Source organism: Saccopteryx bilineata, chromosome 2 (assembly GCF_036850765.1).
Source record: "Saccopteryx bilineata isolate mSacBil1 chromosome 2, mSacBil1_pri_phased_curated, whole genome shotgun sequence".
Lineage (NCBI taxonomy): Eukaryota > Metazoa > Chordata > Mammalia > Chiroptera > Emballonuridae > Saccopteryx > Saccopteryx bilineata.
The window spans coordinates 276,121,127-276,182,074 of record NC_089491.1 but is presented as its reverse complement, the minus strand read 5'-3'; the positions used below and the strand labels follow the sequence as shown (position 1 = coordinate 276,182,074).

General features: G+C 51.6%; 1 protein-coding gene across 3 annotated transcripts; it reads right to left on the bottom strand.

The window, feature by feature from the left end:
- Positions 1-205: 205 nt before the first annotated feature.
- On the bottom strand, positions 206-55,560 carry SFSWAP (splicing factor SWAP). Of its 3 annotated transcripts, none has more exons than XM_066260856.1 (18): positions 55,166-55,560; positions 52,671-52,840; positions 51,956-52,087; positions 48,440-48,525; positions 37,220-37,445; positions 35,960-36,072; positions 34,919-35,054; positions 22,653-22,893; positions 21,679-21,810; positions 21,037-21,130; positions 19,538-19,709; positions 15,824-16,054; positions 14,270-14,460; positions 10,549-10,814; positions 8,694-8,819; positions 1,447-1,608; positions 875-947; positions 206-506 (listed from the first exon to the last, which is right to left on the bottom strand). In XM_066260856.1, exons 1-18 carry the CDS (start codon positions 55,423-55,425, stop codon positions 441-443), a joined length of 2,877 nt encoding a protein of 958 aa, XP_066116953.1. In that variant the 5' UTR covers positions 55,426-55,560; the 3' UTR covers positions 206-440. The 3 variants fall into 3 exon arrangements, with proteins under 3 accessions (XP_066116953.1, XP_066116954.1, XP_066116955.1); XM_066260857.1 differs by having other exon boundaries at positions 1,447-1,605; XM_066260858.1 differs by lacking the exon at positions 55,166-55,560 and having other exon boundaries at positions 52,718-52,844.
- Between the last annotated feature and the right edge of the window lie 5,388 nt (positions 55,561-60,948).

The following is a 60,948-nucleotide window of genomic DNA, read 5'->3' as shown; positions in this document are numbered from 1 at the left end:
GCCACCCGCTTCTCCTGTGCAGTCCAGGCTAAGATGGCGTGAGCTTACACCCCAACCAGGGGTGCCGAGCCTGGATGCCTGGCTGCCAAATGGTGAAACTCCTTGCTGCCCATACACCACCATGCATCCACGTAACACACGTGAGCCCACAACAGACAACACGTGTCAGAGAGACAAGTCAAACGAGAAGAAACCACCCACAGGCGCTAGCTAGAAAAAGTGTTTTCCTCCCATTTTATTTGATAATACATTTTCACAGAAACATGATATTATTTACAAATATACAGGTAAGAGATTGCTGGTCAAAAATCCTAAACTGAAAATGTCATCAAAAATGAATTTACAAAAACCACCACTGGCCACGGACATCGGGGAGCTGGGACAGTGCTCCATGAGGTCTGTACAGAGGTGAGCCCACACACGCCACCAGCTGCTGCATCTCAGGAGGCGCTGGTCTGCATGTTTTTGGAGGCAGCGAGCATTGCTCTGACTTTGGCCATGAGGTCCTGTGGGAGGAGACGGGATGTCTGTGAGCTCCACCAGGACTTGAGAGGTGGGCAATCTAATCTATGTGGTGAAGCAGCTTATGACACCTATAGGCAGGACCCAGGACGCCCCGGTAATGACACGCCAGGTGGCTATGAGCACATCCCAGGGGAGACTGGGTTCTCGACCTTCCTCTGCCGGGCCCTGCAGGCAGCATGCTCCCAGGTCACACGGCGACCGAGATGAGGTGGTCGCAGCACAGGGGGCGTGGGCGAGGCCGACAACCCAGCCTCTGGGTGACCAGCCAGGACCCTGTCAACACTGACGAGATGAGGCAGGATGTGACAATGAGCCCTTTACAGAAAGATGGGGAGAAGGCACCCCTTACCTGAGTTATTTTGCTCTGCACAGAAGAAACAATCGCCGAAGAGATCTGACCATCTTTTTCCTGAGAAACTCCCCTAATACAGACAAAGACAAATTTAGAAGCTTAACACACACAAAACATAACCAAGAATGAGTGACCCCAAACAGTCCTCCTGATAAGCACAGACGGCTAGTCAACAACCAACCTCACAGGTGAAGGGAGGCGCATGCACAGGCTGCTGACCATGTAGTCAGCTCAGCACGCACATGGACGTCACTGCAACCTTAGTCAGAAAGGGATGGTTCAGCCCTTGCATTTGTGGCTCAGCATGAGTGCTGTATGGTGGGCATTCTGGGCCCCGTCATGGTGGACCAATGCCTGCCCCTCATATACCAAGCACAAAGGAATGTGGTCAGGGCTGCAAGGACATGGAGTGGCTGTGGGTACACGGTACCCAGTGGAAGTCCCCACCTGGTGTCTAAGGCTACGGTTCATGGTCTCATGGACTCCGCAGCCCAAAGCCTGGCCTTTGCCTTGAGCCCACGTGCCCCCTGCGCACTGGGTGTGGGGAGCGGGGCGGGAGGGCAGCTTACCTGGAGCGCTCCTGGCTGGAGCCGCGGCTCTCCACGGGAGAGATGCTGGCTGAGTGTGCAGAGTGCCGTGGGGCCTGCCTGCTTGGGGAGGCTGCCCGGGACTCGGCCTTGGACTTGGTCCGCGATCGCGACCGCCTCTTCTTCTTCTTCTCGTGGGGGCTTCTGGAAGGAGAGTGGGCTGACGAGCACGGTGCAGCGCTGGGAGACCAGGTCTCCGTTTCAGCGCACACGCCGCGCTGACCCTGCAGCAACCTGGAGCAGGAAGCACTCCTGGGGTGTTGGGCTGTCTGCCGTGAAGGGTGGGGACGGGTCTCCCTGCGGTTAGAAGCTGCACTTCTACAACAGCTCAGAACCAAGTCCAGTTGCCAGGGCACAGCTCCCTCAGGCTCAACGTGGCTTGCAGCCCCTCCTTGTGCGCAGTGTGGCATCGCTGGCGTGGGCCCAGCCCTGCACTTACCATCACGCTGGTGGCCCCTGTGGTCTGCACAGTGTGGGCTCCACGCAGGGCGCAAGCTCACTGCCCTCCACCCCATCAGCCTTGTCATGTCACGTACACGGTCGCCCTCTGGCAGGGACAGCCTTGAGGAGTAGCTGGGGCCGTGGTACCACTCCTGGGCATACGTGGGCACTAGCACAGACAGCCAGGCAGGGCCGCCCAGATCTACAGTAAACCAGAGGAGTGGCCCAGCTGGCGGCAGCTTGGCAATGATATTCAGCTGTGGGCAGCGGCGTCCCTGGAGAGCTGGGCTGCGGGCCTGGCGACGAGGCGACTCTCGCACGGACAGGCTCAGCCCTGCTCTGCACATGTCTGTGAGCACGCACGTCCATAAATGCACGCTGGGGTTCCAGATGGCAGCAGACAACAAACGAAAAAGTGCAACAGCACGTGACTCGAGCCTATACCAACGTGAGCCCTGAATCTGACAGTTTCTGTGGCTGCCACCGTAGGTGAAAGGCAGGTTAGGTCCCCGTCAATCAGGTTCAGTTTCACTACAATCTGTTCTCAGATGACAAACTCGAAGCATCTGCTTGAGAAATGAAGTGTCCATGGGGATCTGTCCCTGACAGTGTGGGCGGTCCAACCTCACACACACACACTTCCCCTACACAGACCTGTGGCAAAGTTCACTCACAAAGCAGGCGCAGGAAGAGGTCAGCGACAACAACTGCTACAGGAGGGGCATGCTGGCACACAGGACCCAGGGAGGGTTCTCCTGGGGGGGGGGCAGGCCTCAAGGGCAAGAGATTCCATCTCGCTACTCAGCACGCCCCTGAAATCAAGACTTGGGTCACGAACATGTCACTGTTACAGAAGTCCCCTCCACACTGCTTTGTTCCCGCGCCCTCCCCACCTCGCAGGTGACTGCTGCCCTAACTTCTACCACAGCCTCCCACACATGGACAAACGGCGTTCCTCTTCTGTGTCTGGCTGCTTCCGCTCAATCTGTTCATTCGCTGAGCAGAAGAGACATGACGTTCACCATACGGACACACTGCTCGTGAAGCTTGCTCTTGCCAGCTGACCGCCAGGCTGTTTCTGGTTCGCAGTAATTTCAGATCAAACTGCTTCTGTGGTCAGATGTCTGTCTATGCCCCTGGGACCAGCATGTATTTTAACTTCCTAAGAAACCGCCGGGCCACTTACACCCCATCAGGTGGGGCCTCAGAGTCCCAGCCTCCATGTCCTCGCCAGCACTGGGCCGTGTCCGACAGCGACAGCAGTGTCTTTTGAGGGAACCCTGTGCCTGTGTGTCCCCGGTAGGTGACTACGACGCTGAGCGACTTCTCACTGCCATGTCTGCTGGGTAGATTCTTTGAGATGTCGCTCTTGGATTGGGTTGCTGCAAATGTGTCTGCCCATCTGGGGCCTGCCTGTCCACTTTCTTAACTGTGCTTGCTTTTTTTTTTTTGTATTTTTCTGAAGCTGGAAACGGGGAGAGACAGTCAGACAGACTCCCGCATGCGCCCGACCGGGATCCACCCGGCACGCCCACCAGGGGGCGATGCTCTGCCCATCCGGGGCGTCGCTCTGTTGCGACCAGAGCCACTCTAGTGCCTGAGGCAGAGGCTACAGAGCCATCCTCAGCACCTGGGCCAATCTTGCTCCAATGGAGCCTCAGCTGTGGGAGGGGAAGAGAGAGACAGAGAGGAAGGAGAGGGGTAGGGGTGGAGAAGCAGATAGGCGCTTCTCCTGTGTGCCCTGGCTGGGAATCGAACCTGGGACTCCTGCACGCCAGGCCGATGCTCTACCACTGAGCCAACCGGCCAGGGCTTTTTTTTTTTAATACAATTGATTTTAGAGAATGAGGAAGGGAGAACAGACTCAGAAACGTTGAGCTGTTCCTGTACGTGCCCTGGCCCGGGATCGAACCCACAACCCGTGTGGGACGATGCTCTCCAACTGAGCTCTCCGGTCATCACCTTTTCTCTGGGCGGGGGTTCCACATGCTCAGGAATCTTTGCTACCCTCCAAGGTCATGAATATACTGTTTTCTTCAAAAAGCCGAATGGTTCCAGTTGTCACACTTACGTCTATGGCCCACCATAACTTAACCTGTGTGTGAGCTGGTCACCAATTTTTCCTTGGATGCCTGTTGCCCCCGCACATGGTGTGGAGCCCTTCTTGCCTGAACGGCTCTGGCACACAGTCTTTCCAGGGCATGCGGGGCACAGCATCCAGCAAATCTTCACTTGCTAGTACAAGTCCTCCAACTTTGCTCCTTTTCAAGACTCGTGACGACTCGAGGTCCTCTGCCTTCCCCCACGTGCACTAGGGCTCCCACAGGAAGCCTGTGGGCCTCCTGACCAGGACTGCACCAGACCTGCAGGCCAGCGGCACGGGACTTCTCAACAACACTGAGCCTCTGATCATGAGTGTGGACTGTCTCCATTTATTTAAGGTTCCTAAATTCTCCTCTGAAGTGTTCTGCGGTTTTCCTATACTCATCTGCACCTCGTTGGTTTTTGATACTGTCACGAACGGTACAGCTGTCACTTTTCAATGGTGCTAGGCTAGCACAGAGCACACGTTTATGTAGAGACGGTCCGCATACCCCTAGTCTGTAGGCCTCATATCGCTTGTCCTGCCTTGCTGTCTTGGCTGTGAACTCCGTCCTGGAGCAGACGCCTGTCTGCCTTGTTTTTGACCTCAGGAAAACAGCCTTGCCCGTGGGCACGACATTGGCTGCAGGCTTTATCAAATGGAGGGCATTTCCTTCCATTCCTGGATTGCCAAGAGCCACCCCCCTCTTTTAAACAAATGGGGGACGGACTGTGTCAAACACTTCTCCCTCTCTGCAAATGTGATAGGATTTTCTCCGTTTGTTCCGTGAATACAGTGAGTTACAATGGCTAGTTTTCGACCACCAAGAAGCCTGCATCCCTGAGATGGACCCCCTTGGTCAGGATGCACCACTGTCCTAACAAACTGCCGGACTCAAAGCAGCTCACGTTTTGTTGTGGTTTTCTGCATGTGTCTTCTTGAGAGTGTCGGCCTGCACCCCCAACCTCATGAACACACACCCATTCACACTGCCCACCCACTGCAGAGGGAGGCAATGGCCTCGCAAGACAAGCTGGCAGGTCTCTGGCCTCTATTCTTTTTCAAGAGGGACACTGTCAGACCGTTGTCCCTCTCCTGGCTGTCTGAGAGCAGCAGTGACGAGGGCCATCTGGGCCTGGGTGCTCAGGAAGGCCTGAGGGAGAAGTCCTACAGGAGCTGCTTGGCCCCGTCTGCGCTGTCAGTGTGCTGGTGTCGGCAGGAGGCCTGTCCATCCCTCCCACCCCCACTCATCATCAAATTAAGTGGCATGGCACTCACTTCCTTGTTAATGTCTGTACGCCCTGCATTCTTGATCAAGCTAAATACACAGTTATTAGCAATCCAATCACGTGGAAAGAACCCTCTTTGGTTCTGCTGTTTTCTGGGTTCTGGTTTGGTCCTGTTAGTTCCTGCCTCTACTCCTCTACGCGGACTGGCTCCTCCTCTGGCGTCTGGCACGGGCAGAGCAGGTGCTGGTTCTCAGACTGTCCTTCTCTCCTAATGTGAGCACTTCAGCACAGCCCCCCAAACTCCAGATATGAATGCTATGTTTTTATTAACTCCAAAATATTCCCAACTTTCCTTTGTGATTTCTTTCTTAACCTGCAAATAATTTAAAAATGTATTTACTTTAAAATATCTGGGGATTTTCCATATATCTTTTCACAGACTTTCACACTTGCTGCTGCCACGTGGGGAGGGAGTGCTCGAACTCAGACAGCTGAGGGCACAGTGCTGGGTACAGCTCCCTGTGCCCAACGGGAAGGTGCTCTCCGCCACAAGCTGTGGTATCTGGCCGGTGAGCGCACTGGGCGCCCCTCTGCACCCAGCACTGCTGTGGGCGGTCCCAGTCCTGTCTGTGCTGCCTGGGCTGGTACACGTCCTTACAAAGACCGACCCTCTGCTGTCAGGGACGGCCCTCCACACATGGAGCCCACGAGTCCACACTGTCCTATTGCTAGCACATGGCCTGAGTGTCCACCCCGAGAGTGTCACTGCAGCAACTGTCCCGTCAGGCTGTGCTGAGTGCAGTCTGAATCCTCTGCCCTTCAGCGAGAGTTCCTAGTCCCCCTCACGTAGCTGCGTGCATGGGAGGTGCAGTGCGTCCATTTTCTTGCTCTCCACTTGCTCTCTCCCCTCCTCCTCCTGTTGAACAAAGGATTTCCAGGGTTCCCGTCTGTCCTCTGTTGGCTTTTTAGCTCCTTTCCTCTTGTGGTTGCTCTGGGGAATCACGACACATCCTTCAGTGCTCAAAGTCTGCTAGACATGGACAAAGCTCGGGTGTGGTGCGGGTGCCGCCGAGCCCAGTGCAGTGCGAGTAGTGGCGGCTGACCACTCCCAGTCCCACTGGATGAAGCCACCAGGCCCCATGAGTGTGCATCGCACAATGTGCCCAGTCTCACAAACTTTTTTAAAAAAAAAACTGATCTTAGCGAGAGAGGAAGGGGATGACAAAGAGAGATAGAAATGTAGATCTGTTCCCGCATGTGCCCTGACTGAGGATCAAACCAGCAACCTCTGCACTTCGGGACGATGCTCCAATCAAGCTATTCAGCCAGGGCTCACAAATTTTATTTCAGATGCAGTCAGTATCCCCAGATCATGCTTTCCAAGAATGAAGACCCAGTGACCTTGAACTGGGACAGGGGAGCACCCGCAGAGCCTGGAACCTCCTGCTGTGTCCAAAACAACTGAGTGCTCCAAGAAACAAGGTGGCAGACCTAAGACGACATCACCACCAAACACAGGCGCAGGGGCGGTAGGTCACTGCACAAGTGGAAGAACGAGCCCTGGGCCACAGTGATGCTGGAAAAAGCAGGGTCTGCTTTAGAAAAGGGCTGATGCAATGAGAGCCACGGTCTTGCCATCCCTAGGGAAGGAACAGATGCTGTATCCCCATGCTCGAGTCCACAGGACAGCCCCGTGACTCCCTGTTCCGAGGAAAAGGTACTGTGACCTGCGGGTGCAGCTTAGCCAAGCCTGCCCAGCACAGTGGAGACGGGCAAACGAACATGATGTCTCCTGTGACACAGTGGGAACTGACACGGCACCAACACTGTTTTTGCCATGAGGAAGCAAATCTGTACCGTCTGACCTCCTGGAATGCACTGGCCCAGCCCCGTCAGGGTCATGAGCACACAGAGGATGCAGGTGAACAGGGAGAAAGCAAATGTGGTGAAACACCAACACCGCTGAACTGAGCTGGAGGCTACGCATCTGGGTGGCCCTGGCCCTGGTGGGTCTGCATGATCCCGATGTGAGCAGTGAGTGAGTCAGTCCCCTGCCTCCACCCTGAGCAGAGACCCACACCTACTGAAGGACGGGATGGGACAGTGTGAGACGTGGGATTAACAGAACTGACAGCTAGCAGACGTGCCTGGCTCCAGACAACTCCAGCGTGTAATGAAGAGCACTGGTTGACTGGCCATGCACACAATCCCTGCACCCGCAGCCTGCAGCCCCCCAGCCCCGACTTCCTGTGATCAGTCTTCTCCCACAACACCTCTTGAGAGAAAATAACTCTCCTGTTAGGAGAGACCTTGTGCTGCAAGGATTAATTTTAGACCATGCCCTTTACACAGATCAAAGGGGCTGGTCAACGGCAAATGTTAAAAAAATGACTCACTTTAGGAGTAAATTTAAAATAGCTTAAAAGAGGTCTTATTTTATCAATTAACAGAACCATTATGTAACCAGCCAGGTCTCAGGAACGTTCTCCATGAGGAAGGCTCTCAGAACTCTGGTAAGGGTCAGGAAGGGGCCTCTTTCAGGCTGCTCAACCCACATCTTCTGCGGACAAGCAGGACTGGGCAGTGACTAGGTTCCTTTGTTCAAGAGCAGTGACCTTTATACATGAACTGGGATCTGTCCTCTAGAAGATCGGAACCCTAAATGTCCTGACCCACACTGGTAGCACAGTGTTACAGATTAAGGACCCGAGACACAGCATACCTTGCCTTTTCTGGGAATGACCATCACTGGGACTGGGGGCTCCCTGTCCACCGGCCAAAGCCAGGGAAGTATTAATTCCTGTGTGTGAACACATAGGCAAGAACCCCCGTTTCTGGGACAGTGAAAACACACAAGCTAAGTGACATAAAGCATGCAGGGCCAGCACCCATGCTGGACACAATTCCACGGAAAATGCTGGTTGGTGGTGCGAATAGGAGCCGCATTCCCTGGTGCAGGCCTTGTAGGCCCCGGAGAGGAAAGGCCTGATGTGTCTTGTATGTCAGCAGCAGTGCTGCGCCTCCCTCGCTCTCAGCTGAGACAGGTCTCTCCTGCTGGGCAAGGATGGCCCCTTTCCCTGCACTTAGGCCCCGCGAAGACCAGCCCTATGCTGGGAGCTGGACCGTGGCCTGGTCACAGGTACCTGCTGGGAGTCACTCCCCTTTTCCTCGTCACTATCCCTGTACTTCCCTTCCCTGTCAACAGGTGAAAGCAAGTGTCCTGAGGTGCAGTGGATGTGGGGCCTGGAGCTAGGGACACGGGATCCAGCAAGGCTGCACACCAGCCCCATGGGACCAGCCCGCTGCAGGGACCCAGGTGCTGAAGAGCTCCTGTGCTCCATGTCCCACAGTGACAAAGAGACATTAGGGGCCTGGCTTTTGCCAAACCAACGACTTCCCTGGAGAGTTCCAGCTGCTGTAGAAACACAGGCGCCTCCCGCCCCCTGCAGACTTTCTGCGGAGACGCAGGTGCCTACCTGGATCGGGTTCGCTTCCTGCTGACGCCGGGACTGTTGCTCACCCGGTAGGCAGTGGGGACGCTCCTCTCTTCCCTCCGTCTCTCGGGAGAGTGAGCTCTTCTCCGAGGGGACCGGGACCGGGACCTGGGTGGGGACACAGTGTTAGAGTCTTCTGCTGTGGCGGCGACAGGCCTCAGCCCGTGTGCGAGGTCACGGCCCTCCTGGAGGTCCACCCACCACACTGAGTGCAGCTCAGGGCACAGACACGGGACTCTGACCCACGCACAGCTCACTCTGCGGCCGGAGCGTGTCCCAGCGGTCACTACCAACTCAGGCCGGCGCCCCCCACCCCCGCCTCTGCCCCTTGTCTCCCTGGAGGCCCCTCTGTTCACGGCTGCTGCCAGTCACGCAGGGCAGGAGGGAGGCCCAGAAAGGCGCAGCAGCGGAAAGACGCTGGGAGGTAACAACAGCGAAGAGCACCTGGGCATCTGTCCTGTGCACACGAGCTCACAGCCTCTGAGCTCCAGTAGCCAGCACCAGGCTGCACGCCACAGCACAGAGCCCAGCCGCCCATCCGGCTCAGATATGCCATCCCTGTGATGACTTAGGCTAAATAATTTAAGCGGATGACAGTTCTTGGATGCAAAGCCCTCCGTTAATGTTTTATTTTTCCTTTCACGTGGCTGAAAAGACTCTCCTGCCCCTGCAGTGGCACAACCCACCCAAGGATCGCTGGCACCCAGAGCTGCCCCCTGACCCTCTCCATGGGGTCAGGGTCCTTTAACGGCGGGTTCGGAATTGTTTTTGTTCATTCCAGATTGCTGTTTTGGAAAGACCTGCAATGAGCAGAAATCTGGAGAAAAACCCAGCTTCTTTTTGTTCTGTTTCTATGACAACCCACTCAAAAACAATAAGGGCAGTTTGATGTTGCCATTAAAAAAAAAATCGAGACTGAATCACTTTAATTACAGCAAAGCCCCGAGAACAACACATTGTTGTTGTCAAAGACCAGCCTGTCCGCACATTCCTGCAGACCTTTCCTAAGATTCACGTAGCAGATGACAAAGGGGAAGTCACTCAGACACCTTCACGTTTCACCAGGTATTTCCTCAAAAGAACCCCTGGAGTCAAACTGGCTCTGAGGCTGTGGGAGTGGGTGACAGGGCGCTGTGCTCCATGCCTGGGGCCTGTGATCTGTGACACCGGGCACCCACTGCACACCCACAGTAATGTGGGCCGGGCCAGGAGTGACTGGACCCCGAGAGAAGCCCTGCTTGGCCAGAGCCCCAGCGCCCGTGGATGCCTCCACAGAGAAGCCTACAACTAAACCCAGTCATCAGGAAGTAGCTTCACTTCTAATACCTGCAAACTCCTAACTGGTGGGTGACACAATGCCATCAGCAGTGGCGAGGATGAAATTAGATTTCTTTAAAGAGAAGTGGCTATTACCAGATTTTAAGTGGCCTGGGAAAGAGCCCATGTCGGAACCAGGGCAGGAAGCTATGTTGGGCCACACTCTGCTTTTACTTTAATTAAAGGGACTCTAACCCTCCTGTCCTGTTGCCAGGCTCCTGACACTGCACCCATACCAGTGTACACACAGGAACCCCATTTAATGAGCAGATCACCTGCAGTGTGACCCAGCTAAATAAACGTTTTCAAGCAGAATGTAATTCAGACGTCGTTCCTAAATTAGCAAACTGGTCTGCTTTCAAACGAAGGCACAATGAGACACTCTCTCTGAAGGACAGTCATATTTATAAACAGCCTAACCCGCTCCCTCCATTCTCATTACGTGACACTGGCAGGTTTCCTCATGACAGCGAGTGACCAGCCCAGGGGCCCGGCACTGACCAGCTCCAACAACACCCACCTGGAGCGCCGCGCGGTCCGGTAGGCACTGGGGAGACAATGCTTTGCCTTCGAGTGGGACCGGGACCGGGACTTGGAGGACGAGTGATACTTGGGGGAGCGCGACCTTGTTCGGGACCGTTTTTTGTGCTTCTTCTTCTTCTTCTCTTTCTCCTCTTCTCTGGGAGGGTCCCTGCTTTTGCTTGAGGGCCCTTCTGGAGGTCTGACATCGGCAGTCGGCAGAAGCCGGCCCCCACTCAGCAGAGGGCAGGCCGCAGGGCTGGCTTCCTGGGAACAAAGCAGATGCCCAGTGTCACAGGGGAAACGTGGCATTCAAGTGCACGTTTATGAAACCACCTGAGGCCCAGGCCTCAACACCAGTGGGGGCGCAGCCTCTTGCGGAGACGACCGCCTCTCACATGGCTCTGAAGACAGCTTGCGGCCTCCCAGGAAGACGGCTCCCTATGTCCCTAGGGAGTGCCAGGCTTGATGAACGGACACTGTTAGGAAAACAGTCACACTCACTCTTTCACAGATTATTGTGACTTTCCACTGAAACATTCCTCATGCCTCCAGCGTTCAGTTTTTATGAATGGTTGTACCACTCTGAAAATAATTTTTAAAAAAGCCTAAATTAAACAGGCTCCTCTTTGACTTTTAACAAACCCTGCCACAGGAAAGAACCCTTTTTTCATGAGATGGCGGATCCAACAAAACCTCTCGTGCTGATTTCAGTGTGCTGTGGGCACCGTGCTGCGTGCCAGATCAGTAAGGCTGAGGGGCACACACTCAGCCTCTGTTCCCATCTCGGGTTAATGTGCCGGCCAGGAGGTGGTGCCCCTTTGTGAGGCTGTCTCCCAGCAGAACCATCAGATCCTTGATGGGACACAGGCCCAGGCTGGTCTCCAGGCCAGCCTGCGCACTTCCTAACGCAGCCCCTCAAGGTCAAAGCTTGGGCAGTGTGGGTGCTCACTGTTTCCCTGTCAATGCCCACAGCAGGGCCAGTACAGCCCGGCAAGCTGCGACCTCAGCAGTGGGTGCCCCCAAAGCAACCCCAGGTCCAGGCACTTATCACGTCAGGGTGTAAGACGCACTCTGAGGGGCCACACACATCGCCCTAGAATGAACGGTCACCGAAAGGGTCCTGGTTCAGTGCGTCCACACAGTGACACAGTGTTCACTCACAACGAGCATCTGTGCACGTCAGACTATAAGATAAAAAATGAGTTTACAATCCAAACAAAACCAAACCCCACAAAAACAACCGTCACCACTCTGTACTGGCTGCAGGGACACCCCCTCAGCCAGAGTCCTGCCCAGAGCAGGAGCCGGCACAGCCCTCAGGGCACACTGTGGTGCCCGATAGCGCTGGACCGTGGGCTGTGGGAGCGCCAGGCTCCGGTGGGACCTGCGATCACACACAAGGGAATGGGACAGGCCATGAGGGCCTACACTGAGATGCTCGACGACAGGAGCACACCACCGGCCGCTCCATGCACACTGACGTGCTCCTGCGACCACAGCTAGAGACAGGACGGGGCTGTTAAGAGCCCCAAGGAGTGGCTGAGTGCAGGACAGGGCCTAGGACGGGGCCTGACCCGGGGCACACAGCAGGTTGTGTGACACATGCAGTGCATGCCTGCTCCTTCTGCACCCGGCAGCCCCCGACCTGTGCCAACACTGAAGGCCCCTTCTGCTTCTCAATCCACCAATGCCCAATGCAGCTCTGGATGGACCTGAACTCCACCTCCTGGCCCTGAGGGCGGGGGGAGGTTCTCACGTGCCAACTGGCACACAGGCCATGGCCTTATCCTAGCTCATCACCTTCCCACTCTCTCATCCAGGTCAGGCTCTCCCAAACCCTGTCTCCCCTCTGAGAACCCTGCGCCCCTCCCCACTCCTGGGGCTTTGTCTCCCAACCAGGTGGCCCCTCTATAGATGACTCTACACAAGGGGGAGTGCAGGCCATGCTCCGCCTCTGTCCACAGAGGCCTCCTTCCCCACCACAGGACTCAGCTGCCCTGCGCCCATGGCCATCCCAGAGGAAACGCTCGAGTGCAACATCAACAGTCTTCCAATCATCATACCCCAGAGTGCCTCGGAGCCTAGTATAACAGGCTCCAAGAACAGAGGCTGGTTTTGTTTCCATCTCCTTTTCAAACTCTGGTTGGACCTGTAAACTTGGCAGGATCATTAACTTAACAAAATTATTGTCATCTAAAAAAGGTCCTGAAGCCTATTGTTGCGACGATGATTGCACAGTAACTCAAAAGGGTGTGATGCATGACTCCTGACTTCTCTTCATTTTTTGTAAGAGCACATGCACATGCACCAAAAATGGGTCAGCTCCTAGGGAGCCCCCCGCCCCCCCGGTTTCCGTCGCGCCAGGGGCGGAAATTGCACACCTGCGTGCTGCGGACGAGTGCGGCTCCAGGAACACGGCAGAGTCAGGGCACCATCTCCAGAAGCCGCTTCAGGCTGAAAATATTTTCAAGTGCGAACCTTGTTTATGACAATTGCCAATTTAATTCCAGTATTTTTGTTTCAAAGCAATTAAAAGCATTTGTCACTGTCTGTTAGCACCACCACGTTTCTGTGGAAATTGTACAGAAGCGACAATCTCTACCACTAGACACCCAGCAGGATCGACCTGTGATTTAACACGATGCAGCAACACTCATGTCTGTGTCTCACAGGTTTGGAACACATGCTTCAAAACAAGGAAGGTGGCGATGCCACATGGAGGTAACAGAACATCTGTGCTCACAAGGTGATTCCAGGGGCCGTGGCAGGTGACATGGCAGACGGAAACGTAGGATTAACAATGAATGATTCTGGTGAAACACAGAATCATGAAAACACAATTACACCAGAAAACATGGACGCAGCCGTGCGAGATAGGCAGTGTCTCTGCGCATATGTCTCCTATAAAAGCTCTTCATTCACTGCACGAGTGACAATGAACAACAGGAAGTAAAACAGCCCATGTGCGTGGACCCCATGTGCGCAGGCCCGGTTGCGGCTATGACGTGGCTCCTATTCTGCCCTCCCCTCTGACCCCGAGAGCCACCCCCACCCCTGCCACTGCGGTGGTGCCCGTGACCCCCTGGCTGCCGCACATCTGACTGCCCTGTCGGTGAGTCCCTCCAGAGCCAAGGACCCTGCAGGGCCTCTCTGTGCATCCCTCTGCACTGGGCAGGCTGTCGCACCCGGCCCTCAGACGGGGTCCTCACACAGCGACACTCGCGAATTCCCACTGCAGCCACAACCTCCGAGACTCTCAGGCTGAGAGCTGAGGCGAGAAAGCCAACAGACCTCCAGCAGATGCCGCTCTGCCCAGAGACACAAACAGCCCAGGACCCGGCTCTCAGAAACATCAACGCACTTCAAGTGGAGGAGTGCAGGCCCGCCCCACGGGGGAAGGAGGCCATGCAGAGGTGGGGGCTCTGCACAGTGGCGGTTCTGACCCCACAGGGAGCCAAGGGACAAACCTCTCCTGAGAGCGCTGGGGTCAGGCAGCAGCTGCAAGGGAGCCTTGGAGCAGGAACCCCCGCTGGGCCTGGAGCCTGTGTCTCAGAGCACCTGGCTGTGTGCAGTGACCCTTCCTGACCCCTGCACAGAGACGTGACAGCAGCTACTCCATATGCAGCCCCCCCCATCCTGTCCCCGGAGGCTGCAGGAGCCACAGCTGGGCTCCCATGCCCATGTATCCCCACAGTACAGCGCAGACCTGCCCGGCTCACCTCTATGCTGAAAGGACTCTCCTCGACCTTTCCGAGCTCCACTTCTGACACAGGGTTTTTCAGGGTCTGCAAAAACAGAGCGGCCTTCCTCTTCCGCTCTGCCTGAAGCTGCTTCTCCTTAGACTCCTTGGATGCCTGGGCCAGCTTCTCCCTGGCGGCCGCCGCTAGTCGGTCCTCCAGCTTTTGCTTTGCTTTAAGGAATAAACAAAGAAAAAGCAACGTTGGCCCTGGCTGGTTGGCTCAGCGGTAGAGCGTCGGCCTGGCATGCGGGGGACCCGGGTTTGATTCCCAGCCAGGGCACATACGAGAAGCGCCCATTTGCTTCTCCACCCCCACCCCCCTCCTTCCTCTCTGTCTCTCTCTTCCCCTCCCGCAGCCAAGGCTCCATTGGAGCAAAGATGGCCCGGGCGCTGCGGATGGCTCCTTGGCCTCTGCCCCAGGCACTAGAGTGGCTCTGGTCTCGGCAGAGCGACGCCCCCTGGTGGGCAGAGAGTCACCCCTGGTGGGTGTGCCGGGTGGATCCCGGTCGGGTGCATGCGGGAGTCTGTCTGACTGTCTCTCCCCGTTTCCAGCTTCAGAAAAGAAAAAAAAGAAAAAAAAAAGAAAAAGCAACATTTAGAGCGAGCAGTACTTTATAAAGACCTTACTGTCTTCACTTTCACAGGGAGAACAAGGGTTATGAACTGTGTTAAAAGATGAACGAGATACACATTCAGGATAGGTCAACAGACCGGATGAAGAGAATATCGAGACAATTAGTATATAATGTTTATTATGCATTTTTATACTTCATTTTCAAAATCAAGGTCAGACGGTGGGTGGGATTCCACGCCGTGACCACAGGGACAGTGGGACCCTGGGGACAGCTCTCAGCACAGGTGTGCGGGCACACTAGCAGGTGATGGGCACTCTAGACACTGTTCAGCTCACACACAGTGGTGACTGGCGGGGTGACAGGCGTCACGAGCAATTCAGCATGAGGTCTGGACAGGAAGGCACCTGTGTTACACAACAGTCTCTCATTGTCCCATGTGGTTGTCTGTGCACACAGGGCACTGACACCACTCGGCTACAGCAGACGAACAATGGAGGGCGGTTGTCAGTGATTTTGGAGCAGAATATAATGATTGTTCGGGAGGGGGAGGGGCTGCTGGCCACATGGTGACCCATAAGGACACGGCCTGGAGACCAGCCTGGGCCTGCGTCCCGTCAAGGGTCTGATGGTTCTGCTGGGAGACAGCCTCACAAAGGGGCACCACCTCCTGGCCGGCACATTAACCCGAGACGGGAACAGAGGCCGAGTGTGTGCCCCAAGGCTGCCATCCAAGTGCAAAGGGCCCTCCATTAAAGCACTCTGGCCAGCTGGGCGGCTCCGGCTCGCTCTGGGAACACAGCTGCCCCCAGGACTCTGGTGCGGGCGGAGAGCGGTCCTCACTCACAGCAGCCGCATGCCCACCTCCCACAGCTCTGGTTTCCAGAGGCTGCAGGCGCAGCCCCGTCTCCTCTTGGTGTTGCCACCTCCGCAGGCCAACACCAACGAAACACAGGACAAACCTTGCTTGGCTTCTAGCTCCTCCTGGGTGAGTTGCGGCCGCTTCTCCTCCATGACCACGCAGGGCGGGGCCACCGCCGGGTCCATGGGCACCGCAGCGCTGGTGCTCTCCTGAGCTTCTTTGCTCTCCTCGTCGTCATCACTGTCGTCATCCAGCTTAACTCGGTTCTTCTCCAGGGGAAGCAGGTCGTTTTCTTTGGCCTTGATGGCAAAACTTATTGGAGCAAATGAAGCTATTGGGAAAAGATGAAATGATGACAGTTTTAGGAAATGAAGCCTAGACAGAAAATCATCCCGCCCACCGTCCACATGAATCCGAGTGCAGGTCGAGCCAGCAGTCACCCTGGGCATGGTAGAGCGTTGTCTACGTGGGCACACGATGGCATGTCACTGCAGAGAGGTGTTTCTAAACAGCCCAGGGAAGCTGCATGCCCCATGAAGCCCAGTCACAGGATGTGCCCTGTCGTCCCTCCCCTCCCCTCCAGGAACACCTGCCACCCTCAGCGCTGGGTCCTGCCACATAACCCCTGCACCTGCAGGAAAAGGCCAGCCCAGGACAGCAGACACTTAGGGGTCAGTTTCCCTCCCCTAGAATACCTGGAAATTGTAATTCAAGAGAAACACAAAGGCCCAGAAGGAAACAACCTCCTTCCCCATCTCCCTTGCTCACACTCAGAGTCCTGGTCTCCTTCAGGCCCTGGGGCAACAAGAGGCTCTTAACACCACCTATTGATAAAATGCTTTGTTGTTAAAAAACCTGGAATGATTACTGATGGAAGACATTCAAGTAAATCACAATGAAGGGAGATTAAGTTCAAACCAGCAGACTCAAGGAGGCAGGTCCCAGAGGGGCTGTGACCCTCAGTGACCCCATTTGACCCCAGGCTCTCCCAAGCCCATCAGTAATACCCTGGAACCACAGCACACCCCCAAGGATGTCCTATGGGGAGAGCACCACCTGTCAGTCACCTGTGGGGACCGCCCACTGCAGGTCCCCGCTCCTCACCACTCCTCAAAACAAAGGTACCACGGCTTCCAGAATATGCCTCGTTAAGAGTCCCTATTAAGTGTCTCACTGTGGCCAAGCAGACAACTGTATCCTTTGGAGACAGGCAAGTACATTTACATTTACGGGTAACGAGCTGCAGTGTGGGGGACTCGTACCAGATGCTGGGGGGGGGGGGCTGGACAAAGCCAACAAAATGAGGTCGGCTGGGCTGGCTGCAGAGCACACCTGGGGGTGGTGGTGGCCACTGCTCCACGTTGTGTCTGGGCTGGCTTGAGAATTTTCCATAAGAAACAGAACTAAACTGATTTGCTGCCTATTGTAACAGGGTCTCTTATGCACAGAAGAGCAAGGAAGCTCTAAACGGAGGGAACAGTTCCCGGAGACCGCCCACGTTACCTTGGGGCTAATGTGTTACAAAATAAATAATTTTTAGACAATTCTTCCAAAACTGTTTCTTCCTCCAAATCAGAACAGGAAGCAAGCCATAAACAGAACATTCCATGGAAGCTTCTGGAACACCGTCCGTCTCCAGCACACACTCAGTGTAGCACCGTGGAGCTGCCATGCACGCCCGCCCAACACAGGAACATACAATACTTGCAGTGCCAGCCACTCACAGCAGCACTGAGCGACACTCGTGCCCTGTGCCCGCCTCACCTCACCCACAAGGTGCCATCAGGGCCCACACACAGGCCGGGTACGGGCGACAAAGGCCAGGGGACGCCCAGCAATAGAGCCAAAGCTGGGGACGAGGCAACGGCTCCCTTGTGGAATGGAGCATCACAACTCTGCTGCCACCCAAAATGTTCTCTGCCAAGTCCGGGGCCACACAAAAAGCACTTCCTGCAGCCTCCAGTGTGGCTCCCGGGCGAGGCCACCGGCATCGTTTGGCTGAGGGACGCCTGCCCAGAGCAGCAGCCAGCAGGACACACTCGGAGCGAGTCAACCGTCCCAGCCCCCACCTTCCACTCCCACAGGCTTCCACTTGGAGAGCAGCACATTCTCTTACTGTGAGTCCTCTGTGGGAATGTTTGCAAACACAGGCGAACAAACTGGGATATCTCCTGACTGGGATGGTGGATGCTTGCAGCAGGTGCACACACGGAAACAGGGCCGTGGTTGGGGCCGGGGCCTGTGGCTTTCACGCATAAGCACCCCCTTCCCATCTGTGTACACACATTTTCGTCAACAGAGATCATTTTGAAAACGGCAGTAACGTTTCTTAGCACAGACAACGCATCTCACGACCTCCCTCGACTGCCCCTAATGTCTTCATGTTGAACACTAACAAGCCCTGTGATGGGCGCCTGGTCCACATACCCTGTTGAACCAGGCGTTCCCAGGAGCAGAAGGGTGCTCACGTTTAGAACCTGGTTCATGTCACTGGGTTTTTGACATCTTCCTTGCACTTGGTCAGTTTTTGGTAAACATCCTCACTGTGCTCACACGGCCTGACTAGAAGTTGCTGAGTGCGGGCTGGGCAGTGCCAGCTCTGCTCCAGCCTCACAGCACCCGGCACATAACGCTACGACCTCAGCCTGACAGGCCGGCCACAGAGGACAAGCTACCATGTCCTGACTGACTCCGCCCTCGTCCCCAAGGGGCTGAGAACTGCCGCACCTCATCTGAGCCTCATGGCTCCCGTTACATTAACACACCCTACTTCTGAGCAGCCTCTCCAGGGTCGGCAACGGGCTGCACCAGCTTGACCTTATCTTTGGTTTGGTGCAAATACAAATTAGACGTAAACCCTGTCACTCAGCAACGGTCAGAGGAGCCCACACTGTGTGGCTCCGCCACATGTCTCCCTGTGGTGCAGGGACTGTCTCCTCACCCGCAGGAAACCTGGGCTTCTCCAAAACTGAGCTGGGTGGTCTGTTTCGGGAGTCTTAGGCTCAGACAGAGGGACAAGAGCAAGAAGTGTTTGCTCTGTTATGGGACAACCCAACCCGCCCCCCCCCAAACACAGCGTGGGGCTGCTGCCCTGGCCTTCTACCCGCCCCTCTCCCCATGCACTCATTGCCACTGAGCCCCAAGTGCCCCCTCTCCCTCTGGACTGAATCCAGTGGGCCGATCTATGCTGAAGGACATGGGCAGCACAGTTCTTGCTGGCCCTGTGTCTCCACTGACCACACGTGCAGTCGGCTGGTTCCTGGCTCTGCCTGACCTCCTCCCTCCACTTCTCATAGCTCTACTCTGGGCCCTTGTGCCACCGGAACCTCCAACACAGCCCTTCTGCCTCATCTCTGCATGTGGCAGTCCTCTCCTCTAGCACCTGCACTCCTGCCGCTCAAGTTCTGGGCCTGAGGTGGCAGGCAGAGCCCCCAGGAGCTGTCCAAGGCCACCTTCCCAGGTGGTGCCCACTGTACCACCTGGCACGCTCAGTCCTGAAGCCTATGCCTGGGTTATGCCTGTTGCTGGGACCCGTGTTTGCTTCCTTCACCCGCTGGGTGGAAGGCACTGCTGCAGCTCACTGTATCTCCGCCCCCTTCCTGTTCTTTATGACACCAGGTGTTGTCACGAAGCAAGTGGGGTTTGCCTGTGACAAGCGTCCCTCAGATGACCCGCGTCCATGCTAGCAGAGCCCCCCACAAACACACAGCAGGGTGTCTGTGGCACTGGGGTACAGTCGGGCCCTCAGCTCAGGGAGCCCCAAGCCCCCCTTGCTAATGTAAAGGGACCCTTGGAAGTCCCGACGGCAGCATACCTTTCACGAGCTTCCCGTCCGGGGCAGCCTTACTGGATGCCGACTCCTTCTTTCCCGCCGAGCTGCCTCTGGCCCCTGCGTCGGCCGGGTCCTCAGCCACACTGTCATCCCCTGGGTCACTTGGCTTCTCAGAAGCAGACTCGGCAGGAGTCTCTTTGGGTGCTGACGCGGCCTGTGGACATTAACATGACTGTGAGCCAGCCCTCAGGGGGGACGTGGATCTGTCAGAACCCATCGTGCAGACAGAGCTTGTGCTGGATGTTTGTGTCACTGCCTGAGCAACAGCAAAGCCTCTCTCTGACAGAGCCCTGCTGTCTGGGACATGGGGGTAGAGACAGCTCCTGAAGAATGTCATGCCCCTTAAATCTGTTGCATCTGGGAACCGGTGCTCACCACCCGTGCCAGGGGACTGACGACTGAGAACTCTTGTAGAATACCAATTGTGCCCACCGCCTAGACAAGCCAGTTCCTCTCTGCCCGAGCAACCAGAGATGAGCGTGTGGGGACACCCACCGACAAGCAAGGCCTGCATCTGGCACCTCTCCCTGATGGGCTGATGGACGCCAGGAAGTCCATGACTGAGCACAGCAGTGCAGAGGCGGCAGGAAGGGTGAGAGGATAGTTGAAGGGAGGCTTCCTAAAGGTGTGCGCACAGGAACCATGTGGGGGACACTGTGGGAGCCGCTGGCAGGCAGTGCCTGGGGTACAGGCACCCACCAGGGATAGCACTGGGCAGTCCCATGCCAGCTATGGGCGTGCAAGCTTACACCTGACACAAGTTTTTGTTAATACAACAGCATAACGCACGCTTCCAGCAAGAGTGCTTAAAACACAGCCAAATGTAACATCAAATGTTTGAATTTTTTTTTTAGAATGTGCAGGACAGATGATTGACCATAAATGGACTGTGAATGTGGGTGAAAGTTCCAACTCTTCTTATTTATTTATTTATTTATTTATTTATTTATTTTTTCTGTATTTTTCTGAAGCCGGAAACAGGGAGAGACAGTCAGACAGACTCCCGCATGCGCCCCACCAGGATCCACCCGGCGCGCCCACTAGGGGGCGATGCTCTGCCCCTCCGGGGCGTCGCTCTGTTGCGACCAGAGCCACTCTAGCACCTGGGGCAGAGGCCGAGGAGCCATCCCCAGCGCCCGGGCCATCTTTGCTCCAGTGGAGCCTTGGCTGCGGGAGGGGAAGAGAGAGGCAGAGAGGAAGGAGAGGGGGAGGGGTGGAGAAGCAGATGGGCGCTTCTCCTGTGTGCCCTGGCCGGGAATCGAACCCGGGACTTCTGCACGCCAGGCCAACGCTCTACCACTGAGCCAACCGGCCAGGGCCAGTTCCAACTCTTAAAACCAGTCTCCCTGTGCGGTGCGAGGCAGGAAATGTGCTGTCTGCACAGGCTGACCGGCAGCCCACCCGAGAGCAAGTAAGGGCCAGCCAGCGCTTCCCACATCCTGAGAACACAGCGCAGCCACCCCATGGCCTTTGACAGGTACCTGTGCGCCATCGCCCCCTTCCTTCTGCAGGAAGAACTGCTTCTTAAACTCATAGTAGGCGTTGTACTGGTGCCAGGGCTGCAGGAACTCAAATCTGCCAACAGAAGAGGGAGCAGTGGGTCATACACAAACATACAGGCAGCACCACAGATAGCCCCCACCGCAGTGACTGCGCCCAGCCACCTCCACAGCCGCAGCAGCCACGCCGACGACCCACTACAAACAGGGCAGGTGCAGGCACAGGAGGGAGGGTGACTCCCTTGTTCCGCCACACACATTACCTATAAACCAGCCCTGCGCTCTGTTTTGTGACCCAAGGCACAAAACACTATTTGACTAAAAAACAAACAAAACGTGTGTCTAAATTTCCGTAGCAGATTCCTGAAGAGCCTGGATTCCTGACTTTTACTTGAGGTAGCTTCAACATTTTTACTTATAAAAACAAAACAAATTAAACAAATAAACCTGGTAACAAAACACCATCCCAACTCTAATTTAACAACACAATCACAAGACATATTTATCTAAACACATAAGGACTGAACACATTAAAAAGCAATTATGCAGCTAGATTTCCTAAATAAGAAGCTAAAGTAACCCCTAAATACCATCCCTGGAACCCATGTAGAATCCCTCACTCACCTCTGATCATTCTTGGCACGGACGCTGGTCTCAAACTTGAGGCCATTCCTGGCCACGTACTCGGCCAACTTGTCGATCACAGGCTGGATGTCAGGGGGCGGGGGGATGATCGCAGCCACAGGAGCAAGACCACTGCGGGGAGAGTGGTCAGGCTCAGTGACACCCCCTCACATAAGCACCATGCCACCAACTACGCAGGGAGCTGTGTGCCTGCGACGGCCTGGCACCCTGACAGACTAGCCACTTACAACAGGAGGAGACAGCAGGGCCATGGTGAGAACAGTGAGTTGGAAAAACAGGCTCAGTTTTCTCCTAATATTCCCCCCTCCAGGAGGAGCTAACTCTTAAAGCAAAAGAATAGATCAGGCGTTGATCTCTGTTCTATTTTAAGTAATGAAAGTAGGCTGGCACGACCCATACTCCCTCCTTCATGTCCGACTTTCCTAGAGGGACTGGACAGTGGTCATCTGTGCAGGAACGTCCAAGTGTTGGTTCCACTTTCCAGAGATCCCCTTTTTCACCTGAACCAGCCAGTGTCTCAGAGCGCTGGTAAGTGCTGGCTCCACCCAGACAGGACACCACGAGACCCAGACAGGCGTGGGGTCCAGCCGTGGCTCTCCCACACTGCTCAGTGAGCCTTGTGACCAGACCCCACCAGTCACTAGCCATGAGACTCGCTCCCACTGACTATACGAAGCTGTGGCTTCACGTGGAGACCCACCTGCAGTGATGCACACGGTGAGGGCAGGTCTAGTATGAGCACGGTGGAATGCGCCCCAAGAGTTTACTTTCTAAGGGCTCATACCTCACCACTAAGCTTGTTGTGACAATTCTGCTGCCCCATCACTCCTGTAACTTGGGGGTTTGAACAACAATATTCCGATGACAGAGATCCTCTATGCCCCAGGTTACAAAGGTCCCCCACCCAAGAGCACAGATGCCCCAGGGGACCTGCAGGAGTGGGGTGGGGGTACCTTGTGGTGATGGTGGTGGAGGTTGCCACACTACTTGTCTCTGCGGTGGTTGGCGGCGGTGGGGGTGTGGTCCCGGGAGGTGGTGGGGCAGTAGCCGTCACTCCACTGGTGCTGGACACGGCCACTGTGGCCGGTAGGGTGCTGTAGTAGGTGGCCACATCGACCCCCGGGGGGGGTGGCGCCAGGCAGTAGGTGCCATCCGGGAGCATATAGTAGCTGTAGTACATGGCGGCCACCGTTGCTGTGGAAACATGGCAGGATGAGAGCTGAAACCTGCAGGCTGGCTGCTGAGGGGTCACAACACAGCATGTGAGAACACCTTCCAATGCAATGACACTTTCCAACCACACTGCTTCTACATTTTTCTGGGACCAGGCAGGCTGCCCCGTAACACATGTGTAGGACCAGTCACAATCTCCCCACGCAGAATGTGCAGATGACCCTCTCAAGCAGCAAAGCTACCCTTCCTGTGTGGCCTGCCTCGATGTGACTCATCCCCTCCTCTTGGCCTCTTACTTTCTCAAGGACGCCCTCCCGTGGGAGCCACTGTGTGTGTCTGCATGCCTGGTGCTCTCTACAGCCCCGCCCTGCCCCCCCACATGCTGGGCTCGGCAGGAAGTCACTGGGGGGAGCTCTGCTAGTACAAACAGTGATGTCCAACAGCATCCCGCACATTGTGGGTATACACATGAATATCTGTAGGCAGCAGCCCATTGTTTTAACCATTAAAAGCCCTATAAGTTCATTCCCTTTTTTAGGGGGGAGAGGAATATTCAAAAACAGTAAAATCACAAAATAATAAATGATCTGATTAAGAATTTAAATTTCTAATCCCGTTACAGATAAGCAGCTGGTTCTGACTACACAGAGACTTAGCTTCTTCAGGAAGGGAAAGATGGGGAAAAGAGTTTTCTAATGAAGTTTTATTTTGATTTTCAATTAATTCACTTTAAAACCCAAATATTTGCACTGACTGCGTCTTCCCCATAACATGTGCCCCCTAGAGAGACACCCGTGGTCTGGCCACCTCAAATTTCCAGCACAGGGGACCGGACCTCCTGCCTCAGGTCAGAAGGACCACAGGATCTATGCAGGGTCCCCCACATTCGGGGACCTAGTGTGCATTAATTATACACTTGCAGGCTTCCAACACCACTGGTCCACACGAACAGTGGTCTGCTTCAAACCACGACACAGTGGCCCCAGTACCCTCCCATATCATCTTCAACACAGAATATTCAAGGAACACATCTGGGGGCAGACGAGACCATTCAACGTGGGCAGGGGGCCAATGGCAGGAAAGGCACGTTTCTCAGTGACCCCAGCACTCGGCACGCAGTATGCGTCAGAAGAAGAGACAGAGCCGATGGGTCTAACACAAGCTTTTTCTAACCAACGAGGCATCTGAATATAAACACCCTCTTCAGTAAGACACAAAAATTATCCATGAAGGAATGGAGTACCCACCACACTCCCTCCAATAATCAAACCGCTGAGGTCCTGCTCACTGCCTGGGCAGAGCCACTGCTGAGGAGACAGCGACATGGCGTCAGTGAGGTCAGAACTGTAAGCCCAACTCCCTCAGAGATCACCCTCGCCCCACATGGCCCGCATCTCTAGAAGGGAACGGCAAGATGGCTATGGCCCAGGCCAGTGCCACAGCTCAACCAAGGACAGACACGCCGTGTCCTACTGTGGACAGTCAGCCTCTTGCTGAAGAAAAGCAAAATATAGTTTATGGTAGTCTGTGGCCACAACCAACAAGACAAATGAGTTCATGAAAACAACACAGTGTATAATTTGTTATAACAGCATATGTTATGCAACTAACTACAGCTTAATGCATTCTTTTTGGGATACAAGTGAGTTGTTCTCAAAACTGAGGCTTCCCTTTGAAGGTACTCACCCACAGACAGACCATCAGTCTATGAGCCTCTCCTGAATGGCCCATCATGTTAGATTAAAATTAAAATTGTGTTACAAATGGTGGTGCTGGTGAGATGGCAGGTCTACATCTCTATATAAGATGTCAAGTGAGCTTTAACTAAAATATTTTCCTTTGTTGTTCTTAACCACCCAGGCTTGCTTTTTTTTTTTTAAATAGGGACAGAGAGAGAGAGAGAGACAGACAGACAGACAGACAGACAGGAACAGAGAGAGATGAGAAGCATCAATCATCAGTTTTTTGTTGCGACACCTTAGTTGTTCACTGATTGCTTTCTCATATGTGCCTTCAGCAGACCGAGTAACCCCTTGCTTGAGCCAGCGACCCCGGGTCCAAGCTAGTGAGCTTTTTGTTCAAACCAGATGAGCCCATGCTTAAGCTGGTGACCTCAGGGTCTCAAACCTGGGTCCTTCCGCATCCCAGTCCGACGCTCTATCCACTGCGCCACTGCCTGGTCAGGCACTTGCTTGCTTTTTAAAAAAGATTTATTTATTGGTTTTACAGAGAGAAGAGGGAAGGGGAGGGAAGGGGAGCGACAGGGTTGCTTCACTTCAGTTGTTCATCGCTTGCTTCTTGTATGTGCCTCAACCGAGCAAGCCCAGAGTTTCGAACCAGTGACCTCAGTGTTTCAGATTGATGCAGTATCCACTGGGCCACCACAGGCCAGGCATTAATTAGCCAGGCTTTCCACTGCACCACTGCTCATGTCATCTATGATGTCATGACGGTGGCAGCCGCCAACATCACAGCCCACAGACCTAGGATCTCTTTCAAGGTCTCAGAGAATTCTCTGGCTGAGGATCAGTGCTGCCTTTTCCGGGCAACGTTACCATCTCATCAGGAGGGAAATATCCACTGTACTTCATGCTCTCTTGCTTCTTCCTGTCCCTGGCAGTTCTTAGAGGCCATATCGGCCTGTTTAGATGGTCAGTTCATGGTCATCCTCAGACCCTTCCAATCACTGCTTGCTTTGGTCGATGCCATCAACAACCTTTCTTTGGAGACATGCCCGGGGAGCTTTCTTGGGAGCCAGGGCAGATGTGGTATCGACTGCAGTAAAGAACCAGGACCAATGGGTCTGCTCAAGACCTCACAGGCCCAAACACGTGACAGGTGGATGCCCATCCAGTCACTTCCTGGTGACCTCCAGACTACCCGCTGTGGTCCCCACACAAAAGGGGGTTTGTTTTGCTGTCGGCTAACAGGAACAGGGCCGGCTGACCATTCTGCAGTGACATAGGACAGCACATCTGTTAGCTGGAAACCCATCATGGGATCAGCTCCAGACAGAAACATGTTACTTGGAGATTTTAGCCCAATGTTTAAAGGGATCCCTTTCGCCCTGGCTGGACAGCGGGCTTGGAGCTGACTGGCCATGCAAACAACACGAGATCTGGGCCCCAGAGCTCACCACATGCCCCCGCCCCCGCCAGTGCACAGAGCCCTAGAGACTCCTGCTGTCCCTTCCCCGCGGGGTTTGTGCTGTTCAGAATTCACACTGATTTTCCCAGGAGGGACTTAGTTGTACAGAAATTGGCTGGTGTGATGTCACCAATAAACATCGTGAGGACCATACATGCCTGCTTCAAACAAATCCAAGGGAGAAATTTCAGCAGGTGCCAATGTTTCCTGAGAGGTTCCAGCGATCCTCAGAACTCAGTGCCCATGACAGTTCTTGAGCTGGGGCCACTCACAGACATCACATCGCTGGAATCTCAGGAGAGCACAGAGTGGGTTTCCAGAGACAGCTGCGTTCGGAAGGGAGGACAGTGTCGAGAGAAGAAGGCCACCAGGAAGGCACGTCGCAGGAGTTTTCTGGGCTGCCCATGAATTTTATGAGAGGAATTCCAGAGTTCAAAGGAAGGAAACAAAACCAACGAGATGGAAAGGACGGTGCCTGGCAGGGTCTATGGGCCCACTTCTGTGCAGCTCACATGGTGCTTACGCTTTTAAATGATTCAAGACTAAACAAAACAATAATATTTCCTGATGTAATTCAAATCTGGTGCCCATAAATGAACTTCACAACCATCCTACCAGAAGAGAGACGGCCTGACCTGAAATTGGGCGTGTGGCCCCCACAGAGAAGGCCTGCCAGCCCATGCTGTGGGGCTCACACAACACCACAGACCCACTCGGCTTCCAACTGCACTGGACAGGAGAGAGAGGCTAACCCAGTCTAGCTGCCGACACTGGAGGTGGCCAGATCCAGTTGTACTGAATGCCAAGAAACAAACTGACACAGGAAATGACAGGCACAGGACAGTCCAGGGGAGGAAGTGGGTGTCTACTTGGTGGAGCAGCCAGGCAGCCAGTGACACTCAGGGGCCCCACGGAAAATGACGGGACTCCACAGGTACACAAGGCACTCAAGGGACACTGGGGAGTAAGCCTCGAGCGAGTCACTGAACTCAAGAGCAAAGAGAGAACACCTCAGGCACCCACCATGGCCAAGGGTGGGAGGAAGCTGACCTCTTTCAAGGCAACGTTCACCGTCCTAAGCTCTGTGACCCAACGCACTGTGCTCTGCCCTGCTGCTGGAATGTCAAAAGGCAGCAGACACTTCCAACCGCAAGACGGTGGAGAAAAGCGCCCAACAACTGAATAAAGGCCACCATGCAGCAGATCCACAGTGGCAGAAGCTAGCAGCCCGGCTTCCCTGTGTTGGGCAGAACCACACCACATTCTGGCTTGCAAAGGTTGCGGAAATACACCCCACAAGCATGTTATAACCCAGACAAGTTTTTCCTTTTCACTCCAGGGTCAAAGGCAGGTATTTCCCAAGGATGGAAGAACTCATAAACCAGAACTCTTGTAAAAAGTAATTTGTTTATCGAATTTGAACCCCTCCCAGAGACACAGGGCTAAGGAGCTGTGGTGAAGAGCCAACCCACCAGATGCAGAACACAAACACCACAGGACATTACCAAAGGACTTAGGGGAGGGAGCGGGAGGTGTTTCACAAACACTTAACTTCCTCTAGCTTCATAGTTAATAACACCCAAGATAAAAAAAATATAGCTTTAAAAAACCCCTGTAATTTCAACCTCTTTAACGTCCTAATCTATAATTTTTTTATTTTTCTGAATTGAGAAGCAGGAAGGCAGAGAGACAGACTCCCACATGCGCCCGACTGGGATCCACCCAGCCTGCCCACCAGGGGGCAATGCTCTGCCCATCTAGGGTGTTGCTCCATTGCAACTGGACACATTCTAGCACCTGAGGCAGAGGCCATGGAGCTGTCCTCAGCACCCAGGCCAACTTTGCTCCAATGGAGCCTTGGCTGTAGGAGGGGAAGAGAGAGAGAAAAAGGAGAGAAGGAAGGGTGGAGAAGCAGATGGGCGCTTCTCCTGTATGCCGTGGCCTGAAATTGAACTCAGGACTTCCACACACCGGCTGATGCTCTACCACTGAACCAACTGGCCATGTTCTCCTAATCTTTAGAACTGAACTCTTGATATAGAAGAAACCATCTGTAATTACTTCAATTAGACCTTTGATTATAAGGTTATGTTGAAAATTCAAGTAAAATTAAAAAACTTATTCCCACTTTAATACAAATATTTCTATCCCTACAGTCATAACCTTGCATAAAGATTCTGAGAAGTGTGCATCTGAAATCTGTATAATTTTATTAACTAATGTGACCCCAATAAAATTTTTTTTTTTGTATTTTTCTGAAGCTGGAAACGGGGAGAGACAGTCAGACAGACTTCCGCATGCGCCCGACCAGGATCCACCCGGCACGCCCACCAGGGGGCGACACTCTGCCCACCAGGGGGCGATGCTCTGCCCCTCCGGGGCGTCGCTCTGTTGCGACCAGAGCCACTCTAGCGCCTGGGGCAGAGGCCAAGGAGCCATCCCCAGCGCCCGGGCCATCTTTGCTCCAATGGAGCCTCTGCTGCGGGAGGGGAAGAGAGAGACAGAGAGGAAGGAGAGGGGGAGGGGTGGAGAAGCAGATAGGCGCTACTCCTGTGTGCCCTGGCCGGGAATCAAACCCGGGACTTCTGCATGCCAGGCCGACGCTCTACCACTGAGCCAACCAGCCAGGGCAATAAATTTTTTTTTTTACAAAATGATTCTCTCTGAATTCTCTAGCTGTGAGCTTCTTTTTCCTCTTTATTATCATTATCTCAGTTTTTTCCACTGTGTCATTGACATTCATCTAATGTGTAAAAATGGCTATTTCTGGATGGTGGGGGGTTTGGGGTAACACTTACTTTCTTCTACTTCAGAGAAAGGCAACAAAACCACCAGAAGACAAGGGACGGGGCCATTTAAAATGGTCTGGAAGGTAAGTAAAGCACTTCAAGGTCACAATTTTGCAGGAAAAAAAAGGAAACAGCATACACACAACAACCAAACCAAATTTAAAGAATAGAAGAAAATAGCAAGTCTGACCACATAATGTGGTTTAATTTCACTTATGCTATTTATAGAATGAGACATTTTTAAAAAATGAAGTTAGCTTTTTATTTTTGAAAAACCACATAATATGTATGATATTGGGCAGTATTTCAGCATTATTGCTTCCTGCACAATTAACTTTATTTATTAGACTCTTCAGCAAGGATTTATAGCTGAACAGCAGAAGATAACTAAATCATCACAGAACACAAAGAGCATTAAAAACAGTTCATTGTCAGGCAGACGGGTCAGAGAAATGTTTAGTTTTCAATATCTCAACTTAAAAAAGTTTCCAGATAAAATTTGGCTTAAATAAAAATAGATGCTTTTCTCCCTAGGCTGCCAAAAGCGAGGAAGATCTCTGATCAGCAGAAAGTGCATGACCAAGCAGGCTGGCACACACCCTCAGGTGATCATCAAACACCTAGCAACATGGAAAGAAGGAGCCTGGTGACTCAGCCCTGTGATGGGTCAGCAGGTGGGCAGTCGGCCTGTGGACTGGCGCAGGGACTGCTGTTCCCAAGGGCAGACAAAACGGCCCGGGGACTGCAAACTAAAAAGTCCAGACTCACAGAGCATGAACTCAGGATATTATTTAGTTTCACAAGGAGCATCAGGTCAGCTGCACTATCCTGAGAGGGTCAGTGGTTCCAGCAGAGCAGGTGTGTGGGAAGGGGTTAGGCCTTGGCCTCCAGTCTTCTTCTGACAGGACCCTGTCTAGTTAGGGAGGCCCACAGGAAGCAAGGTTGGTGCCCTCACGTCTGACTGCTCTCCTGCATCTCTCTCCCTCCCCAGGCAGCCTCGGGGTGTCCCCAGAGCATCCTGCTCTCTCCCTGCACCCCCTGCAGTCCTCCTGCAAAGGACATACCTTGCTTAGAGTAAGTGTAGTTCCATCTGCGCATACACACTCGTAGACAGTGGGAACCCTGAGTCAAAGGTCTGCATTTTGGGTCCTGGCAAATGCCAGCTCACCCTCCTCGTGGCGTACAAACCTGTACCCCACCTGCTACCCAAGTCCTGTCACCCTGCTCCATGCTTTGTGATAGCACATCTGAATAAGCAAGGCACCTGTTTCTTTTATTTAATCTCTGTAACTGACTAAGAATTTCAAACTTTTTATGTGAAATAACATTTCAATAGCTCAGAAATTGCAATTTTGTCCTAAGACTCACGATTCCAGTGCATTCTGTGTGCCTGCATGCGCACTTCCTGCTGCAAGTCCCGTGATCTCCTTAAGTCTGCCAGGCTTTGTCTGTGGAACACGGGAAGTCACCTCCTGAGGAGGTTAGTGCTTAAAGCCATGGGCACAAGGCCATCTGAGCAGGGAGCCACAGAAAGGTGTGGTCACTTTGCCTTGGAGAACTATTCATGCCACAGTTCACTTTTCTATTGGATTACAGTCGTCCCTCGCCATAATGCAGTTCACTTTTAGCTTGTGATTTTAGCTTTCCGTATTGTGGATTTAAAAATTGTATATATCTAATTTTGTATCACGGATTTTTCGCTATATCGTGGAATTTTGCAGTATATAGGTATTTTTGTGTATTATTTTATTTTTGCCATAAAATAAGCCAAATAAGTGTGGGAAAGGTTTGTAAGAGTGTGGGGAAGGTTTATAAAGCCTTAAATAAGTAATAAACATAAAGTTGCTGCTTTGCAGATTTTTGCCTATCACAAAGGTTCTGAAACCTAACCCCTGTGATAGACAAGGGACCACTGCATTACTTTTTCCTACTTGACTGTAGAGCTATTTTTCTATTGAATTGTGGGTTTTTTTCTGACCTGATTGCAAAAGCCGTTTGTATGTTATTTTTTTCTGCTTTCTCAACAGTTTTATTTTTCCATTAGTTGAATGTGTTGGCTTAAAATAGATGACCCTTTATCTGTTAAAGTATCCTTATTTCCAGAGAATTTTCACACCCAGCCATTTCATCTGGAAGTGACTTTGCGTTAAGAGATGAACGCTGCTCTCTGCTGGTTGGTGCCTCCTGTCCTAGGCACTTCCTCATACTGAACACTGTCTTGGGGTCCGCACTCATTCTGCACATGCGGCGCCCTGACCACCAAGCACACAAGGACACAGCCACGCCTCTGTAGACAGCTGGGCCTCTCGGCTTTTACCAGCAGTTTTTGTCTGAAACTATGTTTTTCCAGTGAACCTTACTGTAACTGTGTATTTAATAAAAACTTAGGCCAACAGATAAAATCTGAGTGAGAAGTACTGTTCCTGTGAAAATGAAACGGAATCCGCCTGACCAGGCGGTGGCGCAGTGGATAGAGCGTCGGACTGGGATGCAGAGGACCCAGGTTCGAGACCCCGAGGTCGCCAGCTTGAGCACGGGCTCATCTGGTTTGAGCAAAAGCCCACCAGCTTGAACCCAATGCTACTGGCTCCAGCAAGGGGCTACTTGGTCTGCTGAAGGCCCACGGTCAAGGCACATATGAGAAAGCAATCAATGAACAACTAAGGTGTTGCAACGCACAATGAAAAACTAATGATTGATGCTTCTCATCTTTCTCCGTTCCTGTCTGTCTGTCCCTGTCTATCCCTCTCTGACTCACTCTCTGTCTCTGTAAAAAAAAAAAAAAAAAAAAAAAAAAAGAAACGGAATCCCTCGTAAAGGCAGAAAGAGAGGTCAATTGCTTAGAAACTGCTGTGGAGGCCCTGGCCAGTGGCTCAGGGGACAGAGTGTCAGCATGGCGTATAGATGTCCTGGGTTTGATCCCCAGTCAGGACACACAGGAGAAGCAACCATCAGCTTCTCCCTCCTCCCTCTCCCCCTTCTCTCCTTCTTCCCTTCCTGCAACCAGTGGCTCAGACTGGTTCGAGTATGGCCCTGGGCAGTGAGGATAGTCCAGTTGGAGTACATCAGCCTGAGGTGCTAAAACAGCTCAGTATTCAAGCTCTGGCCCAGTGTGGCCGGGTGGATCCCAGTCAGGGTACATGTGAGAGTTTCTCTCTCTCTCCTATTCTCACCTAAAAACAAACACAAACTGTTGTGGACCTAGAGAAGGGAAAAATAGCCGCAAAAGCTATAACATAACATAAAGCAGACTTAAAATTTCGCTTCCACGGTCCCTGGTGCTTGCTTGCCATGCCTCATCTGGTCCACTGGAAGCAAGAAGCTCTCCCACAGCAGCTGGCTGTGGCCCCACATCCCAGGATGGGCAATGGCTCACTTTCATGTGCGTACCTTTATCTTAGGTAAGATGATGTTTCAGGTGTGTACACAGCACATTTCGTGCAGCCAACAGCTATGAGGCCCCAGGAGGTCTTCCAGGTTACGTCCCACATGATCTGACAGGCACATCTCCCTATACTGTGCCTCTTCCAAATCTTTCATGTTCTTGCTCGCCATTTTCTAGACAACCACAGGTAAGAGCAGCCACTCTGAGAACCTGATGCAGGCATTAACACTTACTTCTGCTAGAGGTCCTTCTGACCTACAGCCCAAGTGCTAGCCCATGGCTCTTCTGAAAACCAGGACCAGTTTCCCAGGGACCTGGATAGGTGGCTGACAAAGTGACCCTAAGGGCCCATGCTCACAGAAGAGGGGACAGTGCCCACCAGGTTTCCACCTCTGCACACTGACTACCGTGAGCAGTCTGAGAGCACCTCAGCACTGCCCAGTCCCGCTGCCTGCACCACAACCCCTCCTGCCTCCACAGCAGAGGCTGGATGCGGGTAGACACCTGTGAGCGGCAGGACTGTCCTGTATCTTTATAAGACAGGAGTTCCTGCCGATATCTGTGAACAGGCGTTTGATCTCAACGTGCTGGAAAACCTGGAGCTGGGCCCCTGCCCTCTGGCACGGCCAGTGCGTGTGGAATTGGCCCTGGCCCTGTCTGCACCAACTCTGCACCCTCACTGGGTGGAACAGGTCAGACCAAGGCTGGTCCTCACAGGGCACGTGTCTAACCCAACAGCAGGCAAGATTCCCTGATGCCCTGCTGCTCTCCCACGGTGTGAGGGAGAAGGCAGTTGTCACACCAAGTTTCACTGAGAAGAAGCGGTGGTTGCTGACAATGCCCCCACTGGAGCACTTCTGGCTGGGGACTGTGGGTCAGGTGGGCAGCCAGGACGTCATAGCTGTGGGCTGGATGGCAGAGTGTGCTCAGAGCAAGGACAAGACTCTCCCCCGGCTCATCTTGGCCTCTGGGGCCCCTGCTGGGTCACAGGAAGGACTGTGGTGAGAGTCTTGGAACCTGCAATTCCCAATCAGGAATCCGACTGTGGGGCTGTGGTGACTCCATGTCCCAGCAGCCACTTGCAGCCACCAACTGTCAGCTCTGCCCACCCCCCCAGCCCCCCGTCCCGCAGGACTACGGACACCATCACCGACTGCAGCATTTAGCCACATGCACACGAGTGATCAGCTGTGCTCACTTGCCCTGACTGATATTCCTTCGCTGGGCAGAGAAGTTTAACAGTTCAAGGACCCAGCAGAAGGACAAGGACTGCAGTTAACCCATGGGATGCAAGACAGGTTTGAAAAGCCAGAGTCAGAGTGGCTTTCAACCTCTACACACTTGGGATCAAGTGAAAATAGGAGAATTATTTCGGGGACCACTAAGGCCGAAGTCACCCCAAGCATCAGCAAATTCAACTAAGGTCACTGGGTCTGTCATCCTCATACAATAATAGGTGGCTAACTCTTTCATAGACTGGCACCAGAGGCAGCTGAAAAACACTGGTCAGAGAGGCTCCACTCTGAACTCTCACCTGGACAGATGGGAGATGAAAGCAGCACCTCCTGGTCAGCCCTGAGCCCGGTCATGGGTACAGCTGCCCACATAAACCCTGCCCACTATGAGCAGGGTGTCAGGGTCGACAGGGGCCTCAGCTGTAGGGTAACCCGGGTCTGATTTCTGCATCAGGCTCGGCTGTGGAACCTGACCACCAGGTCACAGGCAGCTGTGTGAGGCCAGACCTGCTCTTTGTTTTTAATGCCCAAAGAAACACGACTGGACTTGATCTGTACTTCAAGAGAATTTTTTAGGACACGCGTTAGATTCACTCAGTAATTGACATTTAATGTCTGGGAACGTTGACTGAGCGCATCAAAGTGACACATGACGGATGCCGGGGCTGTGGGGCAGGCAGAGACACCGCCACCTGTGAGCCTGGCATGGGCCCGGGCCGAGTGGCTTATGCAGAGAGCGGGTGTTGGGCTGACCTCCTGTCTCCATCCGTGGGTGACAGCTCTCTAAGTGGACTCATCAGGTTAGGTCCCAATGTGGAGGAGGCTGAACAATGGAGCCCTGGTGGCTGTGCTCACAGCCAGCCCTCCTCTCCCTCAGCCTCAAGGGGGGTTACTTAGACACACCTGACAGGGAGACCAAGGTTAAGTACTTTCACATGATTCCCTGAACAGGACGTCAATATCTATCCTCCATGAATAATCCACACGTAACTAGAGACAAGACCGCAGCCAGGGACGGGTGGAAGCTGTCCCAGGTTCTGCGGGGCGTGTCTTTGAAGGACGTGACACGCAGATACCCTACACATCCACCAGTGTCCACTCCCCGTTCTCAACATAACTGGTTTTGTTTAGGGCAGCCACACTTCCCAGGCTTTGCTGCAGGCCAAGAGGGCCACAGGACAGTGTCCTGGTCCACGCGGGCTGAAGGAAGCCCCAGGTACGGCTCTGGGGAGGTCTCTAGAAGGGCCGTCAGCTAGCACCCCACCCCCCACCCTCCTCTTTGTACTTCCCAGAGTGCAGAGCCGACGCTGGCAGTGCCGACAAGCAAGAGGATGAGGCCGCATGCTTGGCAGCTAAGCATGAAGATGCAGGGGACTCTGGTCCCCAAGCTCTGCCACCAGACCTGGCTGCCTACTCCGCACCGCCCAGGACCCTGCTGGCTACGCCCTGCTGCTGGTGCAGGCAAGAGGGAGGCACGGTGAGGTACTCACAGTCAGCGGCGTACTCCACCTGGGAGGGCTGCGTAGCCGCGCCGTCCGCTGCGGTGGGGGTGAGTGCAGGGCTGTCGGCCTGGGCTTTGCGGACCAGCACGGCAAGGGGATGATCTGGGTCCACCACCTTCAGAGGCTGTGGAGAGAGGGGAGGTCGGTCAGCCCATTATCTGCCTCCAAGTCACTCAGCTCTCTGTGGCAAGAAGGCTCAGCTCAACTCTGGAACCCAGTGGACGCTCCAGGAAATCCTCAGCTCATGCGTGCACACACACCCGCGCGCGCACACACCCTGACCGGCCCAGTGCCCTGGCTGCCTCTGATCTGCAGAAAAACTGAGTAGACAAACAATGGCTTCAATCCTCTTAACAAGCACTAAGGACAGGAAGGAGAAATAACCAGGACTAGACTGCTACCGACACAGTTTGAGTGTCCAAATCCACTCACAACTGGAAATGACCATTCCTCAGGGAAATGTCTGATTTTTAATCACCAGTTGCTTTTAAAGTCCAACTGATCCGCGGTCACCCCCTCCTGGGGTCAGCCACGCAACAGGATGCTGTGATACATGCTCAGGTCTTGGGGACCCCTGCTCTCATGCCATACACTGACACCGCTGAGTGACTCCCTTACAATAACAGCAGCAGCAGGAGCAAAAGGAAAACTTGTCCTTAGTGACACTTTAAGTTTCTGGGCAGGAGACCGCTTCTATGGCACATGCTCAGGAGACCTAGGAAACCGGTCCTACCACAATGAACTCTGCAAACAGCAGAACCTCCAAGTCTTAACCGACATTCTATTCATTCTAAACATCCCAAAGGCACAGGTACAATAAGTGAAAATAATCTGCTCATGGATTTTATAAAACGGGGTATGTAAGAAATAAACAAAAGCAAACTTTTTGCTACCAAGTGAAAACCAAAATCACTAAATAGACCTCGACAGTAACAAGGCACAGCCACTGTACAAAAGGAGGGCCTGCCAAGCAACCTTCTGAAATTCAACAGGCAGAGCTCTGTTTCGGGACAACGACGTTGCTCACACCTTCATCAGCTCCTCCAGGCGGTTGCACTTCTTGGAAGCAAAGAGAGATGGGTGCAGGTAGCTCCCATCACCCTCGTCATCCTCGTCCTCGTTGTCCGAGCTGACCCCCGACTCTGAAAAAAAAAAGCATGTTTCAGGCTCTGGTGCTGCAGAGAAGAGGTACCAACAAGCCCCATGGAGACTCGGCATGGACGAGAGCAGAACTGTCTGTGCACCTTCCTGGGTCCTCAGCCCAAGCACACCTCGGGAAAACAGTCCTGTCGGGCCACCACCAAGGTGCTCCGTAGAAAGCCAAGGGGGGGCGGGGGCGAAATCGTCAGCACCCACAAGTCCACGGCTGTTGTGTATGTATTTTAATTTTTCAGGGGGAAAAAAGCTGAAAATTTCATAGATTTTTAAAACGTAAAATAACAGCAACAAGTATTCTTAAAGCTACAAGCAGCATTGAAGCTGCCATAACATTTATACAACTGCTTTCAAAAACCATGCTTCTGCTGAAGAGAAAAAAACGCAACGCAGACATCGCAGACTGCTGTCTGTGAGTGTTCAAAACAGTTCACTGTGAGAATTCCAAACTGAGACCCTGTTAAAAGGACAAAAGCTTAAGGCAGAGACAAGTCAAATGAGAGTAAATGAGCACGTCCCTTCCATGCATGCCCTGGCCCAGAACCACGGGAACATGCTGCTTTCTCTGGAAACACTGAACGGACAAATGGGGCTAGGGGAGGGACCACAGTCTTCAGCATAGACCGGTGATTTTCAACCGTGTGCCACAGGAATTTTTAAAACCAGCAATACCTGACTGTTTAGTCAGGGGTACTGACCTCTTTTCCCTCAGATTGTCAAATAAAAACATGATGACACTCCAAACAGCAAGAGCTGTCTGGTGTGAACAAATCAAAGTCACACCTCTTTTCTTGGTGCGCCAATTTCACTAATTAGTTTATGTGTACCATGAGATAAATCAGGCTGAAAATCCCCAGCCTAGACTGTCTGCTCTGATAGCATTGATATTTAATTACAGTTCACCCATCCATAAAAATGTTAATTAAGATCCGAATCCCTCTCCTGCCTTATCAAGAGCTCCGTGGCACCCCCGAGGGTGTGGCGTGCAGCACTGCCCCCCACCTCCAGCGGGCTGCGCACATGTGGGTTCTGAGCACCCGCCCCATGGTGCCCGCTGGCCCATGGAGACGGCCAGCCCCAAACCTCCCTGGAGCTCCTTCCCAACCGCGCAGTTGGGCCGGGGGCCTCACGTACTCTGCTTCTCCTCGCTCCTGCTCTCCGCCAGCACTGGGTAGCGCCCCTCCTTCATGGCTTTCTGGATGAACTTGTAATAGGGGTTGAGGTAGTGGTCGAAGCGCAGGAAGTCGAACTGCGAGTTCCGGGCCTGCCTGGCTTTCAACATGATCTCAAACTGCGCCCCCTGTCTGCACACAAAGCGGGCGGTGCGCTCGATGATGGCGTGCATCTTGGCAGTGGGCGGCTAGGAGAAAACACGTTCACGTTACCAACCTGCCCTCCTGGCTCCTGGCAACAGGATTGGAAACACAGACACAGCCCTGGTTTTACTGTGGCCCTGCCCAGTCACAGGCACTCAGTGCAATTCTCAGTTCTGTGATATTATGTGGGAGCAAAAACTCACTGACCAAGGCAGGCCCCTCCAGCTCTGTGCCGAACTCACGGGACGCAATCTGTGTTTGCACCAATTCAACATATTTCTACATACAGTGGTACCTTGAGATACGAGTTGAATTCGTTCTGTAACCGAGCTCATAAGTCAGGCAACTCATATATCAAATTTCTCCCATTTAAAATAACTGAAATAGATTTAATCCGTTCCAGCCCTGTGAAACATCCCCAAACTATCCTAAATTATGAAAGACATGTTTTTAATTAAGAAACACACAATGTATACTTTACCAATGCATAACAAAATATATGAAATGAAAGAAAAAAGTGTTATTTAGTACTGTATTCTTACCTTGGAGACAGACAAGTGTGGCTAACGGAGGTGAATGGCGGAGGAGGGAGGGAGGGAGGAAGGGATGCAGGCACTGTAGACCTGTAAACTAAAACTGTACTTTCTTAACACTAAATGTAAGTTAAAACTGCATTTTCTTTAAACTAAAACTGCACTTTCTTTACTTAAAATGAAACCACAGAAACTTAATTGTAAAAAAAATGCACTTTCTTAACTTTAAATTTAACCTAAGCTTAACATTACGTATTTTCCATTTAATCATCTGTTTTTGCCTTTTTGGCTGCACTTTTGGCACTTTCACTTGCAGGATTTTTGAATAAAAATCTATCCAAAGAGGTTTGCTTTTGACTGCCTTTTAAAATGTTATGGAAATGTGACAGACAAGTGTCATTAAAAAGTGCTGAAGCACGACCAGTTGAAACTTTTTCTGGGTGTTTCTTTTCAATGAAACTTGAAAGCTTCTCCCACATTGCCAGCATGTCTTTAATTTCACTTGTAGAAATCACTTCCTCTGACTCTACCTCCTCCTCACTACTAATCTCTTGCAGAACCTTTGTATGTTGCACCATCTGTAGCTCCTTCAACTCCTCAGTTAAGAGTCCCTCCTCATGTTCCTCGATGAGCTCATTTATGTCACCCTCATCTACCTCCAGACCCACAGACTTTCCGAGGGACACAATCTCCTCCAACGCTTCTCCCTCAGTCTTGGTCACTGGTTTGAATCCTTCGAAGTCTCTGTCTGCGACATCAGGCCATAATGTTTTCCATGCTGAGTTCAAGGTTCTTGTAACCTCTTGCCATGCCAAGTCAATAATGCGTAAACATATCATGATGTTGTAGTGATCTTTCCAAAACTCTCAAAAGGTTAGATTTGTATTCTCAGTCACCTCAAAGCAGTGGTGGAACAAGTGCTTTGTGTAAAGCTTCTTAAAGTTAGAAATGACCTGCTGATCCCTAGGTTGCAAGATTGAAGTCGTGTTGGGTGGGAGGTAGAGGACTTTCACGAATTTGAACTCATTGAGAATGTCATCTTCAAGACCAGGTGGGTGGGCTGGAGCATTTTCAAGGATTAATAATGCTTTCATCGGGAATTTATTTTCTTGAAGATATTTCTTCACTGCAGGACCAAAGACGAGATTTACCCATTCAATAAAAAACTGCCGCGTAACCCATGCCCTAGCATTGGTGCGCCACATAAACTGCAGTTTTTCTTTAAGAATCTTGTGTCTTTCTTTTTTTTTTTTTTCATTTTTCTGAAGCTGGAAACAGGGAGAGACAGTCAGACGGACTCCCGCATGCGCCCACACCCACCATGGGGCGATGCTCTGCCCACCAGGGAGCGATGCTCTGCCCATCCTGGGTGTCGCCATATTGCGACCAGAGCCACTCTAGCGCCTGAGGCAGAGGCCACAGAGCCATCCCCAGCGCCCGGGCCATCTTTGCTCCAATGGAGCCTTGGCTGCAGGAGGGAAAGAGAGAGACAGAGAGGAAAGCACGGCGGAGGGGTGGAGAAGCAAATGGGCGCTTCTCCTGTGTGCCCTGGCCGGGAATCGAACCCGGGTCCTCCGCACGCTAGGCCGACACTCTACCGCTGAGCCAACCGGCCAGGGCTCTTGTGTCTTTTTTATTTTTTTACAGAGACAGAGTCAGAGAGAGGGATAGAAAGGGAAAGACAGACAGGAACAGAGAGAGATGAGAAGCACCAATCATCAGTTTTTTGATGTGACACCTTAGTTGTTGATTGATTGCTTTCTTATATGTGCCTTAACCGTGGGCCTCAGCAGACCGAGTAACCCCTTGCTTGAGCCATTGACCTTGGGTCCAAGCTGGTGAGCTTTGCTCAAACCAGATGAGCCTGTGCTCAAGCTGGCGACCTTGGGGTCTCAAACCTGGGTCCTCTGCATCCCAGTCTGATGCTCTGTCCACTGTGCCATCACCTGGTCAGGCAAAAATCTTGTGAGTCTTAAAGGCTCGAGGATTTTCAGAATGATACACTAGCAGTGGCTTTACTTTACAGTCACTGCTAGCATTTGCACATAATGCAAGGCTCAGACGGTCCTTCATGGGTTTATGGCCTGGCAGCTTCTGCTCCTCTGCAGTGATGAAAGTCCTCCAGGGCATTTTTTCCCAAAACAATCCTGTTTCATCACAGTTGAACACTCGCTGAGGGATGTAGCCTTCCTTTGTAATAAGCACAGCAAAACGTGTGATGTACTCCTCAGCTGACTTAACATCAGCACTCACAGCTTCACCATGCCTCACCACCGAGTAGATGCTAGATCTCTTCTTGAAATTTTCAAACCAGCAATGACTTGCCTTAAACGTATCTTCTGCTGCCTCTTTTGAGGTTGATGGTTCTTTCTTCTTCAAGTTGCTGTAAATAATACATGCCTTTTCACATATTATAGTCTCTGTCACTGTATCTCCTGCCAGCTCTTTCTCTTTCACCCACACCAGCAGAAGCTTCTCCATTTCTTCATGGATATTTGTCCTTAATTGGGACAGAATTATAGTTCCTTTCGCTGGATTTGCGCTTTTGATGGCATCCTTTCAAGGATGGTACAAACTGTAGATGTATTGCAGTCGTACAGCCTTGCCAGTTCAATCACTCATACACCACGCTCATGTTTTTCTATTATTTTTTGCTTTACTTCTATCGACATTATTCTCTTCTTCTTCTCACCACTGTCCTTTACACTCACTTTCTTTGGCCCCATGATAGTACACAAAAAAAGTTAGTAAAAAATGCAAAAATGATGCAAGAACGAGTACAGCGCACGAGATTCGACTTGATTCTGTGGGTGACACGTGAGAAAGAACGAGATGCTGGTGTTGTGCTGCCCATACTGGACCTGTGCACCAACGTGCCAACTAGCTGCACTTCCCAAATCACAACCCGTATCTCGGAATTTCACTCGGATCTCAAACAAAAATACGGACCAAGCTGCAGCTCGTATCTTAAAAAAATTCGTATGTTGGTCTGCTTGTATCTCAAGGTACCATTGTAATAGGCCCTTAAGCTGGGTGCTATCATGGGGCTCAAGAGGCAGTGAGTCCTCAGGGGTTATGTACAAATTTGAACATATATGTGCATTTTTTTTAGATGAGAGGAGGGGAGATAGTGAGATAGACTCCTGCATGTACCCTGACCAAGATCCACCCAGCAAACCCATCTGGGGCCGATGCTTGAGTACCAAGCTATTTTTAGTGCCCGAGGCTGATGCATTCCAATGGAGCTATCCTTAGTGCCTAGGGTCATGCTCAAACCAATTGAGCCACTGGCTGTGGGAGGGGAAGATGGAGAGAAGGGGGAGAAGGATGGGGAGAGAAGCAGACGGTTGCTTCTCCTGTGTGCCCCAATTGGGAATTGAACCCAGGACATCCATATGACAGGCCAATGCAACACTATCCACTGAGCCACTGGCCATGGCCAAACGTGCATTTTTAGATAAGTTTCTCAAGCATTTAAGAATCTTTCTTCCTTCCTGTTTCTTAGATGGAAATTGTTTTTACAACTTCCAAAACAGCCCTCTGAGTACCTGAAGAAAGCCACACGCTCACTGTCCAGTCCTTCCTTGTGCACCTGAGTGCTCCTCCTCCCTGCTCCCGAGACAGTGTGTGGTCGCAGGTCACTGACACCTCCACGTAAAGGACAGCCCCACTCTGCAGCCTGGGGCGTGGTCTGGCCAGAGCCAGGAGGGAGGGCCGTTCCTTTTAGAGGCAAACTGCCTGTGTGGGTATGCATAGCCAGGTCACCTCCATCATGTCACGCCTTCCACACTTCCCAACACTGAGCTCGTCAGACCATCTAAATACTTGTACCATCAAAAGAGATCAACACCAGGAAATTACATGTCAATAAAGCGGGAAATTATTCTCATTAAAAATGGGCAGTTAAGATGCTTATTTCAATTTCATGAAATATAAATGCTTTCATTCTCAAATTTAATTCCTGAGCTAACAGTGTCCTTCACACCTAGGTAGGACAGATATCGTTTACTAATCCCAAGGTACCTGGGATCCGTGTCACGAGCCCATGCAGGGCATGGAAGCCTGGGTCCCTATGCACAACAGGAAGGTGAGTTTCTCAAACAGCAGTCTACACACAGAACCATTATTAATGGACACTTCAGAATACGGTTCTTACTTAAGTGAACATGGGCTCTCCCTCCACATCCCAGGAGAGGCACCTACTGACCAACTGGCAGGTCTAAAATTTCCTATGAGAGGCCCACTTATGATGTAATAGTATGGCTGTAGTGGTTAGAAAGCAATGCAGAGGTAACTGTACCAGCAACAACACTACAGCAGGGGTCGGGAACCTTCTTGGCTGAGAGAGCCATGAACGCCACATATTTTAAAATGTAATTCCATGAGAGCCATACAATATATTTAACACTAAATACAAGTAAATGTGTGCATTTTATGTTAAGACCAACACTTTTAAAGTACAATAAGTCTCTGAATTCTTTTTAATAATGTTGTTACACTGTTGCTAACCAATGATGAATAAAGTATTTCCTACTATTAATGCGACTTCTGGTGCTGCATGGTTTTGCTGTTGGCTTTGTAGTCTGGTTGATAAGTGGTGAGGTTAAGCTTCATGTAGGCGTTGAGACTTCCATCCGTTAAACGTGATCTTAGGTTGGTCTTAACGTTCTTTAGATGTGAGAAAGACTGCTCACATGCATACGTAGAGCCAAACATTGTCAGTACAGCAATACTCACACACTGCAGTGTGTGGTATGTGACGGGAAGCACGTTCCAAGTTTTGACAATCAGCTGGTCCGCCGGTTGAAGTTTTTTCATTTTTCTCCACTTGTGTTTGCTCGCCAACTCTGCTTGCTATCGTGCAAGTCTTTCCAAATCTTCATTCAATGACTTGAACTTATTCACCCACATGTCTGAGGCCTTCAGGTCAGCAGCTTGTAGTTAAAAATCTGACGGAGACACCGGGGATGTAAGTCAGGTTGGCACTGTCCACTGCACACTCGTGTGGTTGGGTGATGAACTAAAAAAGACGAGCGCACTAAAGAAATTCTCCAAAGAGCACTTTGAATGACTTGAGATTAGATGTGAAGCCCACTAGCTGCTGGAGATCAAGATGTTGAGCAGGGTCACTTGCTGTGCATGCATCTTTAAACTCTCCCAGTTTTTCAAAGTGTAGTAAACGACCTGTTTCAATGTCGGAGATGAAGAGTTCCGGCTTGTTTTCAAATGCAAACACTGTTTGTTGAAGGGATAAGACTGTATGTATTTCTAACGCCTTGCATTTTCACACTGAGCTGGTTCAGATGTTCAGTCATGTCCACGAGATAGTAGAACTTCAGGAGCCACTCAGTGTTAGCTAATTCAGGATGTTTGACGTTTTTCATTTCAAGAAAAGTCCGGATTTCGCTCAGACAAGCTGCAAAACGGCTGAGCACCTTCCCTCTTGACAACCAACACACATTGCTGTGCAGAAGCAGACCAGGATAATTATTCCCAACTTCATCCAGCAGTGTTTTAAACTGGCGATCATTTAAAGCTCGGGCAACAATAAAGTTGACCACCCGAATGACCAGTGACATCACCTCACCAAGCTGCTTGCCACAAATCTGAGCACAAAGTGCCTTCTGATGTAGGATGCAGTAAAAAATTAGGATGGGTCTCTTTTCATGTTCACGAAGAAGTGCTACGAATCCTGTTTTTCCCCACCATGCATGGAGCACCATCAGTACACACCGAAATAAGTACATCCATTGGTAGATTTTTTTTCTTTAGTGAATTCAGTGAAAGACTTAAATAAATCCTCCCCTCTTGTTGTCTCTTTCATAGGCAAAACAGCAAGACTTTCCTCACGTAGTGTGTTACCGACAGCATACCTTGCAACCACGCTGAACTGGGATAAATGGCTTACATCTGTTGACTCATCCAAAGTGAGAGAAAAGAATGGTGCTGCATTTATGTCCTTTACTTGTGTTGCCTCAATGAGATCTGCCATCATGATGGTACGATTGTGAACAGTTCTTGCTGACAGAGGCATGTCTTTTATTCGTTTGATTATCTTGTCTTTATCCGAAAAGTCCTCAAAAATTTCACTGGCAACATCAAGCATGAATGTTTTGGCATACTCCCCATCTGTGAATGGCTTTCCGTTTCTCACAACTGCTAAAGCACCAGCAAAGCTAGCCGAATTCCAGTCACTTTGTTGGATCCAACCACGGAGTTGCTGCTGACTAGCTTGCACTCTGCACAGTAGCTCTTGACATGCTTTCTTCCTGCTGTCCCCCGCTGGATATTTCGATGCAAATGTAGTATGGCATGTGTCAAAGTGCCGCTTTATACTTGACCATTTCATCAATGCAACTTTATCATTGCATATTAGACACACTGCAGAACCTGCTCTCTCCACAAAGGCGAATTCCTCTGTCCATGCCTGCTGAAAAGTACGATACTCCTCATCTTTTTTTCTTTTAGCCATCTTCTTTGTCAAAAGGGTTTCTGCAATTAGCTAGCTGACTACTTGATTAAAAGGAGGGAAGTTTACTTCCTGAACTTACAATGACCCGTGTACGTTATGTATTATCCAATAAAAATTTGTTGTTGTCCCGGAGGACAGCTGTGATTGGCTCCAGCCACCTGCAACCATGAACACGAGTGGTAGGAAATGAATGGATTTTAATACATGAGAATGTTTTATATTTTTAACGTTATTATTTTTTTTATTAATGATTTGTCTACAAGCCAGATGCAGCTATCAAAAGAGCCACATCTGGCTCATGAGCCATAGGCTCCCGACCCCTGGGCTACAGGGAAACAAGGTGCTCTGAGAACATCCTTCACAACTTACTATCAGAGTAGGAGGCCATGAGAGGAACACTGGTCTGGAAAAGCCTCTCTGCTCTTGATCCTTCATGTGAGCCTTAAGTACACCCTCTTCTGCCTAAGAGCACTGCAATTATTCCTGGTATAAAATGGGGTTTAAGGACATGGCCAACACGTGTGTGCGCGTGTTACACAGACTGCCAGTCAAGGGGAAACACTTCTCTGATTTAAATCCAGTGGGGAACCTCTGAAGAAAGCGACTGAGCCCCAAATGGTGGGCTAATACCTCCCAACCCTCCAACATTCCATTAATGTGACTCTAAAACCTCCGAGGAGGCCTTGGGAAGCAGAAGAGTTGCTGAGGCCAGAAACCCTGCACTGTGGAAGGTTTCCTAAGAGCCTGGAAGGGCTGGTGCCTGGACCCGAGTGGGGGTGCAGGAGGGTTGCACACGCAGATGGAGGCGAGTGTCAGCCCAAGGATGCCCGCTCCTCCTGTGATCAAGGAGAAACACATTCCCCAAGAAACATCAGATAGAGTCACAAGTCAACTGTAAAACAAGACTATGCAACAGAAATGGTATGAAAATACATATTTTTGGAGATTAGGGATGGGAAAGGTCTTCCAAAACAAGATTCAAAATCCTGAAGCCATAAAGGAACACCTGACATATCTGACTTAACACGTTTACATTCTGCACAGAGAAGGAGACAGTTAACAGTGTGCCTGGATAGCACGTGCAGGACACACATTGGACCAGGGGCTGTCATTCATCATACATGAAGAGCCTCACAAATCCCAGAGAAAACGCAAGAGCTCAGGAACACAGGAGTAAATCCCGTCTTTTTTCCTGGCCCCCACCCGTGCCCACAAAGCCCTATGGTGACAACAGGGCTCTAATCTGAATAACCTACAGCAGCTTCAATGTGTGGTCAGAGCTCTGGCCGGGCCCTCGGCTGGAGCAACAGGCCTGCCTTGGGGCAGCTACTCTGACCTCAACAGCGAAGGACTCCTCTCTGGAAACAAGGTGACACCACAGCTACACCACAGAGGCCTTGGGACTGTGAGCCCAAGGGCTCCACACAGCACCTGGGACAGGAGGGGTTCAACAGCAGCTTCCTTTACTGATCTAGCAGATGGGAAGGCAGCTCGTGACGGCATCACACCCTGAGACCTCCCCTTCCTTTCACCCGTAAAATGTGCTCAAACGAGCATGTTCTCTTAGGAGCACGTTCTAACGGGGTCACCGAGAGGACGAGTATGCTGGGAGGGGGTCACCAAGTGGCAGCCCCAGACAGCACGTGGAGACGTCGTTTGGGCTCAGGACATTGTGTGCTGTCTGCGGTGTCTCAGTTGGGTGAGGGGATGGGCTGAGTGACACCCTCTCTGCCTTCCCGCAAAGCTCCATTTGTGTGCCCGTGTGGGGACACGGACACAGCCCAGCCCCACCAGGCACGGAGCACAGTCAACGCTCAGGAAAAGCCTGGTGTATGTACTTAGAATGTAACATAGACTGACAATTGGGGCCATGGGGAGGCCCAGCGACTGAAATGTGACCTCAGGAAAAATGATGCCAGGCTACCTATTTGGGGAAAAATAGGTCCTCACTTCCAGGAAACAAGGACACTGTGTACAAATAGTCATTCCGAAAGCTCAGACAGAGGGGCAGGCTTTTCTGGGGACAGGAGCCAGGAGGCTGGGAGTGGCTCAGCACCAAGGACAGCACCGGCTCTGTGTTTCTGACTTTGGTCTTCACAAAGAGCCTCAGGGCCTGCACTCAGGAGGCTGCAGGCCAAAGACGTTTAAACAACCAGGGCCCAGAACACCCTCTTCTCTTTACCAAGCGCCATGGCCCATGCGTGGGAGCCACCTGCCCACCAAGGCAGCAACTGACCATGTGTGGACCCTTGTCACCCACATTCTCTCTGCACAGATGCAGACCCCAGGGTGTGCCATTTATACCATGGGTTGCAGTCCCCACGCCCATCACTACGAAGGATGACAGCACCAGGTAAAGATAGGAGAGCTGACTGCCAGCTGCCCAGTGAGCACCACAGTCAGCTCTGCCCCACCCAACACTGTCTTACAGCCCCACAGGAGGTGCTCTGCGACAGCAAGAACAGCTTGGCACACAGCGGGCTGACCGCTCTGCCACCGGCAGCAGACGTGTTCAGTTCTGGGAGACCATTGGGCTTAGCGATGTTTACTCATGCTAGTAGTACACAGCCAGTAAATGTCTTTATAGGAATTAAACAGGACAACAGAATTTATTACCTCTACATTTATATTCACATAAAAGTAAAAAATCTTTCCAATCGAAACTAAACAAACTTTCCTGTGGTCGACCCTCAACACAAGGTTTCAGCTCTCAGCGCAGCAGAGGGAGCACGGTGCTCTAAGAGTCTCAGAACAAGCGGTATATGCAGAACGGACGCCAATATGACACCACTCAAGAGCACGAAAGCTCCAGTCTTGGGATCCACTCTTCAGGTAACACCCCCCTCCCCGGCTCCAACTACAGCAGATGGATCAAGGCGAGAAACGGGGAAGAACACACACCAGCTGTAACGCCACTTGGAAAACCCAGAGGAACCTGACTTGTGTCTGTAAGAAAGAGGGGACATGCAAACGCATGAGTGGAAGTTGGAGGGCTGCAAGCAGGAACTGAAGGGCGAGGAACAGCCACGGTTCAGACTCCTCCCCCTCCTGCACTACGGAGGCCGGATAAGTGAGGGGTGAGGACACGTCTTCCGAGGGGAAGGGCTCTCAGCACCCACGCCATGCCCAGATTCTGTGCGGGCTGCAAACGGGATCCTGAACACTGGCACCCAGGCCTGCACTCCAGGTACAATCATGTCAGAGAAAAACCACGCTGTGCACAAATATCCCTCCCAGGTATGGACACACAACACACATTTTGAACACTGCCAATCCCCAACAAACACCTCCATAAACACAAACAGCCCACGTAGCATGGCGCTCACGGTGACACAGCAGCAAGGCCGTGCGCCTGCATCCCTGCCTGCCGCTCACTAGCAACTCCTCACTCTTCCTCACCGGAGGAGGGTGCCAGAACAGACAAGCCAGAGAAGGCCATCTGCAAGGCCGTCACCGTGAGACCCTAATGTGACCACACGTAGACTCAGACTCAACTCTGTCCCCGTCAGCTGCAGAGCACCCCGGCCCAGACCAATCCCACTCAGGCTCCCTCTCGAGGGTCAAGGCAGCTGGAGATGTCGCCTGAGGAAGAGGAAACCTGGGGGACGGGGGACAGTGCCAAGAAGGTGCAAGGTAAAAACATGTAGCTTAAGAGCTCGTGAAAAAACCCCAGAAAAAAATGGAACAAAGCACTTTTACCAAAAGCCACACTGCCTAGAAGACTTTTTATGCCTGAATGTGGTCATGAGCCTGCTCTTCCCTCATCCTGACTCACTTTCTCCTTGTGGTAGTATCTGGGGACCCAGACACATGGCCTCTGAGGAATCAGCTGCTCAGGTCCCTGATGCTGTTCTAACTGCTCCCTCCTCTCTAGAGGGAAAGAGATGGAGCGTGGTTCCTTTCTGTTAGCTCACAAGTCACTGTGAAGCAGGGTGCACCTGTGCTGCAGGTGTGACTGTGCCGGGCTCCACACAAGTGGCACCTCGGCACAGTAAGGGTGACTAACAGGATGGTGAGGCAGAAATGCACATACCAACTCCACGTCCGACGGCACATTCAGTCCTAAAGGGGCAATGAAGGGCTCCTCATTCTCCTCGACGTTTTCAGTCTCGCTCTTTTCTGTATAAAGGAAACAAAACACTTCAGAACCAGGCGCAGGAGGTGTGACACTACCAACAGGAAGTCCCGGTGCAGGGAGTGTTGTGATCGGCCTGAGCTGGCCTATTACCCTTCATCCATCATTACTCCTACTTCTAGAAGCACTCTGCACTGGCCCACTCCACTCCCCCACCAGTGAAACCACTGCAGCAGACCCCAAGGCCACAGTGCTGCCATGGAAGGCACACGCGCCTGGGGCCAGGTCGTGGTTAGGTCTGGGACCCCGGGCAAGTGCCCTGACTCGGTTTCCGCTCTATACAGAGGAAGCAGCAGCGTGCTCCCAGCGCTGGGCGAGGAGCCAGTGTGCCGACGCTCCCTGGCTTGTGGGTTTCACTAGCACTGCTGAGGCTCCCACGACCCTACTGAGCTCCTCAGGTGTCCGGTAGCGCACAGGGTGCTTAGTTCCGAGACAACTGTTTCCCGCCAACTGTAAAGCTTTATCCCAAGCGTCAAGGCCAATAAGACTCCTCCTCCGCAAATGACCTCTCTAACAGGTAACATACCTTTCCACTTCCATTTCTTCACTGACAGCTCATTTAACAAACATCTGACGACTGTGTTAGAGCGTGAATTATGAGGTGCCCATCTACCCCCCACTGACTTAAAAAGACATAGCACACAATGTAGAGAACTTACAAAGCTAACATTTTAAGGATTTCAAACCTACTCAGGCTTTTCTTTCAAAGAAGATGACATTAAATAAGTGAACGTGAGACCATTCTCAGAACAAACATCTCCTTGCACAGGACGGGACTCCTCCAGCCCAGCTGGGAACGTAGGGGATCTGAAGCAGGCTCTGTGCATGACAGGATGCAGCAAGGTCACCGAAGCCCACTAAGTAAGAGCTACTGGACACTGTTTTCTGCGCAGGCAGCGGCTTTTTCCCAGGCCCTGCTGCTTCACTTCCTGAAACCTTCGCCACCAACATGGCCACTGCTCGGCACCCAACACTGTGGGGCTGGTAGGGCAGCACCCAGTGACAACACAGAATCTCAGCATCTCCCTGAGAGGCGAGGCCCCAGGGGTGCCTGTCCAATCCTGACCTGTCCTGTCACTCCTTAAAAACAACCAGACAGAAACTTTGTTCAAAGAGCCTGTTCGTAGTGTTGAACTGTTCACAAAGAACCAAGGCTGACAGAAAGAGCTGTTTGGTGGTCACAGATGCTCCCTTCTCACATGTTGCCATGTCTCCAGAGGTGTGGCTTCAGTAGCACAGAGAAAAAAACCAACCATGGAGGTACTAACACAGGCTCAAGTGAGTCCAAATAGCTGCTCTCATCTGAAGACTGGGTATGTAATCACGATGAAAATCTCAACATGAGCTAGGAAGCAGGCTGAAGACAGTCTTTGCAGAAAGAAGTTATTACACTCCACAGGAATAAAGGTCCCATGAAAGCACTCCTGGTTACTCCCATGAGGCTTTACAGTAACAAAAATGCCAGGATGATACAGTATTCTTTTTTTTTTTTTTTTTTTTACAGGGACAGAGAGAGAGTCAGAGAGAGGGATAGATAGGAACAGACAGACAGGAACGGAGATGAGAAGCATCAATCATCAGTTTTTCGTTGCAACATCTTAGTTGTTCATTGATTGCTTTCTCATGTGCCTTGACCATGAGCCTTCAGCAGACCGAGTAACCCCCTGCTAGGGCCAGCAACCTTGGGTCCAAGCTGGTGAGCTTTTTGTTCAAGCCAGATGAGCTTGCACTCAAGCTGGCGACCTCGAGGTCTCGAACCTGGGTCCTTCCGCATCCCAGTCCGACACTCTATCCACTGCGCCACCGCCTGGTCAGGTGATACAGTATTCTTGATGCCGGGATGATACAGTAACCTTGAAAACCAAGGACTGCTGAGACATGTTTATGGCTCAGATCTGCCCACATCCACGGCTCTCCCTGGGTCACACCTCTGCTGAGGGTGGGGAACCCCATGCAGCTGCTTCAAGTCCAACTTGTTAGGTTTGTTATGTGAGGAAGAAACCACTCAGATCCCAACAGCAGATTCAGTTAGCTCGAACACTAAGTCCCTGCAAGATGTGATTCTCGTTTATAAACATTCGAATGGGTTTCTCAACTTAAACTCCTCCCTCTTTTCACTGAATATCCTCAACGTAGTGGCCTGTCCCACACGCGCCAGGCCCATGGCATCGTTACTAATATCTAGTAACAGATCGCCAAGCCACACCACAGCGCACACAGGGCTTACCAAAGTGACTACAGATGTCTGTGCCTGTGCTACACGGGTTCAGATTTTTTAGTAGCACTATTTTTTTTTTTTTACTTTATTGATTTGAGAAAAAGAGAGAAACATCAATTTGTTATTCCACTTATATTTAGGCATTTCTTTCTTGATTCTTGTATGTGCCCTGACCAGAGATCAAACCCACAACTTGGTATATTGGGACGACACTCAATCAACTGAGCTGTCTGGCCAGGGCAGCTGCACTATTTTATTTATTTATATCCAAAGGTCAACAGTTGAGCCAGAAAAATATGAATTTAAAAAAATCTTTAACCTGCCTGACCAGGTGGTGGCAAAGTGGATAGAGCGTTGGACTGGGATGCGGAGGATCCAGGTTCAAGACCCCAAGGTCGCCAGCTTGAGCACGGGCTCTTCTGGTTTGAGCAAAGCTCACCAGCTTGGACTCAAGGACACTGGCTCGAGCAAGGGGTTACTCAGTCTGCTGTAGCCCCATGGTCAAGGCACATATGAGAAAGCAATCAATGAACAACTAAGGTGTTGCAACGAAAAACTAATGATTGATGCTTCTCATCTCTCTCCGTTCCTGTCTGTCCCTGTCTATCCCTCTGACTCTCTCTCTGTCTCTGAAAAAAAAAAAATCTTTATCCTACGTAACTCTCACTTTAAGACACTGTGGTCAGCATGTTGTCTGTCCTGAGTCTAACCTGAGCATCTTTGCTGTTTCCCATTTAGTAGCAACAGAGCCCACAGGTGTCATTCCACTGGACAGTCATCACTACCTCAGCTGTGGAGGTGACATGAAGAAGCAGGTCTGCCCGGGAGCACCTCAGGCCTATCCTCCCAATGTCCCAAGAACAAACCACTGTGGCGGATAGCAACACACACACTGTCCATCTATCTGGAAAGAAAGAACCCAGACGGAGGCTCTAGAATCCAGGTGATTTCCTGTTTCCTGACTCTGAGAGAAAGGAAGAAAACTAGACCCAATGCAGACAACGGAAGCCGGAACTCACTTTCCACCCCCATCAACACGTCACCGTCTGGTTTTTAGCTTTGTCTCATCCCAAGAAGAAGCACAGTCCATGCCCTCTCTGTGTCTGTGACAGAGATCTGCAGACTCCCCCACTCCACGTAGCATGGGCAGCACACGCGGTAGCGCCCAGCGGCGCCCGCCAGCCGCCTCCCCTCACCTCTCTGCTTAGAAGGCTCCTCTTCCTCGGTCGGCTCTGACGGGTCATAATAGTCACTCCCGTAAGTGAATCCCACCGCATTATAGTTCCCGTCCTCTGCTAGGGCTTCACTCAGGCGCTTGTATTCTTCCTCTTGAATAAAAACGAGAGTTTTATTAACAAAAGGGAAACTTACTATAAAAAGTTTCATACATTTCTAAAGTTGTAGCTATCAGTAATGTTTACAACACACTTTTTCAACCTCTTTCTGAGGCAAGAACTTTTTTTTTAGAACTTCCCACTTGGTATCTATCAATATAAACGCCTGTCAGTGCACGTTTACCACAGACAGCAGAATACCCGTCTTTTGTGCAAATTTCTTCCTGCTGAGAAATTTGGGGATTAAGAATTGCATTAAAGATCGTGAAGGCAAAGACAAGAACATCAATTTCAGTTTATACGATACTGTTAAAGGAGAACAGTTAAAGAGTTTGGTTTTTGTTTTGTCAAATCCCAGTCTGCCCTCAAAAGCTGGGAAAAGTCTCTGTGGCTCTACATATAAACTATCCTGAGGTCCTCCCAGAACGCAAAGACTCCTGTTTTTCCAATCCACTGGGTACTGTCAAGATAATATCAGAAAGAGTGAGTATAAAAAAAATGAATGGGAGTAACTTTTTAAATACTTAAAAAATTTAAAAAACGTTTGTTGCTTAAGTAAGTTTTTCTTGAGCAGTACCTTGCCTTGCCTCCTCCTCAAGCAAGTCCGTATGCAAGGCTAAATACCTCTCTTCATCACACAGGGCCTCTATTCGTGCCTCCTCTTCAGAGAGCTGGTAGTCTCTGTTCCAGGTGGAATACTCAGCATCGTACTCAGAAAGGTCATGCAGGTGACCGCGCCCATCGTATCTGTAATGGGAACACGCTGGTCAATGGAAAGAAGTCAATGTCTGGGCTGGTCTGTGTGAGAGCTTTTACATGTATGCATATATACACACACACACACATATATATACACATGTATATATACTTACCAATTAAAATAAAGAAATAAAAGTATTACAACAAACATAAATCTCAGATTTATATTTAATTTGGCTAGTCACAGCTCACCTACTTGTAAACTCAAGTTATCTTAACAAAGTCTCAATTCTTCTCTATAGCATGATAAAACTTATAATGAAAGGTAAACGATCCCTTAATAGCATAAATGGTAGATCGACTTCACTGGCAGTTCTTACCGTTTATGGTTTGGTCAACTATTCAATGTCATTTGGAAAAAAAAAAAAAGAAAAAAGAAAGAAAGAAAAAAATGTTTCTGAAAAGTCAAATATAGCTTACATTCACACAAACCGAATAAATACCTATCCGTAAGAACCAAACGGTCGAAATTTCCTCGCTTCTCTCTGCTAGTCCCGAACTCTCAGGAGAGATCTTCACCAAAGAAACTTGCGTCCATTGGAGGTAAAATCTTGGCTAGGCTCGCCCCTAGCCCCTTGGCTGAGGAAATAAGTGCTGGTTATGTGGTAGAGAGACACACACACATAGGAACAGTGACATATACATGCAGTTTAAGGAGGTTCACCAGGAACAGGGCCAAACTACCGGAAGGTGCACCATAGATACTCTCTCCTCAAGTTCACACCCCCAGGAAATAGTAGTGTATATGGGACACATCCACATACTGCACGGACCAACAGGGTCCTTTAGCCAAATTGAGGATAGGTAAATCACTTTCTGCTATACCTTTAACATAACAATAAAATGCTGTCACCGTGTGACTGTCAGATAAACGAGTGAGTCAGTGAATTGCACTTTCAACACTCAGATTCAGGGTTGCAAAAACAAATGTAGAAAGACAAACAAACGTCAGCCTCATTTTTTTTAATGCTGACTTTTGTAATGAGGATCCCCTCCCCAAAAAGACATTTACAAGAAAAAAAGCCCAAACTTCCAGGCTAGCAACGTGATTGCATTTTATTACATTGCAATGTTGTTTTTACTTTGATGTGAACCTCCTTAACTTACAAACGTAGTTCATTAATCTAAAAATATTACACATGTACATGTGTAGCGTTTGCTCCCCACCGGATTTTGGAAGGCTTGACTCGCACTGTATACAGAAAGGTATGGAAAAAAACTGGACAAGAGCTCAGACTTCAGCGCCCAGCAAGCTTTAAGAATCAACATCGCAAGCAGAAAGCACTTCGGCAGGACAGGCTGCCTGACAACTCGGGGTCACATCCCTCGACGGAGACAGCAGCAGGGAAGGCTCAGCACACGTGGGTGGGCGCCGGCAGCAGTCCAGCCCCGACCTGGCCACCCTCCTGGTGGTCTAGCTCTAACTCCAGACAGAACCGTCAGGGACGGAACAGGCCCTACTGGGGGCATGGACGTGTCCACTCTGGCCAGCTCAGAAAGTCAACCCTACAGTCATGTTCCAATCCGGTTTTAATTGTCCCAAACGATGGGGAGCTTCCTTCCCTCACTCCGAGAGGGTATTCCACAGTGGAAACGGTCACGGTCAGCTTTTCAGTCCGGGCCCTCGAAGTGCAGTGGCGCAAAGCGGCCAAAAACCAAACCAATGAATAAAAGAGCCCAAGGAGGGGGTGGAGGAGGGTTGGGGGGAGGACATACTAAAAAAAAACACACGGGGTGGGGGAGCGAGGGGAGCAAACGACCTACATCATGTCACGTCATCCTTTTCAAACCGGACACCGTTAGAAGAGCCCCGATCCCGGGGACCCCTGCGCCCCACGCGCGGGGTGGGGGTGGGGGGACTTCCTCCAGCGGGTTTGGTTTGAAAAGAAGCACATCGGCAGCCCACCCTGCGGAGACGGGTACACCCGCCGTAAGGACACGGCTTGCCGGCGTCTTGAACCCCCAGCCACCCGGCGCCAGGTGCATAGGGCGACTTAACCCTCCGCCCGGATCCCCCGGGCTGGGGGGACGCGGGAGGCCAATGTCACCAGGCCGGGGCGCACACGAGGCCCCACGCGGGTTCGAGCCACAGTCCACCAGAGCCCAGCGACACACCTGCAGCCGGGGCCCGAGAGCGGGTGTCCCCGTCCCCTCCTCCCAACCAAGGGGCGGTGGGGACAGGGCAGGGGGTCCCCCCCGGATCCCTGCTGGCTGCAGAACACCCCTGCGCAGTCCCGGCCATCATCAAGTCAAACCTCCGACGACACCGAGCGGGCGCGGGAAGGGGAGGACGGCGGGTGGGGAGGAACCGACCTGTCGATTAGGATCTTGGGGTCCCCCATCCAGGGGATGAGGTGCTGTCCCTGCTCCTGCGCCAGGGCCCGCTCATCGTCCCGGAACAGCTTGCAGGCATAACCGAAGACCAGCAGCTCTACTCGGTTCCCGCCGCCGCCGCCGCCGCTGCCGCCGCCGCCGCCGCCACCGCCGCCACCGCCGGCTCCGCCGGGTCCGGCCTCCTCCTTCGCGCCACTTTTCCTCTCGGTTTTGGCGCGGCCGCCGCTCGCGCCGTACATGACAGCGTCCCCGGCGACCCGGCTGGTTTTGTCCTGCGCCGCGCTGCTGCCCTCGATGCCTCCGCTCGGCCTGTCCCCTCAGTCAAAAGCACCGCATCCCGGCCGCGACCCCGACACCGCCGCCATGGCAGGCAACAAAATGGAGGAAGCGCGACTTCCGGCGGCAGGCAGTGCCACTTCCGGAGAGCAGACTGCCGCAGATTCGCCAATCCCCCCTCCACCCACCCCCCACCTCCGCCGAGTCGTTTGAGCCTCTTGAAAATATTTCGGTTTCAGCTCTTGGCATTCGAAGGCGCCTCCACGGTCGGCGCACTTTTCGTGTTGGGTGGCACGGGGTGCATTTTCAGTGTCGGTTTTCTCGGGCGGCTCTCGGGAGCGGTGACGAAAGTGCGAGGCTGGATCGTGAGCCACCTGCACGGCACGGGCAGGCGCCGGGCGGAAGGAGGGCGGGCGCGGCCGTGTGGGCGCCGGGGAGTTAGGGGCCGGTGACTCTGCTACAATGTATTAATCCATTCTATCCTTCGTGGGCCCTACGTTGTGTGCAAATGCCTGTCCCGAAAGCACTCTGCACTGGCCACCGACAGTGGGTCTAAGTGGCTTAGAGTTCCAGGCGAGACCATCCTTTGCGACATCGTCCTTTCCCACTATAGTATATGTGAATTGAATTTTATACGTTTGCAAGAGTTCCCACAAACAACAACAATTCACTAAGTCGCCGGGGGGGGGGGGGGGGGAGGACCCTGTTCGCAGCCTTAGGTCCCAGTTTGGGTTTAGGGAAGGGAAAAAGCACATCCATCAACTCGCCTCTCCCGAGCACCTACTGGGTGTCAGGCACGTCCCGGGTGATGGACGGACGGAAAGCACGTGTTTGTATCCTCAGGTCTCCCCATCGGCGAGTTCACGCTCTCTCCTGACAAAGAGGGAAGAGTGGTTGTTGCGTGGGCCAGCTCGCAACGTCACTACATTTTACATTTTCCTACTGGATACATAATCAGATGGGGTGGGGGACGTGTAAACACCAGTGCGGAAGGCCACGTGCCTCGCACATTCTGTAGGGAACCTGGTTTAGGGGCGCGTGGACGCAGGTGTGGGGTGCACCTGTGATCTGTGACAGGTGCGGAGGTGGTATTTTCTGCTGTTGCCAAGTGACAGGCTTTGTCAGCTGTCAGACTAGCCTGGAAACAATTCAGTTGGAATGGTGACCGAGCTCTACGTGGATCACTTGGTTCCACTTCCCCGCACAGTGGGACACTCCTGCTTATCAGCAGGGCTGGCAGCCTCTTCCAGACTACTCTTGAGGGGGCTATGAGAATTCTACTTACCAGTGCCGAGTCCAACTGCCACTAGAGGAAAGACACGACCGACACACAAGTTTGTTGCAAGAATCACACAGGCAGTTTATTACTCACATCCTTTTGGCGTGCCTGGGTACAGCTTAAGGGGGCCCGTCGGCGTGCTCCTCTCGGCTCGTCCTTGGTCAGAGCTCAGAGCGATGTGGAGATAGTCCATGTTCACGTTGGAGTCTGGACGACTACCATAGCAGGAGTGGGGGCCTTAGCTTTATTACCTTTTCTAGCCAACACCTTCTAACAGGTGTCAGTCTACAAGAGTATCATCTCAAACCACCTTCTAATAGGTATCAATTTACAGGATTATCACCTCAAACCACCTTTTTGGAAGTTCCTCGCAGGGAGCCCTTTTTTATGTTAATCTGCTGAAATGTCACAGCAAGCCATTTTAAGGCGTTCCTAGGGAAGTTTCTTGTTTATGTTAACCTACAGTTATGACATCAAGCCACTTCTTATCTATATATAACTTCACACACACACTAACTGTACCCTGAGTGAAAGGCAGAGTCTGTTTATATCTGTACACACTATATTAATTCCTATCCAGATGGCATAACTTCATTTAATTTCCTTAATTGCTTTTAATATTGTATCCTAATTATTTTTATATGTCTTCCATATTTTTTCTATATTTCTATATATTTAATTACTATAACCTTATATTATTGCAACATGGTATCATACTCCCATTATTTGGGGACATCCTTCAAAGATCCTGTCCTACTCCCTACCCCAAAACTCCCCATCGCAAGCAGAGTGAGGGGAACCCCTTTCCTTTCCCTCAGACACCCCTTCTGCAAGGAGCAGGTGAAGCATCAACTTGCTGACCTACCCTGTGTGAAATCTCCCTTTCTAAGCCTCGAGGTTCTTACATCCTCTTAAAGACAACCTGACTTGGCCTGGCCTGGTTAGCTCGGTTGGTTAGAGCTTTGCTCTGAAGCACAGAGGTTGCCGGTTGGATCCCCAGTCTGGGCACATACAGGAACAGATAGATATTCCTGTCTCTCTCTCTCTCTCTTTCTCAAATCAATTAAAAAAAAACCTCTTTCAGGGTCCCCAAATAAGTCAGGAGTATTAAACTCAGTTGCCCAAAGAGGTGAGGAGTGGGGCGCTCCCTTCTGTGGAAGGGGACACTCCTAAGTCTTCAGGGACTCCATCCAGCCCAGCAGTGCCGAAAAGCCTAAAGTCTGGATATTTATGTGTTGGTCAGATAAAATATATTATGCTCCCTTTGTTAAAGATGGTGCTAAGGTGGAAGCCCATCACCCAGGTGATGATATTGGTTGCCCCTCTTGCTTGGGATGGGCATGATTATATTAATGTGTGTTAGGGGTGGGCAGGCAGGATCTTTGTAGCCTGGGGCTTGGTTTTAGGACTAAGCCTTTCCCACCCTTTTTGATGTGGGGTGGTGCACTCTCATGAGGAATCCCATTATGCTCAGATAAGTGACTTTGTATCAGAGACTTCCTTGTTTGTATATTGGATTAAAGGTTTTGATTTCTATACTATAAAATGAGGCAGACCGGGAGCTTGCTCTCTCACGGTTCCTGAGATTAGCATTAATGGGAAGAGCAGAGAAAGGCCACGTGGAGAGAAAGGAGAAGCAGCCAAGATGGCAGAGTGCTGAAGGAGAAGCCAGTTTGTGCAGAGTTTGTGCAGAGAGAAGGAGATGGGGAACAGAGGTGAATAAGGTTGGTGAGGTAGAAAACTTTGATTCTAGGAAACTCTAAGTCAGTGGCTTTGGGAGCCCTGAATGGAAAGGGAAGTGTTTTCCCACTGTGTGTATTTCTTGCCCGCCGGGTGCAAGCTAGGATTAAAGCAAATGGCCCACCAGTTCTTGGCTCCATTGTTTTATTACCATCTGTCCGAATCTAATAAGAACCTGCATGGGCCAGGCGGCTGTGATGATGGCCGTGGCTACTGGCTTTACATTATGTGAACCAATCCTGTCACTCTCCACCCTGCTTTTTTAAGCTGGAAGAGCAGGGCAAATAAAGCAACTTTCCCTCAGGCCTACTGTAAAGCCAGTAGCCACGGCCATTATCACAGCTGCCTGGCCCATGCAGGTTCGTATTTGATTCGGATAGACGGTAATGAAACAACGGAGCCAAGAACTGGTGGGCCATTAGCTTTAATCCTAGCTTGCACCCGGCAGGCAAGAAATACACACAGTGGGAAAACACTTCCCTTTCCATTCAGGGCTCCAAAGCCATTGACTTATTTGAGTTTTCTAGAATCAAAGTTTTCTACCTCACCAGCCTTATTCACCTCTGTTCCCCATCTCCTTCTCTCTGCACAAATTCTGCACAAACTGGCTTCTCCTTCAGCACTCCGTCATCTTGGCTGCTTCTCCTTTCTCTCCACGTGGCCTTTCTCTGCTCTTCCCTCTAATGCTAATTTCAGGAATCGTGAGAGAGCAAGCTCCCGGTCTGTCCCATTTTATAGTATAGAAATCAAAACCTTTAATCCAATATACAAACAAGGAAGTCTCTGATACAAAGTCACTTATCTGAGCATAATGGGATTCCTCATGAGAGTGCACCACCCCAGGGTGGGAAAGGCTTAGTCTTAAAACTAAGCCTTAGGCCAGGAGTCCCCAAACTACGGCCAGGCCCGCAGCCACATGCGGCCCCCTGAGACCATTTATCCGGCCCCCACCGCACTTCCGGAAGGGGCACCTCTTTCATTGGTGGTCAGTGAGAGGAGCATAGTTCCCATTGAAATACTGGTCAGTTTGTTGATTTAAATTTACTTGTTCTTTATTTTAAATGTTATATTTGTTCCTGTTTTTTTTTTTTTTACTTTAAAATAAGATATGTGCAGTGTGCATAGGGATTTGTTCATAGTTTTTTTTATAGTCCAGTCCTTCAATGGTCTGAGGGACAGTGAACTGGCCCCCTGTGTAAAAAGTTTGGGGACCCCTGCCTTAGGCTATAACGACCCTGCCTGCTTACAGCCTGTCCCCACACCCAATGCAAACTATAAGCGAGCAAACATATACATCATATTTGCAAACTTATTTGACCCACGCCCACTTTGCAATCTCTGCTCTAAATGCTTTTACATGCGATGAGAGCCACCAGAATAATGTGTCCATGTAGGAGCTGTGACAAGGGGTCCCTAGGGACCCTGACCACCAGCCCTCTAATGGCTCCTTGGGCTGCCTCCCACGAGGTTTCTGCAGAGAGAAATGTCCTCCCTGTGACCTGCTCCCTGGATAATTGCACACTCTGTCCGCCTGGCTGTCTCTAAATTTAGATCTCCGCTTCCATGGAAACTCACCCAAACGCTCTGCCTCCCAGGCACCCTCACTCTTTCCTCACCGGGCAGAGCTGTGCAGAACCATGCTGGAAATGACCACATGGACAGGCACCACACCCCTTTCTTCAGTCCTCTCTGTCTCTGTGTCTGTCTGTCTCTATTTCAGGTTTTAGTCACTGAGCTCACAAGGCCAAAGGGCATCATTAAAAGCCCATAATCTCAATAGAGACACTTTGTACCTAAATGGGGCTTTGAAATGGCCCAAGGTCAGTGCATTAAGTCCCGAACAGAGCGCTGAAAGCTGCCACACCCTTCTCCTAGCTCTAAGTAACAATGGCTCTGACTCTTCCAGTGCCCGGCTCCTCAGAGGCTGCTGGGATCTGGGCCATTTTCATTCATATTGAGCTGAACCCTGTCTTGGAACACTATCGTCCAAGAGAATTACTCTAAGCTTGTTTTCATCTGCTGAGATTGCTCTATTGATCTGAGGGGACCACTGTCATTTATTCTAGACCAAAGCCGTCAGTTTTCCGGGGCTTCACAATAAAGCGTGATCAGGAAAACCTGGGGAGAAATCCACCCAGATGCCCAGCCCCTGAGCAGTGCCTGTGGGGCAGCCCTGGGAAAATGGGCCTGAGGCCACTTAAAGGTTAAAATGCATTCACTCGGGACTTCCTTCTATTGTAGAAATTTGTCCCAGGAAGTAATCGGGGAGTGCATGAAGATTTATGGCCATAGCCGTGTTGTTTACAATGGTGGAAAGTAGGGACCCATTAAATAAATGACTGTGCATTACTCTCCTGGCATGCCAAGCATGCATTACAATCATGCTTAATGTACACAGTCACGTGTGTGCAAGGAGGTCCGTCATAGCTTATCTGTTGTAACGAAAGATGGAACTAAATGTCTGTTG

Bases quoted from the DNA above. Each gene is read 5' to 3' on its own strand.
- SFSWAP (XM_066260856.1), bottom strand. From the start codon at position 55,425: ATGTACGGCGCGAGCGGCGGCCGCGCCAAAACCGAGAGGAAAAGTGGC. The intron at 16,055-19,537 runs GTATGCTGCCGT...TTTTCCCAATAG, and splicing joins GGACGGGAAGCTCGTGAAAG to CTTCATTTGCTCCAATAAGT. The intron at 1,609-8,693 runs GTAGGCACCTGC...CTCTCCTTCCAG, and splicing joins AGGAAGCGAACCCGATCCAG to AAGCCCCCACGAGAAGAAGA.